This window comes from Leptodactylus fuscus, chromosome 2, assembly GCF_031893055.1.
Source record: "Leptodactylus fuscus isolate aLepFus1 chromosome 2, aLepFus1.hap2, whole genome shotgun sequence".
Lineage (NCBI taxonomy): Eukaryota > Metazoa > Chordata > Amphibia > Anura > Leptodactylidae > Leptodactylus > Leptodactylus fuscus.
Window position 1 is genome coordinate 159,659,936 of NC_134266.1, and position 59,847 is coordinate 159,719,782.

General features: G+C 39.8%; 1 protein-coding gene across 1 annotated transcript; it reads right to left on the bottom strand.

The window, feature by feature from the left end:
- Nucleotides 1-600: 600 nt before the first annotated feature.
- Nucleotides 601-59,425, bottom strand: LOC142194097 (myosin-6-like). The gene is made up of 42 exons (XM_075263121.1): nucleotides 59,335-59,425; nucleotides 55,896-55,999; nucleotides 52,840-52,983; nucleotides 52,366-52,522; nucleotides 52,236-52,263; nucleotides 48,846-48,942; nucleotides 47,879-47,899; nucleotides 46,384-46,476; nucleotides 44,854-44,917; nucleotides 41,327-41,425; nucleotides 40,739-40,842; nucleotides 40,481-40,619; nucleotides 38,053-38,171; nucleotides 36,732-36,881; nucleotides 35,657-35,827; nucleotides 35,287-35,466; nucleotides 34,702-34,834; nucleotides 30,932-30,999; nucleotides 27,218-27,305; nucleotides 26,713-26,830; nucleotides 25,883-26,006; nucleotides 25,472-25,608; nucleotides 23,418-23,673; nucleotides 19,616-19,858; nucleotides 18,677-18,853; nucleotides 18,104-18,249; nucleotides 17,281-17,371; nucleotides 16,615-17,004; nucleotides 16,254-16,380; nucleotides 15,269-15,387; nucleotides 14,026-14,222; nucleotides 13,311-13,660; nucleotides 11,522-11,646; nucleotides 10,617-10,732; nucleotides 9,924-10,116; nucleotides 6,305-6,508; nucleotides 4,556-4,681; nucleotides 3,837-4,007; nucleotides 3,564-3,668; nucleotides 3,119-3,214; nucleotides 959-1,090; nucleotides 601-618 (listed from the first exon to the last, which is right to left on the bottom strand). The coding sequence occupies exons 1-42, from the start codon at nucleotides 59,423-59,425 to the stop codon at nucleotides 601-603; spliced, it is 5,811 nt and encodes a 1,936-aa protein (XP_075119222.1).
- Between the last annotated feature and the right edge of the window lie 422 nt (nucleotides 59,426-59,847).

Here is a 59,847-nt window from a genome sequence, read left to right on the forward strand (position 1 = left end):
CTGTACTGTGAGAGTGGGGAGGAATGCCTCCCTCCCCTCCTGATAATACTCATCTATGGACCACAATGTAAAAAACATGATGGAAGTTTTTACTTTTCTGACAGAAGAAAACTCCTGCGCGGAGAACTTTTTCTTCCATTACAAACATGAACAAAAATGATGGAAGAAAATGTTTACATCAGAGCTGGGGGAATTTGTCTTCTCAGTCCCATTTCTGTTCAACTCTACAAAGTGTTCTCAGTTGCTGATCCCTGATAAGGGCTAGAACAGTATTTGTTCCGTACCTCTGGTATCTGTATGTTAATCCAGAAATAACTGTGAAGATTAGTCTCTGGAACAAGCTGGCCTGAACTGCCCATCACACAGGCTAACCATGCCTACCAACTTGTCACTGAAGTGTTGGGGAGGGGAGACAGGAGAGCAGAAGAAACCCTGAGATTCAAAAACCCCTTAATGAAAAAAAAATAATATGACAACGAAGAGCCAGATTATATGAGATAAGATTTATTTGACTTATTTGCCTTCTAAAGTTGCTTTACAACTTCAGCATAAGTTGCTTTAAAGTTTCAGAGTGCCTTTCAGATTTCTCCAGTCTTCTGTTTATTCCTCTTCACGCACCTACAGATGAGATATAAAATATGAATTTGAAACTATATGTACATATTTCCACTGGTTACTGTAGCAAAATGCAATGAGTATGTATCTAGTCTTGTTACTGGTACTGACCAAACTGAAGGCTAAATTACCAATACATTAAAAAGAAAAATGGATACATAAAAAAGTAGCGTAGTAAGGGTACTAATGATACCCTTCAATTTGATTCGCTTATCCAGAATTTCAAACATAATAGGATAATATCAAATGGAAAATACACACTTCATCTATGTAGATCAGGTGTAACCAGTAATTTACAGTAACAACACCAAAAGGCCACAGTGATCATGAGATGTCATCTTACCTTTCCTCCATCTCTTGTTTTGCTTCTCAGTTTGTTTACTTGTGATTCAGCTATATCAGCCCTTTCCTGGGCATCATCCAGCTCATGCTGCAGTTTCTTGTATTTGGTCAAATACTGATTGGCTTGTTGCTCCTGAAAGATACCAAATATATGCAAAATGGTCATAGGCATAGTGCGAAACATTGAGCTTTAATTTGTTCAGGAGATATATACACAGTGTAAGACTGAAGAGCCTAGGGCCCACCAGAGGAACTGGGGGCCCATCCAACAGGTTCCTACTAATAGCCTACACCACAGCTTCTTCACTGAAATCTTGCTGACTAGCTGGTTTTGCGGAGTATTTTCTCAGTATTGTCATCCCCTATAGTGCAATGCATGCCCCAATAGCTCCATGGCTGGTTCATGCAATAAACTGTATGGGGGATGACACGGCCATGAAACACCCCATGTATGTGCAAGATTTTAGTCATGGAGCTGTGATGCAGGCAATAGCATACAGCGCTGACATCAGGAATTTTGAGCCCCCCACAGTATAATGCTCGCCCTGGCATATAATGCTCCACAGTACAATACTCCACAGCAGTCTCACCCAGTATAAAATGCTCCTCTGACCACTCTGCAGTGTACCCACACAGTATAATTTGCTCCCCAGAGCCCGCCCCCACCACTGTATAATACTCTACAGTGACCCTACACAATATTATATGTTCCCCAGCAGCCTCACACAATATAATATGCTCCCCAGAGTCCTTCCAGTATAATGCTCTACAGTGGCCAAACATATCATGATATGCTCTCCAGAGCCCCACACACAGTATAATGCTCCACACTGGCCTACATGGTATATAATGCTCCATAGTGGCCCCACACAATATAATATGTTCCCCACAGTGCCCTGAAGTATAATACTCCAGAGTGTCCACACACAGTATAGCATACACCCCAGAAGCCCCACACAGGATAATAGGCTCTCCACAGTGCCCCCAGGTATAATTCTCCACAGTGCTCCCACACAGTATAATATGTTCCCGAGAGCCTTGAGCCGCTTCAGATGAACTCCCTCGAAATCTGTTTAGACAAATATTCATGAGTTTCGGCCCTCTATTTCATTTCAGTGTTATTATTATACTCTGCTGAATAGACCTCAGAGTATAATAGGTAGAGGCCCATGGGAGGCAAGGGAGAACAACAAAAAGTTATACTAATCAATCATGGGCATCCTCGTCTCATTTGGCTGTCTCCAGCTTCCTCTTTAGGTCTGCTGCTGATGTCCTGTGCCGTGTTTCTCAATCACAAGTCTCAGCGATCATGTGGGGCATACTGACTAGCACACCCCACATAACTGCTGAGGCCCAATTACATGCTTCAGTGGAGACTCCTGGGTCATGTGATTTCAGCATCAAATCACAAATGTCCGGAAGATGATGTCGGGGACCACTGGATGCCCAGTAGAGTTGAGTATAAATGTATTGTTACTTCTACTCACCTCCTCTTGACTGGATTCTATTGGATAGGGACCCGGCGGTGACACATGACGCCGGGCTCTTTCATTTAGTGATGTGGCTGGGCCCCTGGTATGGGGCAGTTTCTACTATAAATGTAGCATGTTTTAACATATTCTTACATATACCCCTACTTCACTAGGACAGGACCTACAAGGAGAATTTTTGGTCCACTTTCCTGTATTATCAAGCTACAATGTCAGTTAAAAGGAATACTTTGAGATGCAGTATATGCGATCCTGTAGACTGCAGCAGTGGCCTAACTTTACAAATGCTATTTCATGTGCTTTCCAATGTATTTTATCAAGTGGCTTTATGTACTTCTATTCTAGCTAAAGGCAATCACACCCACTGCAAATGGGTAAATAGTGCTGTTACTTTGCACTCTATCCACCATTTGTTACCTTTACACATCAGCAATATAATGAGAAATTTCACAAAACCAGAATCAGAAGAATAAGGATAAATAACCACTTAGAAAATTCCTAACCTCTTATTTTAAATGTTATTCTTCCTGAAGGATCTGGACCCTTACTAGTTGTATATATATTTTTATCACCATCCAACAATCAATCACATATTAAATCCCATTTATAATTATTTTTACTGCACATGATATAATTTTACTGTACTTGGTACTACATGTTCCAACACTTACAGCTTCTTCAGATTGATGCTTGTAGCTTTTAACCTTCAGTTGTAACTTATCAATCAGGTCCTGCATACGAATTAGGTTTTTCTTGTCTTCCTCTGCCTTTAGGAGCAGGAAAGTTAGAACAATAAGAAGATATTACATATTTTGTTAAGCATGAATATATTAATTTAGACAAGGGAAACGAGTGACGATTCCACCTACACCTTGTCTCACTTTATTTTTAACCTGAGAACCAACCTCTGTCTGATACCTCCTGTACTCCTCTTACTTCCTGGAGATTAGATTAATCATAGCAGACTTGTTGTATGGCCACTAAATATACAGTAGGGACACTATAGGTTTTGCAGACACTTGCACAAGACCAAAAACCTCTGCCTGTTTATTTCCTGTCTACAAATTAAGCTGTAAATACGACTATGTTTTTTTCCTCCCATATTAAATAGCATACCTGATATGTTAGCTCCTTGATGCGACGCTCAAACTTGCGGACTCCTTTTAATGATTCTGAATTGTGGCGCTGCTCTGTTTCCAATTCATTTTCTAATTCACGTATCTAGGACAGAATTTGTTTCAAGTTACAGAAATTTGTATTCATGTTGTTATTGTATGAATACAAGGGTATGCCTATGTATCAACAGAGATCTCATATTATCCATAGTAAATGCTTATTTGTAATTTAACATATTTACTGAATAGGTATGAAGTTGTGAAAGTGCCATACCCGTGACTCTAGCTTCTGAATCTGCTTCTTGCCTCCTTTAAGTGCAATCTGTTCTGCTTCATCCAGTCTCTTTTGTAAATCCTTAATAGTTTGTTCCATGTTTTTCTTCATCCTTTCCAAGTGAGAACTGGTATCTTGTTCTTTCTTCAGCTCTTCTGCCATCATAGCAGCCTGAAGATGCATAAAATCTATTAGGGCTCGTTCACATGAGGCAAGAAGGGGCGGGTTTTGACGTTGAATCCACATCAAAATCCGCCCCCTCACAATAGAGGTTTATGTAGATCTCTAGCGTCCTTTTTTCCTTGAGCGGTTTGTTCCCGGTTCAGCTGCGGCGTCTGCCTCGCAGCAGCACCCTCTGGATTAGACCCATTCATTTGGGCATACTCCGGAGCGGGAAGCCACGACTGTTAGAAGCCGCGCCAGGCGCATTTTGGTCCTATTCTGATGCGGCTTCCAACATCAAAATCAGGACCAAAATACGCCATCCCTAGCCCCGTGTGAACTAGTCCTTATAGACCAGAGTCTCAAACTAATCAGTGATATAATGATGCATTAAAGATTATTATTATTATCTAATACTGATACAAAAGATAGTAATGACACTGGTAAATTATTTGGTTTCAGTTTTGCATATAAATTTGCTAAAAATCTCAAAAGCACTTACATAAATTGATGATGAATACGTAATACAGTATATACATTTGTACATATAGACTCACATCTGTAATAGCTTTCTTCGCTTTATCTTCAGCATTTCTACATTCCTGGATGGCCTCCTCTACTTCATTCTGCATATGGGTCAGATCACTCTCCAGCTTTTTCTTCTGGTTGATGAGGCTTGTGTTCTGTAAAAAAATAGATATTAGAAAATAGAGTACAAACTGATGCAGTGGGGTCTATGGCCATATATAAATAATGTTTAGTCAATGTATAATGTGCACTTTTTAATTAACACTAGGTTCACACTAGTGCTGCCTCTCCATTATACTGGTCCGCTGGAGGACCAGAACAACGGAGAAGCCAACTGTTACAATATTGTTTACACATGGAGTCCAATCGATCCCTTTGACTATAATGGGGTCAATCAAGTGGCCATTGTTTTCAAACAGAAACAGGCAGAGCAAAAAAGTCTTCCGTGCAGGTGGACACCACAATGGAGAATGCAGAGCAGATTGTAACCTTACTAATACTTTTTTTTTTTTTTAAATTTTGTACTGTTTTGAAAATGTGCATTCTAATAAACTTTGCATTACTATTATTATTAGTTATCAATAGCACAGTGAGTTTACATGAGGAATAACACTTCACCTGGCCATGATATAGCTTGAATTCTACATTATTAGTAGAGATGAGTGAACACTGTTCGGATCAGCCGATCCGAACAGCACGCTCCCATAGAAATGAATGGAAGCACCTGTGATGCTGACTTTGCCAGCGGCCGGCTGGCGTCACAGGTGCTTCCATTCATTTCTATGGGAGTGTGCTGTTCGGATCGGCTGATCCGAACAGTGTTCGCTCATCTCTAATTATTAGCAATTATTCCTGTTGCAGGCTACATCTCTAATTTTCACTTCTCCCTGAGCTGGTGTCTGCTTTGATGTCACCCTTATACTGCACACAGAAAGTAAAGAAGAATCTTAAATATTACAAACTTTTGCTTGCACTATTGATTTATACAAAATTTGCAGAGAAGTTAATGACCATTGAATAGCTCAATGTTACACTAAAGAAAACAAATGTCATTCTAGATTTGTTATATATATATATATATATACATATATATATATATATATATATATATATATATATATATATATAATCTACAAATAGATCATTCAGGCCCAGTTCGGAGAAATTAAGAGGTTTAGAACAGATAAACTCAAAGGCAAATCACATGCTAATAGGGATAAAATCACTTTTTTTAATCTCACAAGTGAGTTACTAAACCTTTTAGGTGACATGACAGGTATGCAACAGAATATGTTTTAATTAAAGTAAAAAAAAAAAAATTACTGTTACCAACTGTTATCACTTAATGGGTTATTCCCATTAGATACCATATATTTCTGTCACATTCACGGGATTTGCCATAAAAGTAGGTACCACCACCTCTGGCACACAAACATATCTCGTGGATGAAGGTCCACTGTCTTCTTAGCACTGAGAATGGAGTGTGCTTTCATTTCAAGTCTACAGGAGTCCTAAAAATAGCCAAGGCTACCTTCTTAGCTGTTTTTGGAATTCCCATATACATGGATTGAGAGAGACAAATGTGTGTGGTATAGTCTCCATTCCCAGCATCTATAGATGGGGGTCAGGAGCCTTGAGGTGGGACCTGCATCTGTCCCTTCATTTATGGCATATACTTTGGTTATGCCAAAAATGAGAAATTGTTTGAAATTTAGTACAATAAAGATCCTCATGAAAATATTACAATATATATTTTTTACAGAATATGAATTGTTAACCTGTGAATGAAGCAAGTTGACCCTTTCGGTAGCTTCTAGTAGTTCTTGCTCTGCCAGCTTCCTTGCTCTTTCTGTTTGATCCAGAGCAGCCCTCAATTCATCAAGCTCAGCTTGAAGAAGAACGTTTCTTCGCTCATTGACTGCAGACTGTTCCTTAAGGTCTTCAGTATAATGTATTGAATCATCTACCTGGACTTGAAGATCCTAAAGATATAATACGTATAATTAATAACTAAGTTATATATATAAGTAGGAACTGTAGTATATAATGTTTAACGTGCTCCATACTATTGAGCATATAGTACATAACAGTTTACTTAACCCTTTCAGTTCCAAGGGTAATTGATGCCTCAAGGTTCAGGTCAAAGTTAGCACTTTTAGTATGCATTGCTTTACACAGCAATATCCTTTTAACCCCTTCCTGCTCTGCACCGTACTTTTACGTCACTTTGAGCTGATAGTTAACGGCGCTGTAATGCAAAACAGGATCTTTGTTTACGCAGCAGTTCTCAACCTGTGGGTCGTGACCCCGGCGGGGGTCGAACGACCAAAACACAGGGGACGCCTAAAGCATACTTCCCAACCGTCCCGGATGGTGGGAGGTATGTCCCGGTTTCAACTTATCGGTGCCCGGAGGACGCCGATGAGTTGAACACACAGGCGATTAAGCAGGAGCTGTCACAGCCAGCTCCCGCTTTAATGCTGCGTTGCATGTGTAGCCGCGATGTGATGACGTCACATTGCGCCTACAACTAAGCAAGACTGCGGAGAGAGCGGCGGGGGAACGTTGGATGGTGAGTATAAGAGGTTTTTTTTGTTTTTTTTTTAAACATTAAGGTGGAACATAATGAAGGGGCAGATGAAGGGGGGGGCGGCGGCATGACACTGGGGACAGAGATGGAGGGACATGAAACTGTGGGCAGATGAAGGGGGGGACGGCATGACACTGGGGGCAGAGATGGAGGGACATGAAGCTCTGGGCAGAGATGGGGGAACATGAAACTGGGGAACAGATGGGGACATGATACTGAGGGCAGAGATGGGGGGACATGAAACTGTGGGCAGATGAAGGGGGTACGGCATGACACGGGGGGCAGAGATGGGTGGACATGAAACTGGGGAAGAGATGGGGGACATGAAACTGAGGGCAGAGATGGGGGGACATGAAACTGGTGGCAGAGATGGAGGGGGGGACATGAAACTGGGGGCAGATGAAGGGGTTATATGAAACTGGGGGAGAGATGGCAAGGGGACATATAATGTACAGGTGACTGTAGGAGGATTATACTGTGTGGGAGCACATGAAAAATGAATGAGTATGGGCGGAGTCAACATAAAAGTGGGCGGAGCTCAATTCTGCTGCGTGCGCCGCATATTTTGTCTCTCTTTCTAATCTTCAAAAGTTGGAAAGTATGCCTAAAACCATCAGAAAATACACATTTCCGATGGCTTTAGCCACTCAGAAGCAGCACTACTGTCTGCAGCAGTGCTATTCAGCTGGAACGAACGCCGTTATGGACGCACATTCCAAACTGAATTGGGTCACCACAACATGAGGAACTGTATTGTGGGGTCACGGCATTAGAAAGGTTGAGAACCACTGGTCTACAGCAATACTTCCAGCACTCAGCTGTGTTACACTGCTGAGGGTCAAGATCACCTGCCAGAATCAGAAGATCGATTGCGATCACAGAATCCAGGGGATCCGGTGCAAGACCGACACCCCTCGGACCCCCCACAATAAGATTGCAGGTTCCAAGGGATCGCCATGGCAACCAAGAGGCCAGGCCACCATATTTCTGCTTTATGATGGTATCAAACTTTTAACGGCCTTTCATTTTTTTCAGACCTTATAAGGATTACAATTTAACTATCATTTTTCCAGATTCTCAAGAACATTGCCAAAACCCATTTTTTTAAGGGACCAGTGCAGTTCTGAAGAGGCTTTCAAAAGCTTCTGTAATAGTGACCTCCATAAATCACTCCATTATCAAAACTGCACTCCTGAAATAATTCAGTAGCGTTTAGGAAGTTTCTTAATCCGTTAAGAGTTTCATGGGATTTAAAACAAAAAGGAGATGAATTTTACACATTTCAATTCCTTGCCTATTCTATATTTTCATTTGCATCTGTATTTTATCTAATTGCAATCTTCACTTTTTTCTAGACGAGTACATTTTGGAAATGCAGTGCAGTTTGCAAGCAGCATGTTATAGAGCAGCAGATGGAGCTGAACTAATCAATATATAGTATATAGTATTCTGGGAAAGTGTGCTGCCTGCAGATAGATCTGCATTTTCCTGTGACAGGTTTTCTTTAAACAAGGACATCAGAGCAGCACACTTGTACATGTGCTTTGTTATTGCAGTTCAGCTTCTTTCACTTGCATTAGAATAAGCTATAATACCATCTCATGGTCCAGAGTGTCACTGTTTCTGGACAACAAAAAGCAGTCTTTATTTATTTTATTTTTTTTAAGTACTGGAAAACACAGTAGTAGTACCCATGTAGTGAAACACAGCAAAAAATGCATTGCAGGTTTTTTTCCATAGCGTTTTTCATAGAAAGTCTGCAGAGTTTTTCTCTGCGGACTTTCTGCCCTTATATCCATACCCATACGTTTTCACAGGTATAATTGACATACAGCGCTTTTCTAGTGCTGATTTTTTTCTGCAATGTGTGGATGGCATTAGCCAGAATCCAATCCCCTTTGTAGGTACTGTAAAACGCTGAGTTTTTTGGTACAGGGTTTCCGCTGTGGGCAAAATGCTGTGTTCTTGCAATGTGGGGCCCCGGTCTAAGGGTTTCAAGGGTTACTGCCCATCTGTAATCTCTGTCTCTACTTTTTTAAAAATTTAAAGGGATCCTATCATTAAAAGGCATTTTTTGTCCCTAACACGTAGGACTAGCCTTAAGAAAGACTATTTGTCTCCTACCTTTAGATGTCTTCTCCGGGCCGCCGTTCGGTATATAATCCGGTATTTCGTCGGTATGCAAATGAGTTCTCTCACAGAACTGGGGTCTGGCCCCAGCGCTCAAACAGCACTGGGGGTGTCCCCAATGCTGTGAGAGAACTCTCCAGCGCCACCTCCATCTTCTTCAGGAACGGCTCTTCTTCGCGTCTTCTTCTGGTGGTTGGCGTCAAACTTCTAGGCCTAGGGCAAAGCCGACTATGCATGCCTGCCGGCCACAAGAAAATGACCGCTTACAATACTGTGCAAACGGCCATTTTCTTGTGGCCGGCGGGCATGTGAACTCGGCTTTGCCCTAGGCCCGAGGCCTAGAAGCTTGAAGCCTCCGCCGGAAGAAGACGCGAAGAAGACCCGTTCCTGAAGAAGATGGAGGCGGCGCTAGAGAGATCTCTCGCAGCATTGGGGACGCCCCCAGTGCTGTTTTAGCGCTGGGTCCCACCCCAAGTGCTGCGAGAGAATTCATTTGCATACTGACCAAAACCGGATTATATACCAAATGGCAGCCCGGAGAAGACGTCTAAAGGTAGGAGACGAATAGCTTTTCTTAAGGCTATTCCTACGTGTTAGGGACAAAAAAATGACTTTTAATGATAGGATCCCTTTAATACTATACATACATATAATAGCTTTTTCAATTGCCACAATACCTTGATCTGGGCTTGTAGGTTCCGCATGCTTTTTGTTGCTTCAGTGGCTTGCCGGGTAGCATGACTTAATTGAATTTCCATTTCATTCAGGTCTCCTTCCATTTTTTTCTTAATCCGGACTGCCTCATTTCTACTTTTGGCTTCTGAGTCCAAGTTAGATTGCAGTGATTCAATAATACGCTGTTGATTTCTCCTGTTTTTTGTGGATTTAGGTGCAATAAAGATTTCAGTTCTAATTACTTATACATTGCCGTTATAGTATAGATACATACTGTACATGGTTATGAATAGGCTTTTTTTGTATATTAATGATGCAATAGATATGTATATTATTAGTAGTAAATAATTTAGTTTTGAATTTTGTCAGAACGTTCATGAAGATCAGTGACCAGTCTCAGTTTGGTCCTATTCTTTTTCTGCATGAGTCTTGAAGAACTTTCTATGGCCTGGCAATTGTCAGAATCGCAGCCGTGATCTCCTTATTGTAGCTAAGTTATCATTCCAAAATAAGGAAATCACGACTGGGTTTTAGACCAAAGAAAGTACCTGTATTCATGGTCATAAAGATTGAAACTATATCAAAATAACAGACCACACTAAGATGATTACAGAAAATCAGCAGTTTTATATATATATATATATATATATATATATATATATATATATATATATATATATATATAATGAATATACCTTATGTTCTCTGTCTCTTCATCCTTTTCAGACAATTTTCTTTCAAATTCTGCTTTTATTTGAGATAATTCTAGCTGAAATCTCAGAGTTTTGCTTTCTTCATGTTCAAGGGCACCCTTTAAAATAAAAGGAAAAAGTATGAAGTTTTCTGTGTCATAATTACATTGATTTACATTGTTTGACTAAATGTTAATTTTCATGATGCACCTATACCACTTTTTTCAGAAATGTGTGCCATTTCTAAATTGCATGTGAGGCTAAGGCCCCACGGGACATCTCGCAGCAAGAAAGGGCTGCAGGAAAAAATGTGGTGGGAATGCATCGCAGTTCTTCTCGCAGCGCTTTAAACAGAAAGTTCAACAAGTTTTCCTCTGCAGAATTTCTTTTTTTTTTTTTTAATGTAGATTGTAAGCCCCACATAGAGCTCACAATGTACATTTTTCCCTATCAGTATGTCTTTGGAATATGGGATGGAAATCCATTCAAACACGGGGAGAACATACAAACTCCTTGCAGATGTTTTTTTGTTTTTTTTGCCCTTGGCGGGATTTGGACCCCAGGACTCCAGCGCTGCAAGGCTGCAGTGCTAACCACTGAGCCACCGTGTGGCCCTCCTCTGCAGAATTTCTGTTACAATTATATCTATGGGGAAACTGCCGGTGTTTCCATAGATATAATTGACATGCTGCGATTTCCAAAACTGCACCAGTTTTGGAAATCGCAGTGTGTCCGCACCCCGGTTTTTACCACAAGGTGGCATAGAATTCAGTAGAATCCTATCCACTTTGCACTTACTATAAAACGCTGCGATTTTTCCCAAACATTATACTGACAATGAGTATAATCTCATGTGTACGTTTGATCTAATACTTTGCATGTACTTTTATAGTATAAGTTGTCCTTACCTCAGCTTCCTCCAGGGCCACCTGAACCTCTGACTTCTCTTGTTCAACTTGTTTCTTCACCTTCTCTATTTCATGTAAACTCTTATTGCCCTCACTGACTTGGTCAGTCAAATCTGAAATTTCCTCTGAAAAGCAAATATCAATAGGTTACAGTCTGGATTAAACTGTGGAATTTAAAGCATATGTCAAGTTATAAAACATATTTTCATAAATTACATTAAACTTCATAATGTACTTTATAAAAGAAAAATGTTTCCTTTTCTATTTATCAGGTTGAATTACGTTGGGTTCACACCAGTGCCCGATCTCCGTTCTGCAGACAGAAGACGGAAACCTGTCAGACCACGCTGGTGAGCGTTTTATGCTCTCTGTGGCGAAACAGGTTTTTTTTTTAAAACCGGACACAAAGTCCTGCATGTCCGACTTTGTGTCTGGTTAAAAAAAACGGATTTCACCGCAGAGAGCACAAAGCGCTCCCCGGTGCTCACGGCCGGACACTTTTCAAACCCAGTTTCCATAACCTGCATATGACGAGGCTACTGGAAAAGATATTTAACTGCAGCTGCTACAATGTGAGTGGGACAGCTCTTTTGCCACTGCTATCAAGGCCGTAGGCTACATGGACACAAACATGCGCATTGTAGGATCCACAGGAAAATGGCGCATGGATGATATCCACGTGCTGTTCGTGCACTCCATGGTTCCAATCATTTCCTGCAGTGAACCCAGACCACAAAACCCCCAATAATAAACATTTTTTGGACATATTCCATCTTGTAAATAAATAAAAAGTCAGGAGTGGATTTAACAGAAGAGAAGCATCTTAGAGCTTCCTTTTTGTATTCCATTCCATATCAAGCCACTCTTGAATTTGGCTTAAAAAGACGCTGCAAAATCTGCTACAAAAAATGCTGCGTTTCTGCAACGTTAGGCCTCAGCCTCACGAAGCTTATTAGCATCATTAAAGGGGCTCTATCATTGGGAAAAGTCATTTTTAACTAAGCACATACTTGCATAGCCTTTAGAAAGGCTATTCCACACCTACCTTTTGTATGTAAATTGTCTCAGTGGTTTATGAATGAGCCCGTTTTTATTCATATGCTAATTAGTCTCCAGCAAGCACAGGAATTCTCAGTGAGCACTCCTCTCTCTGCTGTGTGCTATGTATGACAGAAGGGAGACGAGTCATCAGCAGTAGTAGCCTGTGCTTGTACACACAGGAGACAGTGCTCGATTAAACTTCCGATAGAGCCCCTTTAATGTAGCCATTTGACCATAACAGATAGAGCACACGTAATAAGGTTCTGTCACCATTTCCACCAACTCTAGCTCTTTGTTTACTTTAATAGGCGCTGCGCCACTAACTACAACACAGTTGAAATATTTTCTCTAGCCCTCACTGTTCCCATGTATCAGCGCAGTTAGATTTGGTGCCTGATATGATAATTAGACTCTTTACTGTTAGGTGGGCAGTGTCATGCACAAACAGGTAAGAATCAAACAGTTCGGAATCACACCTCTTTGCCTACTCCTACTCCGACCACCCTTTTGATAGTCCAAAGCCTAAATGACATATCAGGCACCAAAATTAACTGCACCGATTGCTCTGGTATGGTGGGGGCTAGAGAAAATATTTAAACTATGTTGGAGTCAGTAGAGTGGTGAGTGTTGAAGGATACAAAGAACTGTAGTTAGTGTAAGTGGTGAAAGGTCCTCTTTAGGTGTTATATACGTTTTATAGATACATTTAATTTAATGGACATTTACTTCCAATGAAAAATGTTCCTACCTTGCAGATTCTTATTTTCACGCTTTACAGTTTCTAGGTTATCCAGTACTTCCTCATAGGCATTTTTCAACTTGAACAATTCAGTGCTTAAGCTGCGGGCCTCCTTTTGTGAGGCTTCCAGCTCAGCCTGCGCCTCTTCATACTTCTGTTTCCAGTCAGCTATAATTTTGTCAAAGTTGCGCTGCTTCTTGTCCATGGCAGCAGCAGCAGCATTGGACCTCTCCAGATCAATCATCATGTCTTCCAGCTCACTCTGCAGGCGATGCTTGGTCTTCTCCAGAGAAGAACACTTAGCATTAGCAGCTTCAACAGCCTCTTCAGCCTCCTGCAGCCGTGCAGCTAACTTTTTTCTAGGAAACAATGTAAAGGCAATGAAATAAGGTTCATATAAATGTAAATGAGAAATATTGCTTTCTTTTTCTATGGCCATTTCCTATCAAGGTCTGTTCTAAACTCATGGTTTTATTTATAAATGGAACCACAACACAGTGCCTTATCCATCATAAAATGGACAAGACCACTGACTCATAATGTGCCACTATTTTGTACTTGTGCAACACAGAAGTGAACAGAGTTTAATGCACAATTTCAAGCTACAGTTAAATGTGATGATACTATTTGGTCGATATGGTGGCCTAATTGTTAGTTCTGTGTTTGTGGGTTCAAATCTTAATGGGGTTTATATGTTTTCTCTCTGTATATGTGGACGACATACTTTGCTTCTTCCAACTCCTCTGTCCTCTGAATTGCATCTGTCTCATATTTGTTCCTCCATAAAGCCACCTCAGCATTGCATTTGGACAAACTTCTCTGAAGTTCAGCTTTAGCTTCCTGTTCTTCATCAAATTGTTCACGAAGAAGATCACAGTCATGTCTAGCAGATTGAAGAGCATGAGCCAGTGCGTTTTTGGCCTGAGCAGTAAAATTAAAGTTTTAGTTCACTTGAATTCCTTCTTTCATACAATCTAATACATACAGCTATTATTTATATGTGCTGTATATTACCTTCATATTGACCTCTTTCCTGCTAAGGATATATGGGCTAGATATAAACATGAAATGGACAGAGAAATTTCCTTCACCGCCTTCTAAATGTAATAATTTTACATTTTTCTGTTGACATTGCTATATGAGGAATAATTCTTTGTGTGACAAGCTGTGCTTTTATTTGGTACCATTTTAAGGTACCAAATATAATCTTTTAATTCGCTTTTATTAATGTTTTTGAGGTCCTTATGAAAAATCATAAAAATTACTTTTTGCATTTTGTTCCTACATCATTCACTCTACATTAGAAATGACATGGCAGCTTTGTCCAGTGGGTCAGTACGATTACAGCGATACCATATTTATATTGGTTTTATTATGTTTTACCAACCATATTCTGACATCTATAACTTTTATACTGTTTTGCTGTTGGAGCTATCTTGGTGCTCTTTATTAGCAGAGCAAGCTGTAGTTTTTATTGGTACCAATGCTTGATATTTATGACTTTTTGATCACTTTTTATTGCTCTTTGAGTTTACAAAAATACATTCATTTGTCCATATTTTTTAACCTTTTTTTTCCTGTTAAATGAGGGGACTTGAATTTGGGATCCGCTGATCCCCAGTGTAATGTACTACAAACCAAGTTGACAACAAGTTGGAGTGTAGTAGAAGATACATGATACAGAAGATACACATAGTATATATAATCATCCTCTGAGCCTGATAAGACCTCAGTGACTTAAATATTTAATGGTATATGGACCACAGAGGGTTCTGGTCTTCTCGGTTCTGGCAGATCTGGTGAATAGATGATGATATGTTCTTACAAACATATCCATGCAATTCCACTAATGTATATGTGTACAAAGGAAAATTATGAGATCTAAACTATGTGGGAACCATCTTTTAAATGTAATCTTGCAATAGAAATATGTAGTTTTTGCTAAGTAAATTAAAGTACTACATTACCTTTGTTTCTTCTTCAAGTTGTTTTCTAAGTTCTTCTATCTGTTGTGTAAATGAAGATTTTCCTCGTGATAGCTGACTTATTAAAGATTCTTTTTCTTCAAGAAGTCTTGAAAATTCTCCTGTTTTTAACATATATGAGACCAATAGTTTAAAAGGATTGTCCGGCATAAATGTAAAATCAATCCCTAAACTAATGCCCTCCCCCCGCCTAACTTCTAATCGACTTAATTAAAAAATATATATATTTATCTATATACCTGGGGTGGTCACGTGACTGCCCGAGCCACATTTTCTGATGATCTGGTGTTGTTCCATTTCTGTCCCCCATCCCTCTCATGCTTACCCATCCTCATTCTTCTGGCATGAAGCGGCACTTCCTCTGCTTCTGCCAGCACCTGCACATTAGAGCTTTATTGTACAGTCACTGGCAGAAGCAAAGAGCGCATGCGCAAGAAGTCCACAGACGAAGATGCCTCCTGGACCAAAAAAAAATGATCTCCAGGATTCAGAAGACAGGTAAGTATGATTTGGCGGGGTGATTAGAGCTGAGTTAGGTAGGTAGGTAGGTAGATAGATAGAGCTAATGGTCCATGGGATAGTTAGGGAAACAGGAAGCGGGTGTGAGAGGGAGGATCATGTACTTCTTTGTAGAAGCATGGTATGTGTAGACTTTTCTTTCTGCATAAAAACTTTTTCAGTCTTGAAGAGAACCTGTCATCACCATTACATTCCAAAAAAAAGCATGGTCATAGTAGTGATGGGTCTTCTTTAGGAATGGGATTTGTATAGGAGAATACCTTCTGAACACTTATGAAAACGGTTGTCATTGCTTATAACACTTTGTGTTTCCTATGTGCTAAATGATACAGTAACTATAGAACCACATTGATCAGTTTTATGCTAATTGTATAGCTATAGCTGTATGCTTTCTATAACCTTATGCTACTTCTATAGATATTAATAGTACAAAAAAAGTAATGGATACCATTTTCAGTTTGAAGCCTTCCTCTTTGAGTGGTGAGCTCATTCACTTGCCGGGTCATCTCATCCATTTTAGCCTTTGCTTCGTTAAGCTGATCTTCATATGTTCGACAAAGTTTTTCTGATATGGCCTGTAACAAAGTCAGAGGGATCTTGAATGTCTGAGAAGACACTGCTTCTACTGAGTATTTTCCAACTAAGTTGACTGCATAATTCAGTCACTACAATTAATAAGTTGCATTTTGTTTTATCCCTCAAACTTAGTAAAGAAACTAATCTTCTATGTCATATAAATGTTTTAGTTATATTTTAAATTCACCACTAAAGAAACAAAAAAATAACATTTGACAATTTGTTAAACTCACCTTAGATTTGACCAATTGTTCCATATTTGAAGATAGATCATCTGACTCCATCCTGAGCTCACTCTTTTCCTTTTCAAGTTTTTGCTTCACTCTTTGGAGGTTGTCAATTTGCTCTCCTAGTTCTGAGACGGCGTCTGCATGTTTTTTCCTTAGAGCTGCCGAGGTTGCTTCATGATGCAGAGTGGCTTCTTCCAGATCTCTGCGTAGTTTCAGGTACTCTGCCTCCCGCTTCTTGTTCATTTCCAACTGAGCAGATGTTGCTCCACCTGCCTCTTCTAGCCTTTCACTTAATTCTTCCAACTCTCTTGTGAGATCTGACCTCTGCTTTTCTACCTTTGCACGCGCTGCTCGTTCAGCTTCCAGTTCTTCTTCTAACTCTTCTATTCGGGCCTGAAAAGTAACCAATGTCAAACGTCATGGACATGAGAATTATAACTTTTCTCTTTTAGTATTACAGCATTTTGTTTATCTGCTTTACATTTACCAATGTGCATTTTCCCCAATCCTATTACTTCTTCCCCACCATTGATGCATATGTCCATAGACCTATAATTAACTGAATTTTTCATTAAATTATTGGTCACCTGGGAAACCATAGGAAATAAAATAAGCACACACAGAGACCTACATGTGTATTACTCGTATTACCCATCAGTAGTTACTTACTTGAAGTTCCTTTATTTTCTTCTGAAGCTGGATGACAATGGCTTGCTCATCTTCAATCTTAGAAGACAACTGATTGATTTCAAATTCCTTCCTATTGAAGCCAGCAAACAGAAATTAGAAGGACACAGCTTCCTTGTAAGATAAAGTAAACGTATTCCCTACATTTCTGTAGAGTACATTTATATTGATGCATTATATATTTTAGCGAATGGTACAAGGAGGTTTCTAAGTATATCACACTCTATTAGGTCTTTTGGATGCCATAAAAGGGATCCCCGCTCAAGGTCCCACGCATTAGCAAGAGCAGACATCCTCAGCAGAGAGAACCTCCTGCTGTATTGGGCTCAGCCTGATAATGTATTACATAGTTGTCCATCCCCTTTGAACAAAGAAGCTGTGTAACACAGTTCTACTGTACAAAAAGGACAGAGGACCATTGCAGAGGACAATCATTTTTATGACTGAACTAATTTTGGAGACTTTCTAAGGATTCATTCATTTAGTTTGCGTTCACATGGCAGAATCTGACACTGAATTTGAGGTGGATTCTGCCCCAAATTCAGCTTCAGATTCCACCTTGATTTTGCCTCACATTATATTCAATAGGAGGCAGATACTGGGGCAGGATGCCCAAAAAAATAAGTATCCTGGTGTCCTGCTCAATCTTGCTATATAAAGTCACTAAATCTGTGGCTTGAGACATCGCTTTACTTAGGCCAATTTAAATGTCTGTCTCAATGTCCTCTTCATTTCCCACCATGTGAATATAGCCTTAGATGGTGGAAGAAATCTTTTACTTATTCCTTTGTATTTGTAAACCTACTTTTTTAGCTTTTCTTCCAGCTGCTGCTTATCATTTTCAGAATCCATAAGACTCTCTTGTGTTAGCTTCAGATCGCCTTCCAGCTTGCGTTTAGCTCTTTCAAGATCCATTCTCACTTTCTTCTCTTGTTCTAAGGAACCCTCAAGCTAAAGTGAATAAAGAGGAATACTCAGAAATATGTTTTATGTACATGATTTTTCTCTTAATGTGAAGATAGCCTTGCTGGGGCTTATTGAGGCTTTGTTATCCAGGCATATTTCTATGGTTCATTCCAATTTATATACTGTATATTTAGATGTAGCTTCTTTCAATTATCCTATGTTTTATTATATACAGAATTAAAGTGTGCAATTTACAGCTTCGTAGAATATAATTCTTAACAGGTCCATATTTATTAAACCACAAAAATAGTAGAATTTTCTAATTTGTCTCTTTTTTTACATAGTTCCCATTAATCATTGTTAATTTAGCCGGGCTCAAGATGTTGCTTCATTTTGTTGCTTACGTTTTCTGTAGTTATAATTTATATTAATATAGCCATAGAAAAAGAGAAAATCCCAAATCTGTTCTTACATCATCTACTTGCTGTTCTAGCTTTGTTTTCAATTTGGTCAGTGTGTTGACTTTGTCTTCCTCTGCTTGTAGGTCATCTAGGGTTTGCTGGTGGGCCTCTTGTAAAGCCTTTTTCTCCTTAGTTAACTTATTAATAGTATCATCCAGAGCTGCCATTTCCTCAGTTAAATTTTTGACCTGGAAATTGATTGGAGAAAAAAAAACAATAAGTGCCGCAGAAACCTGTTATTGTATATAAAATTTGTCTTTGACTTTCAATTTCCACAGGTACTATGTGCTATTGTGGAAAGGGGCATAACTACCACGGAGGCAGCAGAGGCAGCTGCCACCGGGCCTGGGACACAGCTACCGCTGTGGTTTTTCTTTTCTTTAATAGGCCGTTACCAGGCTGGAGTTGCTCCAGCTGGTAACGGGCCCTATTTACTTACCGATCCTGGCAGACCCCAGAGTATAATAATTGTTTATGGGTGTCCACAGTGGGGCATAATACTGTGTGCAGGGGCCACAATGGGGGATAATACTGTGTTCAGGGGCGACTAACGGACATAATACTGTGTGCAGGGGCGACTAAGGGACATAATACTGTGTGCAGGGGCCACTAAGGGACATAATACTGTGTGCAGGGGCCACTGAGGGACATAATACTGTGCACAGGGGCCACTAAGGGACATAATACTGTGTGCAGGGGCTACTATGGGACATAATACTGTGTGCAGGGGCCACTGAGGGACATAATAGAGCGCGAAGGAATACGGAGGAGGGGTCCGGTCGAGGTCGTCGGTGTTGGTCACTCGGTCGGTTGGTCGGGGAAGGGGTGGGGGGGCATGTCAAAAGTTCGCCACGGGGCCCCGTCATTCCTAGTTACGCCACTGATTGTGGATAAAATGTCCATTATTTAATCTATCACAACTTTTTGCTGCTACAAAACAGAACATTTACCTTGTTTTCTGTTGCATGCTTTTCCTTCTCTGCTTTAGCTAATGTTATTTCAAGATCATCAATGTCTTTCTTAAGTTCAGAACATTCATCCTCCAGTTTCCTTTTCTTAGACGTGAGCTCTGAGTTCATTTCTTCCTCATCTTCTATTCGCTCAGTGAGATCCTTAATTTTGGATTCCATTTGAATCTTAGTTTTAATTAACAAGTCACATCGTTCCTCAGAATCAGCCAGAGTGTCTTGTTCCTATGAGAAGGTTTAGATAACGTGTTTCATAGTCTCTTCCTATATGCTTTTCATAGATAGATAGATAGATAGATAGATAGATAGATAGATAGATGATAGATAGATAGATCACCCGGCCGCCATAGCCGCCGGGTGTCTACTGCTTTAAGCAGTAGACAGCCGGCTCTAATGCCTCCAATCGGTCCCCGGACAATACTTTTTCCAAATCAAATATATCTGCAAATTTTGAAGCTTAACAATATCACAATTTGATCTGGTCACTTATGATAATAACATTTTTAGAGATGATTTATCACAAAATTTACACAAATTGCATACATTATTAAAGCCACATACATTACTAAATAGATTTCTCAGACCGGATAAGGCTGGAGTAATTTGGAAATCCATTTCAGAATGGCTGTATAATTCTCTATGAAAGTTTCCCTGCTTGATATTAAACTGAGAATTTAATAGTCTTGCTCTCTCTGTCTCTAAAACACATATTTTAACATCAGGTGGAAAAAAATTCTAAAAGAATTATGGAGCTATTTTGACATAGATTCTCAAAGTAGGCAGAGATCTGTGATCCCTAACTTATATATATTGTGACAGGACCAGGGGCAAATTTACGTGTTTACAGCTCTCAAATAATATGGATGCGTAATAAGTAGAGATGAGCGAACAGTGTTCTATCGAACACATGTTCGATCGGATATCAGGGTGTTCGCCATGTTCGAATCGAATCGAACACCACGTGGTAAAGTGCGCCAAAATTCGATTCCCCTCCCACCTTCCCTGGCGCCTTTTTTGCACCAATAACAGCACAGGGGAGGTGGGACAGGAACTACGACACCGGGGGCATTGAAAAAAATTGGAAAAAGTCATTGGCTGCCGAAATCAGGTGACCTCCATTTTAGACGAATAGTGGATTTCAAATCCGGGTCATATGAGAATGTGAACTTTGTGACTATGAGACAGGGATAGCTGTACAGGCAGGGATAGCTAGGGATAACCTTTATTTAGGGGGGAATGTTATTAAAAATAACTTTTTGGGGCTCTATCGGGTGTGTAATTGTGATTTTTGTGAGATAAACTTTTTCCCATAGGGATGCATTGGCCAGCGCTGATTGGCCGAATTCCGTACTCTGGCCAATCAGTGCTGGCCAATGCATTCTATTAGCTTGATGAAGCAGAGTGTGCACAAGGGTTCAAGCGCACCCTCGGCTCTGATGTAGCAGAGCCGAGGCTGCACAAGGGTTCAAGCGCACCCTCGGCTCTGATGTAGGAGAGCCGAGGGTGCACTTGAACCCTTGTGCACCCTCAGCTCTGCTACATCAGAGCCGAGGGTGCGCTTGAACCCTTGTGCACACTCTGCTTCATCAAGCTAATAGAATGCATTGGCCAGCGCTGATTGGCCAATGTATTCTATTAGCCTGATGAAGTAGAGCTGAATGTGTGTGCTAAGCACACACATTCAGCTCTACTTCATCGGGCTAATAGAATGCATTGGCCAGCGCTGATTGGCCAGAGTACGGAACTCGACCAATCAGCGCTGGCTCTGCTGGAGGAGGCGGAGTCTAAGATCGCTCCACACCAGTCTCCATTCAGGTCCGACCTTAGACTCCGCCTCCTCCGGCAGAGCCAGCGCTGATTGGCCGAAGGCTGGCCAATGCATTCCTATGCGAATGCAGACTTAGCAGTGCTGAGTCAGTTTTGCTCAACTACACATCTGATGCACACTCGGCACTGCTACATCAGATGTAGCAATCTGATGTAGCAGAGCCGAGGGTGCACTAGAACCCCTGTGCAAACTCAGTTCACGCTAATAGAATGCATTGGCCAGCGCTGATTGGCCAATGCATTCTATTAGCCCGATGAAGTAGAGCTGAATGTGTGTGCTAAGCACACACATTCAGCACTGCTTCATCACGCCAATACAATGCATTAGCCAGTGCTGATTGGCCAGAGTACGGAATTCGGCCAATCAGCGCTGGCTCTGCTGGAGGAGGCGGAGTCTAAGGTCGGACCTGAATGGAGACTGGTGTGGAGCGATCTTAGACTCCGCCTCCTCCAGCAGAGCCAGCGCTGATTGGTCGAGTTCCGTACTCTGGCCAATCAGCGCTGGCCAATGCATTCTATTAGCCCGATGAAGTAGAGCTGAATGTGTGTGCTTAGCACACACATTCAGCTCTACTTCATCAGGCTAATAGAATACATTGGCCAATCAGCGCTGGCCAATGCATTCTATTAGCCCGATGAAGTAGAGCTGAATGTGTGTGCTTAGCACACACATTCAGCTCTACTTCATCAGGCTAATAGAGTACATTGGCCAATCAGCGCTGGCCAATGCATTCTATTAGCTTGATGAAGCAGAGTGTGCACAAGGGTTCAAGCGCACCCTCGGCTCTGATGTAGCAGAGCTGAGGGTGCACAAAGGTTCAAGTGCACCCTCGGCTCTCCTACATCAGAGCCGAGGGTGCGCTTGAACCCTTGTGCAGCCTCAGCTCTGCTACATCAGAGCCGAGGGTGCGCTTGAACCCTTGTGCACACTCTGCTTCATCAAGCTAATAGAATGCATTGGCCAGCGCTGATTGGCCAGAGTACGGAATTCGGCCAATCAGCGCTGGCTCTGCTGGAGGAGGCGGAGTCTAAGATCGCTCCACACCAGTCTCCATTCAGGTCCGACCTTAGACTCCGCCTCCTCCAGCAGAGCCAGCGCTGATTGGCCGAATTCCGTACTCTGGCCAATCAGCACTGGCTAATGCATTGTATTGGCGTGATGAAGCAGTGCTGAATGTGTGTGCTTAGCACACACATTCAGCTCTACTTCATCGGGCTAATAGAATGCATTGGCCAATCAGCGCTGGCCAATGCATTCTATTAGCGTGAACTGAGTTTGCACAGGGGTTCTAGTGCACCCTCGGCTCTGCTACATCAGATTGCTACATCTGATGTAGCAGTGCCGAGTGTGCATCAGATGTGTAGTTGAGCAAAACTGACTCAGCACTGCTAAGTCTGCATTCGCATAGGAATGCATTGGCCAGCCTTCGGCCAATCAGCGCTGGCTCTGCCGGAGGAGGCGGAGTCTAAGGTCGGACCTGAATGGAGACTGGTGTGGAGCTATCTTAGACTCCGCCTCCTCCAGCAGAGCCAGCGCTGATTGGTCGAGTTCCGTACTCTGGCCAATCAGCACTGGCCAATGCATTTCTATGGGGAAAAGTTAGCTTGCGAAAATCGCAAACTGACAGGGATTTCCATGAAATAAAGTGACTTTTATGCCCCCAGACATGCTTCCCCTGCTGTCCCAGTGTCATTCCAGGGTGTTGGTATCATTTCCTGGGGTGTCATAGTGGACTTGGTGACCCTCCAGACACGAATTTGGGTTTCCCCCTTAACGAGTTTATGTTCCCCATAGACTATAATGGGGTTCGAAACCCATTCGAACACTCGAACAGTGAGCGGCTGTTCGAATCGAATTTCGAACCTCGAACATTTTAGTGTTCGCTCATCTCTAGTAATAAGTATTTTCAGTACATAACAGATTTACTTTATAATTAACATATATTTATGTTCTTACCGCTTGTAACTGAAGTGTTAGATCATTCTTTTCCTGCACTAATGAGACCTGTTTTTCCTCAAGCTCTTTCCGTCTGGCTTCCGATTTTTCAAGTGCCTCTTTTAGCTTTTGGAATTCTTCTTTCATGTTTGCCATTTCCTTCTCGGTTTCTGCAGACTTCAACAAAGGCTTAATCTTGAAGTAGAGCTTCATCCAAGGCCAATTTTTAACAGTCATAAAAGCACGAATGTTCCATTGGATAACAAGCAATGCATCCCTAAGAAAACATATTGATTTTTACTAGTAATCAACACTTAGGGACAGAAATGTGGAGAACTTGTGGGGCACGGTCAATAATCATGTTTGGGCTTACTCTATAACATAATTATATATATAAACATGTTTATGAAAGTATAATATGTGAATTCAGTTTCAGTAGTTGTATGTGTCATAATATCCACAAGGATAGGTCATCAGTACACACTCTGTGGAGTTTGACACCCAGACCCCACACAGATCAGCTGTTCTGGCAGCATCCAGGTACCAGAACCTACTGCTTTGGATGGGGAGCAGCAGAACAGTAGCAAAGCTGCAGCTCCCTGATGCCACCATACAATGGCTGGGGATGCAGCTTTATTCCTATTACAAGGAACAGGCTATTTCCACTCCCTCTCCACTGCAGTAGCTTTTGGCACCCAGAGGCAGAGTCCAGATGTCGGACCCCGTAGGTAAGTCACCAGTGGGGAACTGTATCAGAGACTGTATTAGGTACAAAAAAATCTTGTTCTCTCCAAATATAACATACAAAAGCTACAATTTTCAAATAAAAATGTTTGTAATAGTGGCCAACAGTTATGTCAAGTTCACAGCCACATTAAAAGGACCTTTCACTACTTCCACCAACGCTTTTAATTCTTCAATAGGCACTTTTCTACTGATTCCAGGACATCTGAAATTTTTCTTTAGCTCCATCTGTTCTAAAGCAATAATTTCTGTTAGTTTTAGCACCTGGTATGCTATACAGACAGGAACCGCCTACCGGACAATAGAGAGCCTAATTAGCGTATTTGGAACTGAAATAAATGGCAGCAACTGCTCAGGAGTGCTGGGGCAGAAAAAAAAATGCCAACTGAACTGGAATCAGTGGAGTGATGTCTATTGATGGGTGTAAAGAGTTAAATGGTGGTGAAAGGTTCTCGTTTAGTCATGTGATAGTATTTCTATAGTTCTCTGTGCTGAAAAAGGAAAATTATGGCTTAAGTGCCACCTATTGGACAGTAGTAACCCTAGTCAATTTTTAGACCTTAAAGAGAACCTTTTATGGGTTTGGGCACAGGCAGTTTTATATACCGCTGGAAAGCCGACAGTGCGCTGAATTCAGTGCACTGTCTGCTTTCCCGATCTGTGCCCCGGGTGAAGAGCTATCGGTGCCGGTACCGTAGCTTTTCACAGTCAGAAGGGCGTTTCTGACAGTCTGTCAGGAACATCCTTCTTCATAGCAGAGTCTATAGCGCTGTACAGTGAGACCGGGGAGGAACGCCCCCTCCCTCTGCTCACAGTATGCGTCCATAGACGAGTATTATCAGGAGGGGAGGGGGCGTTCCTCCCCGCTCACACTGTACAGTGCTATAGACTCTGCTGTGAGGAAGGGCATTCCTGACAGACTGTCAGGAACGCCCTTCTGACTGTGAAAAGCTACGGTACTGGCACTGATAGCTCTTCACCCAGGGCACAGATCGGGAAAGAAGACAGTGTGCTGAATTCAGCGCACTGTCAGCTTTCCAGCGGTATATATAACTACCTGTGCCCAAACCCATGAAAGGTCCTCTTTAAAATGTTCTTGCAGCATGACTTGGTATTCAGGCCAAACCATGAAAATCTCTTCCAAAAGGAAAAGACATCCTGGTCACATGACTCTGGTCTATTATAGGTTAGCCAAAGAATATGAAGATTGCATAAAACATTCTGATAAGACTGACCTAAGTTTTGCTTTTAGTTCAGGATACATGAGCAAAATCAGATGTTATGTTCCTGAATTCACATTCTTGTCATATTACTAATTCTTATACTTTTACCTTCTTTCAATAATCTTTTGGAATTCAATTCTCATTAGTCTTCCTCGGGCTCTTGCCTGTATCATTGTGAGAATTTTAGCTAATCTTTCATCCCGCATCTCTTCAAGATGTCCTAGCAGACCAGCCTTGAAAAAAACCTATTATACAAAAAAAGCCTGTTTTATATTTACAATGCGTGCTCCATTGTGTGAGTAGTTTTTGGGCAGACCTGGATATAGATAAGTTTTACGTCTTGCGATATTGCCAACATCATTACACTATATTAGAAACATGTACATAAAGAAATGGTATACTGTAATTCAGAAGAACGGTTCTGAGCGTAAACATTTCTATCAATGAAGGATTACAGAGATTGATTATCCATAATATAAATTGTTAGCACTAATATTTACACACTGAAATATTAATAACCTTTGTATGCCCAAAGCGATACTGAGTGTGATCAATGTCCAGACTTCCTAAAAGTTTTTCTGACGCCTTCCTGCTGTCCACAAATTTGTCTTCTGGAATGGCGCTAGGATTCAGAATGCGATACCTTCCAAAATAAATCAGTAAATTAGACTCTTATGGTTATACAATGGTTACCCCTAGCTTTTATGAAGCCTAGGGCAAAAGTGAAGTATAACCTATGTCCTCCCCCAATTACGGATGAGAACTGCAGGGATGGACTGTGTATCAGTCAGAAACTAACCCTTAGCAGTCCGGCAAATGAAGCTACCGTGCACAAAGCTCTCAAATGTAAGCATTCTCCTGGGTGGTGAACTATTAGATTGACTTTAATGTAAGAATACTAATTTTGTCTGTAAGTTCAGTAAATTATAAGGTTATTTATAGTGATTTGACTTTATGGTAGCCTAGATAACATTTTTTCTATTTTTGTCACCGATTTTTGTCATCGCTTTGTACTGTAACTAAACTTTTGGACAACTTTTGATTTTCTGGCAGCATTTATTTGTGTCATTAAAAATGTTAGAATATACACTTTTTTTTCTGTATAGAGACAACATTTGTTAATAAAGTATATTATAAAGTTTGTTAATGACAGAAATAATGCCAGAAAATCAAGAGTTGTTGGAAAGTTTGTTACGCTTTAAACTGAAAGAAATGATGTACGCTGCATCTATGCCTAACAGGCTATGTTTTATAGATCATTTAGAAATATATTACTCTGCAGAATCTATATTAACGTCGTCTACTGGTAGATAATGAACATAAGGAACTCTGTATGATTAGCGACATACCTCTGTTTGAAGTCAGCATACAAAACTCTGTTTGGAAAGCCTTTGCGGCAAATACGTATTCCCTCCAAGACACCATTGCAACGGAGCTGATGTAGTACTAGGAATGGGTCCATAGCACCTACAAGTAACATAAAATACAGTGTACATTCATATCTCCAGATCATTATAGCGGGAATTTATTAACCTTTTTTACTCAAAATGTGGCAAATTTTGGCACACGCCAGGCAACATTTTGGGGGTTAGGCACCACTTGGCCTCTTTTTTAATAAGTGGATGAGACTTAACACGTCTGACAAGTTTATTATAATTTAAGACAGAAATTAAGTAGAAGTTACATATGAGAACTATGACAACTTTCTGGTGCATCACAATGTTTAAGGGTAGTATACCATTCTATAATTATATCTGATGCCAACAAGTTTAGATGTAAACTAGCATAGAAAACAGGTATCGATAAAATTCTCCCCTATGATTTAAAATATCGACATAAGATATGAAAAATTACCTGGAGTTTTGGTTTCATTGGGAATGATACAACGCACAAAATGTGGTGCTGTTGATCTAAGATTGGTCATTAATTTGTTCAGATTTTCCTGAAGTAAAAATAATTTATGTTAATAATAAATACACTGTGACTATGTGGAATCATTTTTATTGGTTTGTAATAAGAAATATAATAGTCAACAGTGGTGTATTTGTCCAGATAGCAAATTAAACTTACCCCCTGGAAAAAAGTTGAAAATGCTGCTTTGTCTAGCGAAAAGGTGTTCATTACATTCCAGAGCTACAGTAAACATTGGGGTTTGACCAGGTCCCCACCATTGCAGAAATCAGGATAATCTAACGGCTGCTGTTTGGGACCGGGACAGGCAACCATGGTGGAAGATACTCCACTCTGAAAACCCCCATACAGCTTCAGAATGGTGGGTACCAGGTTACTCCAACTTTGGGGATGGGTTACCATGTTCACTAATTTTCAACTTCAGTCACTTGTATTAAAGTTAGAAGATATATTTTCAGATACAAACTATTGTATGATATATTATTCCTACAAACATGTTCAGGCTTATCACATAACCTAATCACATTGTTCTACGCGTCTGCACACTAAGCCAACATTTCTTATCATAAGTTATCCTTTCTATTCTATTCCTTAGAACCCGTCCCCTCCATCTAGGCCTTACCCCGCACTCCAAGCACTTAGTATCTATCTATTCACAATTACTGGCTGTGATGGGCTTCAGTTATATGACCTTATTTATTAAAAGAGGGCTCGATTATTGTATCAAACAAGCCCTCTGACCTCTTGTGTCTCCCTATTTCCTCATAGAATGTAAGCACTTGTGACCAGGGCCCTCACTCCCATTGTTTGATATGTTAATTCTTTGCCACATTTGTCTGTGAAATACTGTCTGTTCATGTACGCTCTGATTTCTAAAGTGCTGTGGAATATGTTAGCAGTATATACATAAAGTGCTGTGGAATATGTTAGTAGTATATACATAAAGTGCTGTGGAATATGTTAGTAGTATATACATAAAGTGCTGTGGAATATGTTAGCAGTATATACATAAAGTCCTGTGGAATATGTTAGCAGTATATACATAAAGTGCTGTGGAATATGTTAGCAGTATATACATAAAGTGCTGTGGAATATGTTAGTAGTATATACATAAAGTGCTGTGGAATATGTTAGCAGTATATACATAAAGTGCTGTGGAATATGTTATTAGTATATACATAACGTGCTGTGGAATATGTTAGCAGTATATACATAAAGTGCTGTGGAATATGTTAGCAGTATATACATAAAGTGCTGTGGAATATGTTAGCAGTATATACATAAAGTGCTGTGGAATATGTTAGCAGTATATACATAAAGTGCTGTGGAATATGTTAGCAGTATATACATAAAGTGCTTTGGAATATGTTAGCAGTATATACATAAAGTGCTGTGGAATATGTTAGCAGTATATACATAAAGTGCTGTGGAATATGTTAGCAGTATATACATAAAGTGCTTTGGAATATGTTAGCAGTATATACATAAAGTGCTGTGGAATATGTTAGCAGTATATACATAAAGTGCTGTGGACTATGTTAGCAGTATATACATAAAGTGCTATGGAATATGTTAGCAGTATATACATAAAGTGCTGTGGATATATGTTAGCAGTATATACATAAAGTGCTGTGGACTATGTTAGCAGTATATACATAAAGTGCTATGGAATATGTTAGCAGTATATACATAAAGTGCTGTGGAATATGTTAGCAGTATATACATAAAGTGCTGTGGAATATGTTAGCAGTATATACATAAAGTGCTGTGGAATATGTTAGCAGTATATACATAAAGTGCTGTGGATATATGTTAGCAGTATATACATAAAGTGCTGTGGAATATGTTATTAGTATATACATAACGTGCTGTGGAAAATGTTAGCAGTATATACATAAAGTGCTGTGGAATATGTTAGCAGTATATACATAAAGTGCTGTGGAATATGTTAGCAGTATATACATAAAGTGCTGTGGAATATGTTATTAGTATATACATAACGTGCTGTGGAATATGTTAGCATTATATACATAAAGTGCTGTGGAATATGTTAGTAGTATATACATAAAGTGCTTTGGAATATGTTAGCAGTATATACATAAAGTGCTGTGGAATATGTTATTAGTATATACATAACGTGCTGTGGAATATGTTAGCATTATATACATAAAGTGCTGTGGAATATGTTAGCAGTATATACATAAAGTGCTTTGGAATATGTTAGCAGTATATACATAACGTGCTGTGGAATATGTTAGCAGTATATACATAAAGTGCTGTGGAATATGTTATTAGTATATACATAACGTGCTGTGGAATATGTTAGCAGTATATACATAAAGTGCTGTGGAATATGTTAGTAGTATATACATAAAGTGCTGTGGAATATGTTAGCAGTATATACATAAAGTGCTGTGGACTATGTTAGCAGTATATACATAAAGTGCTGTGGAATATGTTAGTAGTATATACATAAAGTGCTGTGGAATATGTTAGCAGTATATACATAAAGTGCTGTGGAATATGTTAGCAGTATATACATAAAGTGCTGTGGAATATGTTAGCAGTATATACATAAAGTGCTGTGGAATATGTTAGCAGTATATACATAAAGTGCTTTTGAATATGTTAGCAGTATATACATAAAGTGCTGTGGAATATGTTAGTAGTATATACATAAAGTGCTGTGGAATATGTTAGCAGTATATACATAAAGTGCTTTTGAATATGTTAGCAGTATATACATAAAGTGCTGTGGACTATGTTAGCAGTATATACATAAAGTGCTGTGGAATATGTTAGCAGTATATACATAAAGTGCTATGGAATATGTTAGCAGTATATACATAAAGTGCTGTGGAATATGTTAGTAGTATATACATAAAGTGCTGTGGAATATGTTAGCAGTATATACATAAAGTGCTGTGGAATATGTTAGTAGTATATACATAAAGTGCTGTGGAATATGTTAGCAGTATATACATAAAGTGCTTTGGAATATGTTAGCAGTATATACATAAAGTGCTGTGGAATATGTTAGCAGTATATACATAAAGTGCTGTGGAATATGTTAGCAGTATATACATAAAGTGCTTTGGAATATGTTAGCAGTATATACATAAAGTGCTGTGGAATATGTTAGCAGTATATACATAAAGTGCTGTGGAATATGTTAGCAGTATATACATAAAGTGCTGTGGAATATGTTAGCAGTATATACATAAAGTGCTGTGGAATATGTTAGCAGTATATACGTAAAGTGCTGTGGAATATGTTAGCAGTATATACATAAAGTGCTTTGGAATATGTTAGCAGTATATACATAAAGTGCTGTGGAATATGTTAGCAATATATACATAAAGTGCTGTGGAATATGTTAGCAGTATATACAAAGTTATTATTACTACAATTAAAGCGTTACTGATTGCAACATGGATGTCTGTCTCAGGTAGTATAAAAAGTAAAATGTTCTGGATGATACACCATGCATCTGTATCATTATTCAATATAATAATAGCGTTGGACTAATTGTTCCCTAAATGTCAGACAGGCTGAGATATTCCAGTCATTCTTTTCTGTTATGGCTACCTTATGTTATACACTCTATACATTATGTACTTTGTACAACAAAATTATAAAAGTAAAAATAAAAATTACTTTGTGCATAGAGGACACGGTTTGGAATGAAGCTCCCTTTTTGCGCTTCTTTTCTCCACCTTGATCAGCTGTGAATGAAACCAAAATATGAGAGAACGGTGAATGTTTCGAGAACTTACATGACTGCCATCTGACCTGCCCTTCCTATCATTTCAAGTTGTAACATTCTACATATTGCTCACTGGATATACAAACGTACAATATTGCAATTATAATGGATAAAAAGGAAAAGAAGCAAGAGTTTGTCAGTATACAAGGCAGCTACAGGACTAGGTTAAGAAAGTTTTTTTTTTTTTTTTTACAAAAAACAATCATCACCTTTTCTTTCAACTATTGCTATACTTCTAAATCAATAATATTGTTATTTAAAACTATGTTCACAGGGGGCATAGCCTGACACTAACTGGCTGGATGCATGTTTTGTGTGGTCCAACATCTTGCCAGGACTTTCTAGTTAGTTGAATTGAGGTCCTCTCTATTGCTAACTGCTTTCAGATCCTGCTGGTACAACCATGTGGTCTAAAAGCCTGCTGACACCTGCACTCCAAATCACCTACCGGAGCGGCTGCCATCTTGATTTGATTGCAGCAAAACAGACTTTCTCTTCTGTGACCCTCCTACCCCCTGTCTTGTTCGCCCTTGCAATAGAGCCACTGTCAATGGCTATCTGCTCTCACCCTGATCTTAAGGGTGTGCGGATTGGAGGTTTCAAATGCAAATCTAGCCTTTTTGCAGATGATGTGCTTTTAACTATCACAAACGCTTTAGTTTTGTGTCAGAACCTGATTAACACTCTCCCATTTTGCGCAACTGTCAGGCCTTAAGCTTAGTAAATCTAAATTGGAAATTCTATACTGTTTTGTACCTTCAGCTACCGCTAAGTTGATTGCCCTGAATTATGTCTACCAGACCAAGGATAAATATTACTTGGCATTAATCTCTGTAACTCTTTAGATGACCATTCAAAACCGAACTATGCCACATTGATCCCAAAGATTTTAAAGTATCTTGTTGCTTGGCATTTCCCCAGTTCATTCAGTTAAGATGGATACCTAACCCCACATTCTCTACTACTTTTATGCTCTCCTGACCCCAGGGACCTCCTCCTCCTTAGTCTTCCTTCAGAAAGAACTCTTTAATTTTATATGGGCTTATATGCATATTCGCATAAGAGATTAGGCGGGCTATCAGTCCCTCCACTAATACTATGTTGCTGCTAGGCTCTCCCAACTTAGTTCTATCCATAACGTAACTGACTGCCCACAGTGGGTCACACTGGAATCGGCACTGGTAGCCCTGACTTCTCTGCAAACTTTACTTTGCAACAATGGTCAGTTACTTTGGTCAGTGGCCCAAACTATTCTGACAGTTGCTAAGGTCATTGATAACATATATCAATTGTGGCAGGCAAATCATTTTAAGTATAGATTGCAAAGCACAATTTGGCCCTTAATACCACTGTTTTTTACCCCCCTCTTCTCTCTTGGCCTATCCCCTGAGGTGTTTGTTTGGTAGAGAGACGCTTAGTTATGCTACTTTAATAATTTCCTCTGTAACCGGCAGGTCTTCACCAAAGAATATTTTACCAATACACATTCCCAGCCTCCCTCAGAGGCATTTAGGACTGCACAGATCTTTTAATTTCTCCGTTTTCTCACCCTGCTCAATCTGGAGATTTCCCCAGCTTTCAGAGATTATGTATGTTTATAGAAGCAGATACGGGCTGTCTCTTTCATTAACAGTTTGCTGAACGTCCAACCCCCTGACATCAAGCTGGACTTTATGGTGGCATGGGAACAAGACCTTGCTTCTACCCTGATCTCATCTCAATGGATTGACTGCTATACATCTATTAGCAATGACAGTGGCAGGTCACCTTTATAGAACCTTCTTATGAAAGTCCTTCATAGGACCTATTTGGTCCCTCATTGACTACATAGCTTTTACCCAACAGTCTCACCCCTTTGTTTTAGGGGCTTCAATTCCTTAGGCGCTACTTTCCATATTTGGTGATCTTCACTTTACACCCGTCACTTTTGGATTGCTTTCCCATTGTCGGCTCCCATTTTTCTTCTTAATCTTAAGCCTGCTAGCCTCAAATATGTCCATCATAAATTATTTCAGTATATTCACTACTCCCACATATCTTCCTATGTCAGTTTTAGGTTTTTGTACCTTTTTGCCTCACTTCCTTATTCTTTGACTATGCTGACATCGACTGTATAGCAGTTTCCACATTTTTTGGCTGCATTGCCTTGCATTTTTGTACAGATATTACGATTGTCTCGATCTTTTCTGTTTTACGTTACAGCAATATTTCAATAAATACTTTTGAAACTAAGAGTATGTTCATATCTGCTTTTAAAGACTCTGTTGAAAATTCCATCAGGGTTTCTGTCACTTTTGAATAGTACAGCATGTATCCTTGATGTCAAAATGATATAACCCTCAATGAAACCCAGACTGACTCTATTATGAATTGAAGAGGGAAGGTTGCCTCCCATGATGATGAAAGTACTATTAGTAGTGTTACTTAAGTCAAACTCCCTTAGTCCTACTGATCCATTTGATTTTTCCCGAGTGATGGAAAAATCTTTTCAGAAGTTTTAGTGGTTCTGTTGGCCATAGGTATTACATCTGTTATACATACACTTTAGGGTGATTTCTGTGATCCAAATCTACAACCATAATAATTTCAAAATTTTCAGTTGACCGTGGATAACCCAGGAAATCTAGTAATATTCTCATTAAACTCTATTATAAATCAAGGAAAAATTGTCAAAAGACAGGGCCACCATAAAAATATTGTACTTATTAATGATCAAATATAAAAAAAACACCAAAATTGTAGTTCATATAAATATCAAAAATACTGGCTAAATATAGGAGGACCAACACACCACAAAATCCGGTGAGTGGCAGGCAACAATGTCCCCTGACGAAGCCATCCGTGGTGAAACGCGCGTCGGGCGTTCCGGTCTTTGGTAGGCATATTCATTATTATTTTTGCAATATATTGTGTTCAAAGTTTTTCATTTGTTAATCTTTGTGTCATGCCTCACTTGTGATGTCTTTTCAACCTTGCACTCACTTCATTATTTAGCTACCATGCTTCCACTTGTGTATATGGCTACATGTTTGTATTCCTTTATGCACCTACACTGAGTTCTATCTCTATTTAGTAGGTATTGCTACTATATTTATTTTTATTTTTTGTGCATATACTTTTCAGCTAGCTGACACATTATAATAATATTACTGTTTTATACACTTGCACTTTTGCATGTTTATATTTTATTGTTCATTGTTGCCTGCCACTCACCGGATTTTGTGGTGTGTTGGTCCTCCTATATTTAGCCAGTATTTTTGATATTTATATGAACTACAATTTTGGTGTTTTTTTTATATTTGATCATTAATAAATACAATATTTTTATGGTGGCCCTGTCTTTTGACAATTTTTCCTTATCAGCAATTGGGTTTTCACCTTTATCTAAGCCTTTGTTTGCTTTTGTTGTTGTCTATTATAAATCATAAGGGACAGTCAGTCACGTTCAATGTATATGTCATCCTTTACAATATGTCATAAGGGGAAAAGGTAAAAAAACAGAAAAGGCAATGTTGTAAAATTACACCATATATGAAATATTCCATAATTTATCCTTATGAGTAAGGATAAATGATGTTATGAACTCCTATGTTAAAATATTCTGCCATTACATCACATACCTCATTATTAGCAGAACAAAATTATGATGTATAATACTAACCACTATCGGAGCTGATGTAATTTTCAAAAAGACAGGCTAGAAGTCTGTTGGATGACTTTTGGAAGAGTTGCACTACGGTTTCATTAAGTGGATCCTTATTTTTTTCCAGCCAACCAACGATGTTATATGGAACCTGCAGATGAAAATCAATTAAAAATCTATTTATTTATGGTGCCATGATTAGAGATGAGTAAAGATGAGCGAGTACCGTTCGGATCAGCCGATCCGAACAGCACGCACGCATTAAAATGAATGGAAGCACCTGGTACTTCCGCTTTGACGCCGGCCGGCCGCTTAACCCCCCCGCGTGCCGGCTACGTCCATTCATTTCAATGCGTGCGTGCTGTTCGGATCGGCTGATCCGAACAGTACTCGCTCATCTCTAGAGATGAGCAAATATACTCGTTGGAATACCTCCGCCGCATAACTCCCAGTTGATAAACACTTTCGGGGCATCGAATGTTTACTGCCCCACCCACCTTCTCTGGCGCCGGAAGCTATGTGTCGGAGGTATTCGATCGTGTATATTCACTCATCTATAGCCATGATATTTATCATGTAGATTGTTTGCGCTGTTTTACTTACCACTCCAGCATAATGAACAAGCTCAAAATGAGCTTCATATTTTCTTTTCTTGTCGGGTCTTGGCTTTTGAAGATTAGGTGACTTTCCAAGATGATTATCGTAAAGCTTAGACTTAAATGTCATGTCTGTAGCCTTAGGAAACATGCACTCCTCTTCAAGGATTGACAAAATCCCCATGGGCTATCAGGTAAAATGTATGATAAAATATATGTACATATATATATATATATATATATATATATATATATATATATATATACAGAGAGAGAGAGAGAGACAAATAAATTAAAAATGTATATTTTCTGTGCATAATAACTTCACATAAATTATTATTATTTTTTAAAGTGTAACTATAAAGTACTGTCATTACCTTTTCGATTAGGTCAATGCAGGCCTGTAAGTCAAGGCCAAAGTCAATGAACTCCCAGTCAATTCCTTCTTTCTTATATTCCTCTTGTTCCAACACAAACATATGGTGGTTGAAAAACTGTTGCAGTTTTTCATTTGTGAAATTGATGCAAAGTTGTTCAAAGCTGTTAAACTGAATAAAAATAAATTATTCGACTATGCTAATTAGTTTACTTAGTTTAAGTTAGCTCATCTATATGTGTAGAGGTAAAGATGCAATATACTGCTTATGAAGAGAGTGCTTAATAGAGATGAGCAAACAGTAAAATGTTCGAGATTCGATATTCGTTTCGAGTCGCCCCTCAATGTTCGACTACTCGAATCGAATATCGAACCCTATTATAGTCTATGGGGGGAAAATGCTCGTTTCAGGGGTAGGCAACATTCGATCAAATTATACTTACCAACTTCATGAGTGAGGGTCGGGCTGGATCCTCTGAGAAGTCTTCTCCGTGCAGCTTCCCCGCGGCATCTTCCGGCTCTGAATTCACTCTTCCAAGCATCAGGCCTGGGCAGAGCTGACTGCGCATGTCCGCCCTACAAGCGGGCATGCACAGTCGGCTCTGCCCAGGCCCGATGCCTGGCAGAGTGAATTCAGAGCCGGAAGACGCCGCGGGGAAGCTGCACGGAGAAGACTTCTAAAGGTAGGAGAAGAACCAGCGTTGATTGGCCGACTGTATAGCATTCGGCCAATCAATGCTGGTTCTGCAACGAACTATTCCATTCGAATAGCGAGTGGTACTCGATCGAGTACGAGTATTTTGAATACCGTAGTATTCGATCGAATACCTACTCAATCGAATACTACTTGCTCATCTCTAGTGCTTATCAATGAAATAGGTATGCCGCACATAAACACCTAGCATATATTGTGAGACAATCCTAAACAATAATGTGCAAACCTAGAATCAGAAACCTAAGCACTAGAAACATAATAGGGTATTCATTGAGGATGAATCATCTTTACATTTATAAGTGCTCATGGCAACTTAGATTTTTGATTTACCGTATTTTGATTCTTGGAATACATGACTTACATCAAAAATTTCAAATCCAGCAATGTCAAGCACACCGATGAAGAACTGTCTGGGCAACTTTGTATCCAGTGTTTTGTTTATACGGACTACAAGCCACTTAAACATTCGGTCATAGATACCTTTGGCCAATGCACCGACTGCATAATTAACCTATGTAAGAAAGATTTTAGGAAACAAAGCTTTAATCATTTTCAATGCCATGTTAATGAGCAAAGTACATCAAAGGATGCCTTATTCTAGTAGGAAGTATATGAACAAGTGTACACAAAATGCAGAGACATCAACCTGGGGGACTCCATTACAGGGTGATAACAAAGCAGTGGGTTATGGCAAAAGGGTAGTGGCCATAGACATCAAACCCTTCATAACACATTAAAATAAAATCAGGTCATAGCGAAAAAAAAACAACTTGAACAAGTAAGTACTTAAAGAGGACCTTTCACCATTTTGCCCACAGGCAGTTCTATATACTGCCAGAAAGCTGACAGTGCGCTGAGTTCAGCGCACTGTCGGCTTTCCCGATCTGTGCTCGGTGTGAAGAGCTTACGGTCCGGTACCATAGCTCTTCTATGGTCAGAAGGGCCTTCTGACAGTTAGCCAGGAACGTCCTTCTGCCTCGCGGCGCCTATCGCGCTGTGCTTTGGAGCGGGGAGGAACGCCCCCTCCCTCTCCTGATAATACTCGTCTATGGACGAGCTGTGTGAGCAGAGGGAGGGGGCGTTCCTCCCCGCTCCACAGCACAGCGCGATAGGCGCCGCGAGGCAGAAGGACGTTCCTGGCTAAGTGTCAGAAACGCACTTCTGACCATAGAAGACCTACGGTACCGGACCGTAAGCTCTTCACACCGGGCACAGATCGGGAAAGCCGACAGTGCGCTGAACTCAGCGCACTGTCAGCTTTCCGGCAGTATATAGAACTGCCTGTGGGAAAAATGGTGAAAGGTCCTCTTTAAGGTAACACTTTAAGTAGCACTTGCGGATTCATTTGCATACTTCTGAAAAAGCTTAATTTTCTCAGCATTGGGTGAGAATTAAAAATGGTGCCACTACTTTTTTTTAGTAAATTAGGCTCATGGAAATATACATGGAAAAAACGTGCATGCAGCTAAAAAGGGGGTAACAAGACACAAATAATAAATTCCTCCTTACTGGGGGCAGAATTTATAGTACATTGGTGCAAGAGGCTTGATAAATTCCCCCAATTCCCCCAGCGTGTCTAGTTTATAACTGCTGTTTGTGCTGACACACACAAACAAATGTACAAAGCATGTGGCATCTATGTCTACAGTTTTAATGTGTACAATTTTAAGAGGTGATCTTACCTGTTCCACAGTTTGCCCTTTGGTCACATATTCATTGCCCACTTTCACCCTGGGATGCAACAGCCCCTTCACCAACTCAGAGGAGCTGATGCCCATCAAGTAAGCAGCCTTATCCGTATCTAATATAAATTGAAGCATACAACAGATTCTTATCAGCTGATTTTGTCTATATGTTCTATGGCAAGTTTCATACAGTATAAGAATTCAAAATATGGGGTTTCATGTTAAGATATATTTTTAAGCAATAACCAATACTTTAGTATTAAGCTTAGTAAATAATCATATTGAAGGAGAAAAAAAAACTATATGTAGACCAGATTTTTTATGACATGTTCTCAATTATCTTATTGTATAATTGATACCCATCTCCTTTAAATTTTATCTAAATTTTCAAAACATTTTCTGACAGTATTTATATCATTGATAATTTTTGTAATATACTTTATTAGCAGCTGTTGGCTCCTTTCTGTGAAATCCTGCACTGAAATCTACTTTAATAATAATAATAATAAATTTTATTTATATAGCGCCAACATATTCCACAGCGCTGTACAATTTGTAGGGTTCAAATACAGACAGAAAGATACATTACAAAGAAAGTCATTTCACACAATGGGACTAAGGGCCCTGCTCGCAAGAGCTTACAATCTATGAGGTAGAGGGGGTGACACAAGAGACGTGACTGTTATTACATAAACATAAGACTTTATGACAGTCGTGTCCTTTAACATGTGGATGGAGCTTGGACCTATAAAGTTAGCATAAGATGACATCATATCATGTGGGGTAATGTGGGAGCGGGGACAGAGGAGGGTTAAGGGTTTACGTTAGACATTGTGATAGGCTTGTCTGAAAAGATGCGTCTTTAGTTTGCGTTTGAAACTGTAGAAATTGGGAGTTAATCTGATTGTCTGGGGTAGAGCATTCCAGAGAAGTGGTGCAACTCGGGAGAAGTCTTGTATACGAGCGTGGGAGATTCTGATAATAGAGGATGTAAGTGTTAGGTCATTGAGTGAACGGAGAATACGGGTTGGGCGGTAGACAGAGATGAGGGAGGAAATGTAGGGAGGTGTGGCATTATGGAGAGCCTTGTGGATGAGGGTGATAACTTTATATTTTATTCTATAATGAATAGGCAGCCAGTGTAGCGACTGGCACAGACCAGAGGCATCGCTGTAGCGTCTAGCCTGATAGATGAGCCTGGCCGCTGCATTCAGAATAGATTGTAGAGGGGAGAGTTTAGTGAGGGGAAGACCGATTAGTAAGGAGTTACAGTAGTCAAGGCGAGAATGAATCAAAGAGACAATAAGTGTCTTTAGTGTATCTCTGCTACTTTCTGTTCCCTGTGCATTCTTTCCTCACTGCTTCAGACTATGAGTACAAAGGAATATGTATTTAATTCATAGAAGCTGAGGCTGGAGGAGAGGCCAATTCAAACACTTATATCTTAGGCCCCGTTCAAACAGGGCAAGAAGGGGCGGATTATGGCTCTGAATCCACATCATAATCCGCCCCTCACAATGGAGGTCTATGTAGACTGCTAGTTTACTTTTTTCTGTGAGCAGCATGTGGTCGCTCATGGAAAAAAGAAACAAGCTGTCCTTTCTTCAGGCGGACTCTGCGGCTGATTCAGCCCCGGTATCCACCTCACAGCAGCACCCTCCGGACTGGGTCCATTCATTTGAGCCTACTCCGGAGGAGGAAGCCGCGACTGTCGGAACTTGCGACAGTCATGGCAGGCGCATTATGGCCCTAATGTGACGTGGCTTCCTATGTCACTCTCAGGGCCAAAATCCGCCAATCCGCTCTCCGTGTGAATGGGGCCTTAGAGCCACATATTTTATATGACATCAAGGTTCTATCTTTACTATTTCCAGAAGTATGGAAAACAAATCCAGGTTGCAGAGCAGCTGCATAAAAATATGCCAATTCTGACTGCGTTTTCAGCTGAGGATATCTCTGATAATAATAAAGGACTGCGACCTCAGAAGACAGAAGTGCAACCTTGGTTTTACAATTTAGAATTCCCAACATGACCCCCGCCCCTTCAGCTTATATGTATTAAACACATACTCCTCGCATGGTTATAGTCAGAAGCAGTGAGGATTTCAGTGCAGAATTTCATGGAAAAGAGACAAAATCTGTTGATAAAGTAAAATAAAAAATGTATTAATGAAGCAAATGCTGCCAGCAAAAAGGAAAGTTTACCATTAGCAATTTTGGTGGTTGTCTCAGAGAACACGTCTTTGAACAGAATCATCCCTTTATCAAGACCAGAACGCCTGAGATTTTTTTGGTTCAATCACATATAATACATACTGGTCATCTTCTTGAGAAGACCAAACTTCTAAAAGACCATTTTTCAAGGCAATTTCGAGTAGTTGTCTTTAATAAGGTTCACAATTAAGGACTGAGTTGGTGATCTTACTTTCAGTGCCGTCAGTCTCTGCTTGTTCTTCCCTTTGTTTCTGCTTAAATTTCATATTTCCAAAGTGCATTATGGCACCTGTCAATTTGTAGGATCCATACTTTTCATCAGGTATAAATCCCAAAATATCAAATGCTTGCTGTGGAAATATATAAATAAATATCAGACAGTATATGCTGACACAGTTTAGGAATAAAACTTCTATGCTTCCTAACTCAACTTATGGAAAGGTGTATAGATTGGATTGTTAATGCTTACATCAGTTGCAGTTAATTCTTCTCCATCATCTAAGTTGTCCACTGTAACAACACCTTGCGAGCTAAAGTGGAAATCATAAGGGTTTGTGCTCACTAAAAGCATATCTAAAAAGAAAAACATAATCATTAGTATCAGATTGGTCAGAGTCCGACATCTGGTCCCCATGCCAAACAGGTCGATCAAAAGGAGCAAAGTAGGGCTGTAAAAATTCATATTTTATCATTATGAACATTCATACAGTATTTTGTCTATATACAAGATCATTTTAATCATTAGTGTGCAATATCACCATTATAATGTCTCTTCCTCTTCACTTTAGGCTTGGTTGCATTGAAATAGCCTTTAATGGCCACAGATCTTCTTTTAGAAGTATGTTTAACATGTAGTTCTGAGTTGTTGTTTTTTTTTTTTCTAATTATTCTGATGAGATCAATCTAAGTGGCAATGAATTTGTTTTACTGCTAACTTTAAAGTTTGTAGACCTGCTGTTCTCGCTTCACATATAATTTCCGCACCAGATGTAAGATGCTATCTTACTTTCTTACCTAGCACGGTTATGCTGTTTTGTGGTTATGAATTGCATCTCACCTTGTAGTTCATTCATTTTCCCACTGGTTATCTGATAAAAGATGTGGTAGCTTCTTTCTCCTGGCTGTTGAAAAATTACTCTGGATTTTTCCAGTAAATCTGAAAAAATTTAGTGAAATTGTAGCAATATATTTTGTCAACAATACTTATATAAAATGCTGACCTTGTAACAGATACTATTAATATGAACCCTTGTGTATAGGATTTATTAGCAATGCACTTTTAGATATCTTGAAATCCCATAAAAGTGATTGCAGAACGCCAAACATGCATGAGATACATTCCACTCACTGCAGGGGGGTCAGAGTGAAGGTGTCACCTTTGGGACACGGACATAGAAAACAGGACATGTACCAGTTAGGTAAAACATAAAAATGACCTGTTATGTCCTATGATTAATAGGCCATGAGATTATATATATATATATATATATATATATATATATATATATATATATATATATATATATAGTTCTATATGAATGCAGTGCACTGGAGTAAGACATTGTAACTTGCCCAGTTCAAAGGAATTTTATGATGTCACTTTCAGTTACCAATAGAAGTTTGTATTGTTAAGTGTGTGGTCCTCCACTGCCCAATAATGACACTAAGTGTTAGAGACTGTAAGCTTGACATTATACTTTAATCTGTAGATAAAAGTAATCACACCAAAACCTTTGGAACTATAAAAAATAAATAAATAGGTAAATTACAAAAAAAAGTAGTAAACTCTGCATATTTAGCACCTGTGTAGGTGTTATGATACTATCATTGGAGCAAATATAAAACATTACAGGATCTGACTGACAACACAGAACAATCTAAATCTTACACAGCATTAACATATAAATCTTTCAGGGGCCACACGGTGGCTCAGTGGTTAGCACTGCAGCCTTGCAGTGCTTGAGTCCTGGTGTTCAAATCCGGCCAAGGGCAAAAAACTATCTGCAAGGAGTTTGTATGTTCTCCCCGTGTTTGCATGGATTTCCATCCCATATTTCAAAGACATACTGATAGGGAAAAATGTACATTGTGAGCTCTATGTGGGGCTCACAATCTACATTTTTAAATAAATAAATAAATAAATCTTTGGTAACCAAATGTATTCAACAGCGCTAGCCTGGAAGCCAGATGGACTTGTGCTGAATCTGGACCCAAGTTATCTCTACAGAAACTAGTATAAGAAATAAACATTTTACAAACTGAACTCAAACCAGAACCCACAGCAAACTCAGAAGGGACATCTAAACCAGAGGAATGACTCAGAAGAGTGAACATATCCATGCCAAAAGGTCAATCCGAGAGGTATCGTCAGAGTCAAAATCAGAAGATAAGCAAATTTAAAGCAAGAGGCCAATGGTCAATGATACAGCAATCCAAGACAAATGATCTGAGTTCAGAACCACACTAAAATACAAATTAATAGCAGGAACCTGGGTGGGCAAGAACAGAGTTTAAATATCCCTCCTCAGGGGCTGATTGAAACAGCTTAGAAGAGCTCTGAAAACTGCAGAAGCTTAATATTTTGGCTTGGTAATCTTAAGGGAACAGCAGCTAGTTGTTTAGCACACTGAGACTCCTTGCAGTAAGGGAATATAAAACTTAAAAAGTCACAGGACATAACAGGTCCTCTTTAAGTGACAAGTACAAACACTGCACACAGTTTCTGTGACTCAGCTCAGTTCAGAAACACTCATTTTTATACACCTGTTTTATAAAACATTAGAATTTGATGCAAAATTATATGAAGATGAAGTGCTGGTTGGCAATGTGTTAGTTGTTAACTTTCAGAAAATATATGTTTTTTAGATTGTAATATGGTTTAATTTACAGTTCAGACCAAAAGTTTTCACACACCTTTTCATTCAAATAGTTTTCTGTATTTTCATGACTATGAAAATTGTAGATTCACACTGAAGGCATCAAAACTATAAATGAACACATGTGGAATTATATGCATAACAAAAGTGTGAAACAACTGAAAATATGTCTTAGATTTTAGGTTCTTCAAAGTAGCCGCCTTTTGCTTTGATTACTGCTTTGCACACTATTGGCATTTTCTTGATGAGCTTCAAGAGGTAGTCACCTGAAATGGTCTTCCAACAGTCTTGAAGGAGTTCTCAGAGATGCTTAACACTTGTTGGCCCTTTTGCCTTCACTCTGCGGTCCAGCTCACCCCAAACCATCTCGATTGGGTTCAGGTCTGGTGACTGTGGAGGCCAGGTCATCTGGCGTAGCACCGCATCACTCTCCTTTTTGGTCAAATAGCCCTTACACAGCTTGGAGGTGTGTTTGGGGTCATTGTCCTGTTGAAAAATAAATGATGGTCCAACTAAACGCAAACTAGATGGAATAGCATGACGCTGCAAGATGCTGTGGTAGCCATGCTGGTTCAGTATGCCTTCAATTTTGAATAAATCCCCAACAGTGTCACCAGCAAAGCACCCCCACACCATCACACCTCCTCCTCCATGCTTCACGGTGGGAACCAGGCATGTAGAATCCATCCGTTCACCTTTTCTGCATTGCACAAGGACACGGTGGTTGAAACCAAAGATCTCATATTTAGACTCATCAGACCAAAGTACAGATTTCCACTGATCTAATGTCCATTCCTTGTGTTCTTTAGCCCAAACAAGTCTCTTCTGCTTGTTGCCTGTCCTTAGCAGTGGTTTTCTAGCAGCTATTTTACCATGAAGGCCTGCTGCACAAAGTCTCCTCTTAACAGTTGTTGTAGAGATGTGTCTGCTGCTAGAACTCTGTGTGGCATTGACCTGGTCTCTAATCTGAGCTGCTGTTAACTTGCGATTTCTGAGGTTGGTGACTTGGATGAACTTATCCTCCACAGCAGAGGTAACTCTTGGTCTTCCTTTCCTGGGGCGGTCCTCTTGTGAGCCAGTTTCTTTGTAGCGCTTGATGTTTTTGCAACTGCACTTGGGGACACTTTCAAAATTTTCCCAATTTTTCGGACTGCCTGACCTACATTTCTTAAAGTAGTAATGGCCACTCGTTTTTCTTTACTTAGCTGCTTTTTTCTTGCCATAATACAAATTCTAACAGTCTATTCAGTAGGACTATCAGCTGTGTATCCACCTGACTTCTGCAAAACACAACTGATGGTCCCAACCCCATTTATAAGGCAAGAAATCCCACTTATTAAACCTGACTGGGCACACCTGTGAAGTGAAAACCATTTCTGGTGACTACCTCTTGAAGCTCATCAAGAGAATGCCAAGAGTGTGCAAAGCAGGAATCAAAGCAAAAGGTGGCTACTTTGAAGAACCTAGAATATAAGACATATTTACACTTTTTTGTTAAGTATATAATTCCACATGTGTTAATTCATAGTTTTGATGCCTTCAGTGTGAATCTACAATTTTCATAGTCATGAAAATACAGAAAGCTCTTTGAATGAGAAGGTGTGTCCAAACTTTTGGTCTGTACTGTATTTTATATTTCAAAAAATGTACGTTAAAAATGGAAAATTATGGCGGTATTATACAGACTGATTCTGAGTTGTAAACTTACAAATTTCAATATCAGCAGAAGACAACTTTCCAGTTGTACCAAAGTGGATCCTGATGAATTTACCCTGCAAAAGAGTAAAACAAATACTGTTTATGTAATGGAAATATACTGAATTTTTTTCTGTTTCCTGTTTGACCATCTGACCAACTTAAAATGCTGCACTTTATCCTTAAAGTTTAAACTTTCAGACAACTTTTTACTTTCTGGCATCATGTGTGTCTTTACTACATTTTGTAATATACTTTATTAACAAACTAGCCTCTGCCCACGACTTCGCCTGCGGGTTGTTGGTGTCTATGATCCACCTATTTTCAGCAAATTGCTGCCGGCGATGGTTTGCCTGCTTCGGCGTTTCGGCAGCTCTTAAGCTGTCCTGCTGCTGAACTTGTTCCTTGCACCGTGCCTGTGATTGTTCCGGCAACTCTCAAGCTGGCTTGCCACTGAACTCGTTCCTCGTGCTGTGCCCGTGATTGTTGCGGCATCTCAGCAAGTTGCTGGTACGTCATATAATAAGCATGTTGGTGGTGTTGATGATCCACCTGCTCCGGCGTTTCGGCAGCTCTCCAGTAGAACTGGCACTGAAGTTGTTCTTTGCACCGTGCCTGTAATTTTTCCGGCATCTCAGCAGCTCGCTGCAATGCCATATAATGAGTGTTGTTTGGCATTGATGCTCCCCCTCGGCTCCGCTTCTGGAGAACTCTGACTTCTGGCTACCTTCATAGCTCTGGTTGTTTGCGAGAAATTCGATTTTCTTTTTCCTGGCATGTTTAAAATTGACAAACTCCCAATTTGATTTAAAGGTGTTTGCCCATGTCAGTTTGTGTGAACTGCCTGCAGATCAGATAATATGCAAATGTGTGTACACTGAGGGTTAGTGTTTGTTTACTCAGGTGAGATAACAGACCTGGCTGAGATAAGGCTGCTGCAGGAGCAGTGTAATATGGTATGAGACCACAAATTCATAACAGTCGTGAAGCCATGTCGTTTACCGGGATGAAAAGTAGTCTATATTTTAATCGAGGTTACAATCTATCTATGTGCCGAATTTCATTCATATCCGTTGACTAACAAACACACAAACATCCAAACTTTCACATTTATAATATTAGTAGGATTGTATCTCCTTTCTGTGAAACCCTGCATTTTTTCACTCTTTCCCTTGCTTTTCTATTGAGAGCTGTTTCCTACTTCTTATTGTGTATGGTGTACAAACTTTGTGAAATAAAGACAAAATGAGGGTGGGTAGGGTCATTTCAAATGGTTATATCTTGGGCACTATAATACATAGAAACTTGCTTTTGGTGCCATATGAAAGAGGAGAATTCATCTTACACTAAGAATGTAGTTCTACCTTTATGATTTAAAAAAGATATTACAGATTGCAAACTCAATTGGGATTAGGATATTTTTGCTGTATGGAGCTGAATAAAAATATCATGATGAATTACAAACAGTTTTAAAGTACAAATTTAAGAATTTATTGAAAACTATGACCATAGACTGGAGAGTAAGCAAAATAAGAGAACTTACAAAACGAGAAGAGTTGTCATTTCTCAGAGTTTTGGCATTCCCAAAGGCTTCTAGGGCAGGGTTCGCCTGGATGATTTGATCTTCCAGGGTTCCCTACAAGACAATAACACACAGTTATAAAAACACTACATGTATTTGTATACCATTTATAGGTTATATATAGATGTGGTGGTGTTTTAAATTTTCTATATTATTATATATTAAGCAATAGAAAAAAAATTATCAAAAACATCACCATCTCAAAATAAAATAAACCTGACTCCAAACCCCTGGTGCAGAAGTGTGCAAAATTATTAATGCTAAAGTAGATTATTAACAAATTCTATTAGAAAAACTCTGCTCCGGAGGATGCAACTGATCAATCCAGAATTTCCATTTGTTAATAAATTTCTGAATTGTTATCCTCCATTTCCTCTCAAACAAAAGCACCCTACACTTGTTCCTTCGAGCTCCAAAAAAGTGGTGGATCCTTAGCAAACCACTTCTTCATTACCTGGAACCTGCTTGAAATAATAGTTGTAATAGTAAATCTCAGTACCTTTTTTTATTGGATAACAGTAGTTGGAAAGTATATCTACTAATTTTGTATTTTTGAGCTAAGAAAATCAATTATTTTTTTCACTAAGGGCTCGTTCACATCTGCGCCCAGTCTCCGTTCTGCAGGTTTCTGTTTCCTGCACAGAACAGAGCAGGAGACGGAAACCTGCAGGACTCTTTCAAACCCATTCATTTGAATGGGTTTGAAAGATGTCTGGCCGTAGGAGCCGGTAAGTGTTTTATGCTCTCCGGCGTGAAATTGTTTTTTTCAAATCAGACACAGAGTCAGACATGCAGTACCCTGTGTCCGATTAAAATAAAACAGTTTCACGGCGGAGAGCATAAAACGCTCACCGCCGCTCACGGCCGGACCCGGTCTGCATGCAGAAGACGGAAACCACAGAACGGACTGCCGAACGCTAGTGTGAACGTAGCGTCAAATTGTCTCTGACTATTTTGCAAACATAGAAAAAATCTGTTATTTCCTTCTACATGAATAGGCAATATTTATTTTGTCAGATACTTTTAGTTCATTCAGATGTTTAAAGAAAATGTAATGTAAGACAAAGACAATCTATTTAAACGCCAAATATATCTGAATTGTGACAAATTCACAAGTACTTTTTGCTGGCAATATATTCATATAAGCATTACATTGTAAGCTGTAAATACCAGTTTTTATTAAAAGAAGTCAACTATTTTTACATCCCAAATGACATCATTAGCTTGTACAAACTATGGCTCGCTGTACAATGCCTTATTACAGTACTGTGTATGAGCCTTAGTTTTTAGTGCCAATGAGCCTCTCTCAAAGCTCAGACTTGTAACATGGCTATTCATCCACCCCCGACCATATTCAGATGTAAAAAGAAAAGAAACAAACTAGATAGCAACATGTACCAATATATGGAAATCTAATAGAATAATATATTTTTGGATATCCAATGTTTCTACCTACCCCAGTCTTTGTTGCTGGTTGCTGTAATACAAAAATATAATATTGGTTCAATTTTTAGTAAATCAATACTTGCAGATGAATCTGAAGATATGACATTTACACAACCACACTTGTATGTATAATAATGTGGAGTAAATGTACAAAAAGACATAGGCTGGCCTAAAACTAAGACTAATACTGTATGAATTGGTTTATCCCAATTTTTGCAAACAAACTTATGCAAGTGATAGTAAAACTCCATACTGACTAATCTAGTTAAAGAAGATATGTTACTAAGTTGAAAATGCTAAATAAATTATACATTCTTTGATTCTTGCTGTTCCCTTCGACAATTTGGCATTATTTTTTTTTTGTTAAATCCTTCCACCCATTCAAAAGATATAAACCCCGGGATATTATCTGTACACTAGCTCTGATTCTCCATTCGGGCAGTAATCTTATGTTTTCCTATAAGAATATAAAAGATTTTCGGCCACATGGAGAAGAGAGAATTAGGAGAATAGCAAGAATCGTATGATGTATTTCATCTAGCATTTTATACTTTATGACAGGTCCTCTTTAAGGAGATGCAGTGCCCCCTACCCTATAAAGCTGCTTCAAAGACATCTTAGCCAGCCAAAATTCTATTCTCTAAGGATGAGGGCCAAGTACTGTGTAACAGCTGTTTGCAGATAGACCTATTGCTCATTTATTCTACCATGCTTCACCACTTGCATCATAACCAGTTTTTTGCATCCTTTAATAGGTCCCACCAATGCTTTAATGATTCTGGTGCAGATTTAATGTTTTCTGTAAACCCAAACAATCACTATCATTATTTTCAGGCTAAATCGAGAATAATAAAACAGACATTTGTCATGTAGTATTCTTCTTAGTGATAGTTAGCAGACAAATTGTCTCCTCAAATTAATGAATATACAGAGGATTTGCTAACTACTTTAGAATCAACTTCTAAACCAATACTTACATTCTTTTTACCAGTAGGGTCGCCAATCGCAGCTACTGTAGCAAAGTACTGAATTACACGTTTCGTGTTTACAGTCTTGCCAGCACCGGATTCTCCACTGAAATACAAGTGAGAATATATGAAGTATTATAGTGATTTTCCGGGCTTATCAATCAATGACTAGGGTTGAGCCGATCTTGAGATTTCAATATCGATTTCAAAATCCAATTTCCGATCATTTTCCAGCCGATGTCGATCCCGATCGTGAAATTTGCTCGATTGCCAATCAGAATCCGATCTTTTCCGATCCCGATCCTCAACCCTAATCAATGCTTCTCTATGGGAAAAGTCACTTTTAGGGCTGAGCCGATCTTGAGATAACCTCCGATCTCGATCCCGCTGGAAAAGATTGTGTCAAAATTCTGATCACGATCATGAAATTTACTCGATCGCCGATCGGAATCCGATCTTTTACGATCCCGATCGCTCAACCCTATCAATAACCTATCCTCTGGATAGTTCCTCCCAGCAGAGTCTGATTCCTGGGACACCCGCCAATCAGCTGTTTGAAGAGACTGCAACGTTTTTTATTTCAGATCATGCCCGCTCACTTGAATGGGGCTCTTGGTGTTGTACCCTTGCTGAGCTTCAATTGAAGACCTGTTCCCTTTAATAAAAATATCATAAATAATGCTGAGTAGGCAAAAACAGCATATCTAGATCTATGTGGTATGTATGATGGAAATTGACACTTTACAGTGTTCTTGCTACGATCTGTGGTATGTGCATATATGGGTATAATTCAAGATTATATGTATGCTTAAAACAGATTTTCTGAGATTTTTTTTAACAGATAGAAAAAAATATTCTGAAATGAATTTTTCTAATTGAGACTACATAAAAATTACCTTTAGCTTGTTAAATAGATTTTCTTGATTTTTTTTTTTTTTTTTTTTTTTTTTTTTATAAATAGGTAGATGAGGCTCTGGCATGCCCCTTTGCACTTGAACCTCATTTCCATGAGTATAAAAACATCTTTTTCAAGGAAACTGTGCATTTATTAGATTGCCTCCCGACTTCCAAAGGACAGAAAGAGGGACAGAATGTGCGCTGTTGCAAATTTAGCTCCACCCACTTCCATGTTGAGTCAGCCCATTCCCATCCATTTCTCTTTGTAATGTATCTCACAGTATAATGCTCCTACAATCATCCTAATAGTATATGCCAGGACAACTAGAGGGGGACATTAAACTGGACAAGCAAAATCTACAGCAAATCTACAATAAATATGCATGTAACTCATGGAGATTTAGCCACAAATTCTTCATGAAGTTTGCTTTGTAAAAAAATGTAAGCCAGGTTGATGATCCAGGTATATTTATTAAGTTACTGGGTTTATGCATATATTGTGTCTAGAGATGAGCGAACAGCGTTCGATCGAGTACATGTTCGATCGGATATCAGGCTGTTCGAGATGTTCGATTCGAGTCGAACACCAGGTGGCAAACTCACTAACAATTTGATTCCCCTCCCACCTTCCCTGGCGCTTTTTTTCCACCAATAACTGCGCAGGGGAGGTGGGACAGGAACTACGACAACGGAGGCATTGAAAAAAAAATTGGAAAAAGTAATTGACTGGCTAATTCAGGTGACATCCAATTTATACGAACAGTGGATTTAATATCCGGTTCATATGAGACTGTGAACTATGTGATTGTGAGACAGGGACAGATGTACTAGCAGGGTTAGTTAGGGATTACCTTTATTTAGGTGGGAATGTCACTCACAGAGCTCTTTGGGACTCTATCTGTTCCGGATCCCTGTCAGCTTGCGATATGCACGACTTTTTCCCATAGGAATGCATTGACCAGTGTTGATTGGCCGAATGCCATACTGAGTATAGCATTCGGCCAATCAACACTGGTTTTGCCGGAGGCTCGTCTGTGAGGAGGCGGAGTCTAAGATCGGACCAGAATGGAGACTGCTGTGGACTGATCTTAGACTACGCCTCCTCCGGCAGAACCAGCGTTGATTGGCCGAATGCTGTACTCTGTATGGCATTCGGCCAATCAACGCTGGTCAATGCATTCCTATGCCGAGATGTAGCAGTGCTGGCCGTGCACTCAGCTAGACTACTCCGGAGATGCAGCAGAGCTGAGTGTGCAGCAGGGTTCAGCGGTTCTCTGGTGTAGTAGTGCTGGCCGTGTGCTCAGCTTGGCTATATCTCCGAAGTAGCCGAACTGAGCGCACGGCCAGCTCTGCTTAATCTCCAGTGTAGCAGTGCTGGCCGTGCGCTCAGCTCGGCTCATCTCTGGAGTAGTCGAGCTGAGCGCACAGCCAGCTCTGCTTCATCTCCGATGTAGCAGTGCTGGCCGTGCGCTCAGATCGGCTCATCTCCGGAGTAGCCAAGCTGAGTGCATGGTCAGCACTGCTACATCTCTGGTGTAGCAGTGCTGGCCGTGCGCTCAGCTCGGCTCATCTCCGGAGTAGCCGAGCTGAGCGCACGGCCAGCACTGCTTCATCTCCAGTGTAGCAGTGCTGGCCGTGTGCTCAGCTCGGCTCATCTTTGGAGTAGCTGAGCTGAGCGCACAGCCAGCTCTGTTTCATCTCCGGTGTAGTAGTGCTGGCCGTGTGCTCAGCTTGGCTATATCTCCGAAGTAGCCGAACTGAGCGCACGGCCAGCTCTGCTTAATCTCCAGTGTAGCAGTGCTGGCCGTGCGCTCAGCTCGGCTCATCTCTGGAGTAGTCGACTGGGACAGCAGGGGAAGCATGCCCAAGTCACTGTATTACGTTGGGATCCCTGTCAGCTTGCGATATGCGTGAGCTGACTTTTTCCCATAGGAATGCATTGACTAGCGTTGATTGGCCGAATGCCATACAGAGTACAGCATTCGGCCAATCAACGCTGGTTCTGCCGGAGGAGGCGGAGTCTAAGATCGGTCCACAGCAGTCTCCATTCTGGTCCGATCTTAGACTCCGCCTTCTCACAGACGAGCCTCCGGCAGAACCAGCGTTGATTGGCCGAATGCTGTACTCTGTATGGCATTCGGCCAATCAACGCTAGTCAATGCATTCCTATGGGAAAAAGACAGCTCACGCATATCGCAAGCTGACAGGGATCCCAACGTAATACAGTGACTTGGGCATGCTTCCCCTGCTGTCCCAGTTGCATTCCAGGGTGTTGGCATCATTTCCTGGGGTGTCATAGTGGACTTGGTGACCCTCCTGAGTAAAATAGTGGTTTCCCCCTAAACAAGTATTTATTCCCCATAGACTATAATGGGGTTCGATCGAACAGTCGAGTATTGAGCGGCTACTCAAATCGAACATTTCACTGTTCGCTCATCTCTAATTGTGTCCTTTTTGCTGTAAATTTAATACAACTTTCTGTAAAGAGTTCAGTTTACTTACGTGATCAACATTGACTGGTTTTCCCGATCTATCAAATAAAAGTTTTTCAAAATATATATTAGATACAGAACATGATAATCAAATTTACATTTCAACTTATTACAAGTTAGTAAGGCAAAATGATACTTACTGCGTAACATGTCATGATAAGCATTGTCAGCAATGGAAAAGATATGAGGAGGGGCTTCAGAACGTCTCTTGCCCTTATAGGCAGCCACCACTTCTGTCTTATAGACTGGAAGCCATTTGTATGGGTTCACAGTCACACAGAAAAGGCCTGAGTAGGTCTAAAATTTAGGAAAAAAATGATGATTGTTAATCAATACATCAAACTACTACATTGAAATAAAATGAGCGATGCACACGTCTGTCCTGCTGCTCCATTCAAAACTGGGATGCAAAGCACCCAAGTTCTTGTGAATGATCGGGGTCCCAAGGGATGCATGGGGGTAAAGTGCTGTGAATGGGGTAACATGCTTTGTATAGAAGTAATGTGCTCTGACTGGAATACCCTATAAATGCAATAAATGCACAAAGTGCTTGTTGAGCTAAAAGCCATACCATATAAAGTAATATATAAACAATAATATATAATGCAGCTTACATAGATCATCCAGTTCGCGTAACGTTTACGCAAGTTGGATAACACTGATGCTTCATTCAGATGTGTTAACATGGCCATGTCTTCAATCATGTCAAATTTTGGAGGATTCATCTGTTGAACATCTCCTTCCTTAACAACAACCGTCTGAAGAAACAAACAAGTAACCAAAGAAATACAGTTAATGCTATGCGCACAAGATATTTTCAACGCTCATTTGAGACACATGCTAGAAAGAACTCCCAACATATACCCTTTGACGGAAGTCTACGTGATATCCCACTTTATAATGGTAATGAAAACTTAAGAGACATATAAGGGAAAGGATTAAAGGAAGTTCGCCACCACAAAGTATACTTCCTCTTGCATTTTGTTATAGGGGCCCTTACTTTTCTTATGTCAAAGTGCTAGCTTGATGCCCAGAAATTGAGGCTTGTTCCCCTAAACAAATGAGCTGTTTGTGGCAGCCTGGGCATGGCCAGGCCCATTCACATTTGTGGTCATTAGTCTTTATACTTAGGCAATGGTACTGGATGGTAACCCCAAAAGGATACAAGTGATCCGGGTGGTATGGCCACACATAGAGATTATACAAGAAAGGTATGTGTAGCTTGTAAATAAAAGCTCCTACAGCATATACTTGGTTTAGAAGTGTTTTTTTTATGGTGGTGGACTCACTTTAAAGGGGTTGTCCCATCACAAGGATCCTATCTATACTGCTTGTTAATGTGGATGTAAGACTTTTCCTAAATACACTGCTTCAGCAAAACTGCTTTGCTTGTCCACTATCTTACTTTATTCAATTCATTGTTGACACAGCCCTTGACTTAACTCAAATGATGTATCTGCCTGCTCTCAGGGGGGAGGGAGGAGGGGCTAAGTGCACGGGAGCGAGCCTGTGTTTCTAGCTATTCCTGTGTTTACACCACGTGACCTAGCTTCCTGCACTCAGGGGAGAGGTGCTGCTTTCATTTCTTCTGTTCTCCCAGTTATCAGGCTAGCTAATTCAATTGTGTTCATTATGGCAGAGACAGGCAGTCTCTGTAACACAGAATGGAGTTGCTGCTGCCTGTACTTCATAGTCCAATATGGGTGGGCGGAGCTACACACGAATTTGGGGGCAGAGCTAAACGGCAGGTTGCATGTGAAACCCCGCCCACCAAATAATGCAAGAAACCAGGAAAAAAGAAGATTTTACAGCAGTAAAGACTGGTGAGTATGTGACGTGGGAATACCCCTTTAAAGCTACATACCTGTATACTTAATATATATATATATATATATATATATATATATATATATATATATATATATATACACACACACACACTATCAGGGCACTCACCCAGGGTGTTTTATAAAATCTTGAAAAGTTTATTTACTCTTCAGTAAAAAAAAACCGCAAATCACCAGTGTGTATATTGGAGCTATTTCATCTTTCATTTGAGACCAAAAGTACAATTCTAAGTTTTCGAATGACTGAGATATGTGTTTGACATGACCCCCTCCAGCCTTAGCCCTTCTGTATTACACTCATACTACCCCATACTCCCTGTCAGAAACTGGCCAATGTTGGCACAGGAAACAGAAAATGGATTTCAGCACAGGATTTCACCGATAGGAACCAAAATCCATTAATAAATTATATTATGACACAAATATCTGCTAGAAAATAAAGTGTACCTAATCTTTCAAACAATTTTTTTTTAAGGGAGCCTGCCAGGTCAACAAAGACCCCCAATCCAATATTAATGTATGAAGCTTTAGTAGAAACAGAAACATACCTTTGTGGCCACAGACCAATGAAGTAATGTAGAAATAATTTTCTTTTTGTGTAAATGCAAACTGGCCTGCAGACAGGGCTAGAAAATATTATCCATGGCTAGAAGGGCTGCATTAGGCTACAAGGGGGCAAATCTAGAAAATAAGACCCTCCACCACGGCACTTGCAGGCTGATTTGCAAATATATATATAAAAAAATAACTATCTCAGCATTATTTAATTGGTTTAATGTTATAAAGATATGTTTCTGCTAATAATAAAAGCCATACTTGCTTACTGTTATTGGTTTGGAATTTATTTACTAAGACTTCCATTAAAACTAATTAAGACATGGACTGCTATAACCATATAACTACTATAACTGTGGTGCAGATGCACTGGGCCCAATGGTACCGGTGGACGCCTTGTGATAGTGAGACAGTCCTGTATTTAGAGTGTTGCCCTGCTGTTTCGGGCCGCCCCAATGTGTCACAGCTCCAACTTATCTTCATACTTCAATGCAGATGAGTGGAGTACAATGGTGAATCAGAGAGCTCCCTGCATTCCCATTCAGTTGCTCCGCTGTCTCTGCTCCCACTGTACTGCTCCGGAGCATTAGGCGCGATGTAGTGACGTCACTTACATCGCACTTGTTGCTTCCTTAAGATGGTGGTAACAAAGACACAAGACATAGGGTAAAGGGGAAAAGTGAGTATTTTCTTGGAATATGCTGGAAAAGAAAAAGGACACTTGGAGGGAAACCTGGAAAGGGGACATTATACTGGGGAGGGGCAACCTGGAAAGGGGACAATATACTGTGGGGGCAATCTAGAAGGGGATAATTTATACTGTGGGGGCAACCTGGAAAGGGGACATTATACTGTAGGGGCAACCTAGAAGGGGATAATTTATACTGTGGGGGCAAAATAGAAAAGGGACATTATATTGTGGAGGCAAAGTGAAGGGATAGATTATATTATAATATCTGAGGGGACATGGGCGTGGGAAAGGATAATGTATGAGGGGCCATTGTGGGGACCTGTTAATGTCTAATACCTCTTCAGGGGAGTTTGATAGAGTGATGGGCCGCCGAGGGGCTTTATATTGTATGACTCCATTAAGGAGGCATTATTCTGTATTAGGGCCACTATGGGGCATTATACCATGTGGGAGCTACGGGCATTATAATTTGTGTAGGTCAGGTATTTCTAAGGGGTGATGTTGTGGGGGGCCATTTATGAAACCTTTGCACTGGGCCCACCAATGTGATAAAATGGCCCTGCATGGTGTATTTTACCTTTCCATCTGCCACTTCAACAGTAACTTTTCCGCCAGCTGTCTCTTTGATCTCAGCTTCCAGATAGGCTTCCTTATCATCAGGTATCCAGCATTTCTTTTTTCCTATTACAGTAAAAAAGGCCATTACATTCACAACAATTATTACGCAAGTCTGCTTCTTTTTCAGGGTACAATGGAACATGCTCTGCAATGACAATTGTGCAACTTCAGGCTGGTTGGCTTGTTTTCTAATATAGTCAGACAACCAGAAGACAAGACAAAACCCACTGAAATGAATGGGTTTTCAAACTGACTGCCGGGAAGCCGTCCCCTATGCAGTTTCTCTGGGGAATAGGATGGAGACCCAGTAGGCGGACATGGGTGCAAGTGTGAATGCCCCCTCATGGGAAGAATTTTCATTCCTATCTCCAAATAAGACAGATTAATGTGCTAAATACAGAAATGCAGTAACTATAAGTTGTGATGTTCCAGATTTAAAGAAAGACATCCAAGCCCCTCTTGAACTACATCAATATTGTGTGATATCATTTCTCTTACAGGAATTAGTTTGTTACTCCGCAGTGTCTGATTTTATTAGTATATGTATCCTCTGAATTGCAAAGTGCTGCAGAATATGTTGGTACTATAGAAAGATTATTATTATGTCACAACTGAGCAGTATATGAAGCATAGTCTAGTCTAGGCTGCACTCTATAAAAGAAAACTACCCACGCTACTGGTCAGATATTTAGAAACTATAGAGGCAATGCCCTGTAAACAGTACATGATTGTAAATAGTTTGATTTTCTGTAATCTCAGTTTTTCTGTCGATACATACTCTATGTACTCTGATTTTGAAAGTGCTATCGAGCATGTTAAGATTGCATTGCATTACAATGTAAATGTAAATGTTTTACATGTTGTACGAAGCTACACAACAAATGTCTAAACAAGTATACATTTTTATGACCTTGCCAATAGATGAAACTTCACCAATGCACAATAGTTACTTCATGTACTGTTTAAAAGTTGTTTAAAGGGAGTCTATCACTGCCCCCAGTTACTTTAAACTGCTTCCATAGTTCTATAGATACTGCTAGCAGCAAAGAAATGATACCTTTCTTATGTTTCAGAGCCCCAGGGATACAGAGAAAAAGCAAATTTTTTCTTTATTCAAATGAGGATCTTGAAACACAGGGGAGGTTTTCTTCTATTAGGCTAAGGCACCACGGGCTGTAATCGCAGCAGTAAAGCGCTGCGGAAAGAACCGCTGCGTGATCGCATTGCCGTTCTTTCCGCAGCGTTTTTAAGAGAAAGTTCACAAAGTTTTCCTCCGCGGACTTTCTCTTCCCATTATATGTACGGAAAGCCGCCGGCCGCCTGGTCGGGCGAAACGCGCGTCGGGTTATGGTACGGTCCTGGAGGGCGGTATAGGTAATGTCACTATGGGTCTCTGTGCATGATTTACATGTTGTTTTTTATGTGGGGGTACTCCATTGGAGTTTGTATGCTTTCTGCATTACTTATATGCTTGGTGTCTTATATAACCCCTGCATGTTGATGGTATATTTGTATTATATAGCACAAGTGATCCCATTAACATATAATATGTAGTTATACATTAATACCTCCTCCTCACCGCACCTTTTGGGCTTATTTTGTTCCCCTATATATATTGTTCGTTATTGTGTGTAGTCTGTACAAGTTTATATTAATAAAATTTATATTTTGATTATATATATTTTTTCTGGTGTTTTTCTGTTTAGTATATTTAACCACTTCAGTACCGGGCCAATTTGTGGTCCAGGACCAGACACATTTTAGGTTTATTTTGTATGTGCGGTTTTGAGGGCTGTAACATTTTTCCGTATGTCTCAGTCAACTAATTTTTGCGTCTTTTTTCGGGGACACATAGGGCTTTATTTTTATGTTATCTTTATTTTCGAATGTGTTTAAATTTTTTTTATATCTGGGAAAATATAAACAAAATAGGAGGGAAATTGTGTCTGGTTTTCAATTTTTTTTTTTTTGAAATTTAATAACACAAAGTGTCACTGAAAAACTTTATAATATAGTTTTTCCTCTCCATTACGGTAATTTTTATTTTGTATGGTGTCGTCGGGGGTGGGGCTATAACCTTTAATAACGGCGTTTTATTAGCGTATTATTAATTTATTTTTTATTATTATTTTATTTACATTTTTTTAAAACTTTTTTATTATATTTTTATTTTTTATTTTTTTCCGATTGTGTCCCCATAAGGTAATAAGAGACCTTTGGGGACATCTGATCACTTATTTTTTTGTACTGGAGGCTGATTTCTCCTATAACTGGGGCTGCTACATTTAACCTCAGATACAGGAGGAATACAGCCTCCTGCACTTGTGTATATACAGCTTACTGAGCTGATCTGAGTCCTGTAGGACCCAGCAGCTCTGGTAAGACTCTGCTCCCGGCGGATCACGTGTCTGCTGGGTCAGAGGGCAGCTGAATTATGGCTGCGTCCATAGCTGTGTATACAGCGCTCATTGAGCGCTGTATACACAGCGATCGAGAAGGCAGGGGAAGTAATAAATCTTCTCTGCCATCTCTCTGGGAGCTCCGGCTGAAGTTACAGCCGGCTCCTAGTGAAAGCAGCTACACGATCTCCGTACAGCTGCTGTGTTCTGATGGACGTACAGGTACGTCCGGTCAGAACTAGACAACCACTTCCCGGACGTATATAGTCTATGGGCGGTCCGGAAGTGGTTAATTATACACTAGAATATTATTTATTTTGGTTATATTATGTAAAAAAAAAAACAAAAAAACTGTCAAAAAACAGTTTCCTAATTCCCGAAGCAGATTTTTTCAGCCTGCAAAAAACTCAGTGTGAACATACCACTACTAACACTGCTGTATTGTCACTAAACATGTTAATCCTGCATTTAGCTCCTACTCCTCCTGGTCAGTGGGCGTTGATCAAGTGTGAGTTGATCCTTCCACTGCTAAATGTAGGATGGGTGTGTTTAGTGATGATGCGGCAGTGCTCAGTAATAGAAGAAAACTTCCCCTGTTCTCTAAGATCCTCATTTAAATAAAGAATAAAAGTGCTTTTTCACCGCATACCTGGGGTCCTGAAACTTAAGAAAGGTATAATTTTCATTCTGCTTACAGCATCTACAGCATTATGGGTGCAGTTTAAAGTAGCTGGGGGCAGTGATAGACTCCCTCAAAATGTTTTTGTTTTTTTTTTTACATTAAAAAATAAGATTCCCTAAAAACATAAAAAACTGAATATATTTGGGATAATTGTATTGACCAATACAATAATGTTAATATATTATTCATACTTCACTACACATAGTACAAAAATGTTTTAAAACATGGAACTGCAGACCCCCTACCCCAAAAAAATAAATGAAAAACAACATACATCCATGTCAGCATGTTCATGGAAAATAAAATACTGTACTTGCCATCAAAAGCCACAGTCTGTTGTATCATTAACTCTTTCTCACTCTTCCTCAGGTAGGTAGCTGCCTCCCCGAAATCCGACATGTCCATCATTTTGACAAATTGATGTAATATAAAACAATCAGCCGCTAAAAACAATATAAACCACCGTATTAATTTAAATGATTCACATACAGAAGTATATGCATACCTACACACACACACATATATAATATATATATATATATATATATATATTTTTTTTTTTTTTTTTCACACACAAACATACGAGAGATTTACCCTGTCAAGTAAATAAATGCTTCAATATAATCTGAGCCTGATGAGTGCTACCTTTTATATAAGGTCTACAAGGTCAACAAGTCCCAGGACCTCTCATTTGATGCTATATTAGTCTGGTGGGTGTGTGTAGATTGGTGATGACAATAAGCATACAGCTATGGGGAGTGTGTTTTGGCTCATGTTTGTCTCTCCACATGATTGTTGGTACATTGTTGATAAATGACCTAATGGAACAG

Excerpts from the sequence above, each read along its gene's own strand:
- LOC142194097 (XM_075263121.1), bottom strand. The coding sequence starts at position 59,425 with ATGATGGACATGTCGGATTTCGGGGAGGCAGCTACCTACCTGAGGAAG. Across the intron at positions 19,859-23,417 it reads TAACACTTCAGTTACAAGCG|GAACAAGACACTCTGGCTGA; the intron begins GTAAGAACATAA and ends ACCTTCTCATAG. Across the intron at positions 13,661-14,025 it reads GAGGAGTTGGAAGAAGCAAA|AAAAAAGTTAGCTGCACGGC; the intron begins GTATGTCGTCCA and ends ATTGTTTCCTAG.